The sequence below is a fragment of the Schistocerca serialis genome, chromosome 2 (genome assembly GCF_023864345.2).
Source record: "Schistocerca serialis cubense isolate TAMUIC-IGC-003099 chromosome 2, iqSchSeri2.2, whole genome shotgun sequence".
Classification (NCBI taxonomy): domain Eukaryota; kingdom Metazoa; phylum Arthropoda; class Insecta; order Orthoptera; family Acrididae; genus Schistocerca; species Schistocerca serialis.
In genome coordinates, this window is record NC_064639.1 from 1,095,168,297 (window position 1) to 1,095,240,385 (window position 72,089).

The window sequence follows — 72,089 nt, forward strand, 5'->3', positions numbered from 1 at the left end:
CAAATCCAATGAATCAACAGAGTTCACTGATCTGATTCAAGCATTTGGTTTCAAGCTAAACTTCACAGAATTCATTCTGACAAATTATTCATTTGATGATACAAAAAAAATCTGCATTGATTTAGGCATTTCTGATCATTCTGCCCTTTCTTTGGAGCTACCAGTCATTACAAAAATGTGCATCAAACAATGCGTCAGTAACGAAAATATAAACTTGTTTTATTGAAGGCTTAGGGAAGAAAAATGATCAGTGGACCATTGTACTACAGGTTCTAAAAATCATGTCAGATTTATTGAGAGGTTTTTGCATCTTTTTAATGAAATATTTCCCCCACCCCCCACTGTCTGCCATAAAAAACGTCAAGCAAACTGAAATGGATAACTGCTGGTATAAATGTGTCAAGTACCAGATAAAGACAGTTACATAATGAACCGAAAAGTAATACAAATTTAGATTTTATTAACTATGTAAAAGATATGAAACTGCATTTAGAAGGGTGGTAAAGCCAGCAAAAGAAATAGCATACAAAAAATTCTTTCTGAACCATACAAATAAATCAAAGTCAGTATGTTCAGTTGTAAAATCTGAACTTGGTGTAACAGCCAGCAGTCCACAAATTTCCAGAATTAAGATAGGTGACAAATCCATTGTACATCCCTCACAAATATCAGACTATTTCCATGAGTTTTTCGTAAATGTATTAAAATCAGATGTTGATGTACGTGGTTACTTACATAATGTCCAACCCTTTGGCTTCAAACAGGATAACAGACAAGTACTAACTCAATTTGAATGAATTATTGCTTAATGTGCAGAAAAAGTAGTACGCTTCCTTAAAAATAAAAATTCAATTGGATGAGTTGAATCCATTAGGGTAAATAAGAGAGTTTCTAGTATAATATCAGCATCCCTATCTGAAAAAATCAGTCCTTTGAAGAAAGATGCTTGCCACATGCTCTAAAGTACACAGTGGTAAAGCCATTATTCAAGAAAGGCTCAAAGGAAGATGTAGGAAACTACCGATCTGTAAGTCTTCTCCCAATATATTCAAAAGTTTTTGAAAATAATGTTGCAATCCACATCTAAAATTTCATGACAAAATTTAATATCATCACATTAATCAGTTCATCTTCCACAAAAGGAAGAGTACAAAGTGTGCCATTAACAAATCTGTTGAGAAAATTTGCTTATCTCTGGATAAATCCCAAAATGTCATAAGAATTTTCTGTGACCTTACAAAGGCTTTTGACTATAACTCATTTTCTACTGTTACATAAATTAGAAAGACACAGAATAAATGGTAATTCTTTGAAATGGCCATATTTAACAGACAGAAAGCAAAGGGTAGTTGTAACATCAGGTACAGGAGATTGTTTCTCAGAATGGAAAATTATTTCACAGGGCATCCCACACTGTTCTGTCTTAGGCCCAATCCTGTTTTCATTTTATGTAAATGATTTACTGCTCACTACAACATCACACTCAGTTTTACTTGAAGAATGAAACATCTACAGTAATTGAAGATGATACCGCAGAACAAATTCTCCAAAGAGTCACTGACACCCTAAATACCTCAGAACACTGATTTGATGTAAATGGATTAAAACTAAACATGAAATAACCCATTTCACAAATTTTAAAACGAAACAGTCAAAACCAAGTTACTTCCAAATTATCCACAAAAATCAGGAACTTAGGGAAGCAGAATCTGTCAAATTCCTGGGGATATTTTTTAAAAAGAAAAATTATCCTGGTCTTCACATTTAAGTTACTTGTCAAACATACTAAACAATCTAGCATTTGCAACGACAATATTGTCCCATGCAAGTAATATTGACACTATGAAAGTTGTTTGGCACAGCTATTTTGAAGCCGTTTCAAGATACAGAATAATTTTTTGGAGGAATGTAAGTAGCGTAAATAGCGGGGATGCTGAGTTGCAGATATGCACTGTAAAAAGACTCTCACAAAATAAGCTTTTGACCAACAAGGCCTTTGTCAAACACAGGAAACAACCACAACACACACACACACACACACACACACACACACACAGAGCCTTTGGCAGCTGAAGCCACACTACCAGAGGTTGTGGCATATATATATATATAATTTTGACAAAGTCCTTATTGGCCGACTGTGACTCAGCATCTCCGCTATATGGTGAGTAGCAACTACCCTTCTCATAATATTGTTACATTCCATCCTAAATTTTCCATTGTTTAATGCTAAGCCTAGAGAGTCATCCTCAGCTTTATTCAGGGATCTAAAAATGTTACCGATCCCATGCATTTATATTTACGAACTGTTTGTCTTTGTTCATAGTAATCCTGAATTATTTATAGAAAACTATTTCCAACATACGTACAACACCAGAAACAAAGATAATTTCATTCTGCATCTCACAGACTAAAATTCTGCTCCCAAACTCCTTATTACATGGCTATGAAAATTTGTAATAACTTAAAAATGAAAAACCTTTACAGTATGGAACTTGGTTAAGATTACACTCCATTACGATTCAACAGTTTCTGATGTCGTTACTCTGCGTCTTGGGCCAGGATGCTTCTTATCCAGTATGTTTCCAGTTGATCTGAAGTTTTCCACCCACCTGAGGATTGTGTTATGGCTCGGAACAGCTCCATGTCTACTGACATTAAACCGCACACGAAACAATCGCTGCGTAGCAATAATAGATTCACCACCTTTCACGAAACTGTCGTAGACAAACACTCAATGTTGCAAGTCCCACTGCTCCATAGTGACTGAGTAAATGAAATGGCATCTTGTGTGGATCAGAAATATCCCCACCACGACCACCTCCCACCACCGCGCCCTCAAAACTACGCAGTTCAAAATCGGCCGTCTCCCATGTGTCACCCTGTACTTCCCTTGCCCTTATTTCATTTGGTGTAATAATTCATGCCCTCTTCAAAAAGTAATTTGGTTTCATATTTAGGGTGAGAACATGATCAGTTGCACATGCTGGGACTACTGATGTGTCAATGGTGTTATACAGGGTGAAGCAAAATTCGCACACTCGGGCTTCGCAGCCCGATTCCTCACACACCAGCGAAAAAAAAAAGTCTCTCACGAAATTTCGTCCGGTGAGTACATTGGCAGAAAAAGGACGTTAAAAAGTGGCAATCTGGCAACACAGTAACCACATCTATGGTAACTCTCTCTGTAAGTACATGTTAATCTGCTGTACAGTTGGCACAGTGGAGAGAGTTTTGGGTTAGCATGCAGGAGGTCGATTGTTCAATCCTGGGTTGATGTATATTTTCTTTATTTGGTAAATGTAGTCCATGTGGTATGGTATCTGGCATCTTAATCATCAACAGCAGTTGCAGCAGGTTCTCTAGAAAACATTTGCACTTACATATTACAATCGTAGAAATGGAAGATTGGTCAGCTTTGAAAGAAGCCCTTTCCACACCATGTGCGTGAATTTGCATCTACTAGATGCGAAACCTGTTTTCTTTGTACCCTCCTCCAATGGTCTCATGGATTAGTACCAACTACATACACCGAAAACAGTTTTGCATCCCCCGGTTCCAAGAACTCCTGAAGATAGACGTTAACTGTGGTTAGTGTATCACAGAAACAGTCTCTTTGACTGTTCAGAGATGTCACTAAACCTGCCCAAAGATGGAAACAATAATGCATGAGCAGCACCTATTAGACGGAGAGGGTCCGACAGCTGATCAGTTCCAGTCATTCCACCAGGAAAGAGGTACACAGCTCGTGTTGTCTGTAGTTCAACCATGCCTAGACAGTCAATACCGCTGTTTGATTGCGTCCACATTGTTACTTTGTGCTAGGAAGGGCTCTCAACAAGGGAAGTCTCCAGGCATCTGGGAGTGAACCAAAGCAATGTTCTTCAGACATGGAGGAGATAGAGAGACAGGAACTGTCGATGACATGCCTCGCTCAGGCCGCCCAAGGGCTACTACTGCAGTGGATGACCGCTACCTACGGATTATGCCTCGGAGGAACCCTGACAGCAATGTCACCATATCAAATAATACTGTTCGTGCAGCCACAGGACATCGTTTTAAGACTCAAACTGTGCACAATAGGCAGCATGATGCGCAACTTCATTACCAACGTCCAAAGCGAGGTCCATCTTTGCAACCACGACACAATGCAGCATGGTGCAGATAGGCCCAACAACATGTCGAATTGGCCGCTCAGGATTGGCATCACGTTCTCTTCACCGATGAGTGTCGCATATGCCTTCAACCAGACAATTGTCAGAGACGTGTTTGGAGACAACCCAGTCAGGTTGAGCACCTTAGACACACTGTCCAAGCGAGTGCAGCAAGGTAGAGGTTCCCTGCTGTGTTGGGGTGGCATTATGTGGGTCTGATGTATGCTGCTGGTGGTCATGGAAGGTGCCGTAACAGCTGTACGATACGTGAATGCCATCCTCTGACCAATAGTGCAACCATATCGGCAGTGTTTTGACGAGGCATTCATCTTCATGGACTACAATTCGCACGCCCTTCATGGACATCTTGTGAATGACTTCCTTCAGGATAACTACGTTGCTCAACTAGTGTGGCCACCATGTTCTCCAGACATGAACCCAATTGAACACGCCTGGGATAGATTGAAAGGGGCTGTTTATGGATGACATGACCCACCAACCACTCTGAGGGATCTACGTCAAATCACTGGCAATGTGGACCAACAGTACCTTGATGAACTTGTGGATAGTATATGCCAGGACGAATACGGGCATGCATCAATGCAAGAGGACGCGCTACTGGGTATTAGAGGTACCGGTGTGTACTGCAATCAGGACCACCACCACTGAAGGTCTCGCTGTATGGTGGTACAACATGCAACGTGTAGTTCTCACGACCAATAAAAAGGGTGGAAATGATGTATATGTTGATCTCGATTCCAATTTTCTGTACAGGTTCCGGAACTCTCGGAACCGAGGTGAGGCAAAACTTTTTTTGATGTATGTATTATTCTTGCCTCATTCAGGTCCATTACATTTCGTTAGTGCCTTACATTACCAGTAGGACTGGGAACGTGCTTTGTGAATCATGTCCAAACTCGGTTACTATTTGTATGTGTTACCACTAATTATGTCTTTCAACATTGAGTCTGTTAACTGCATGCTGTTTAGTACTTATCTCAATGTATTATTATTATTACTATTATTCTATCTATGGGGTTGTGGAAACATCACGTCTGTTACCGTTAGGGAAGAAGTGTAATTCGAAACTGAACATTTCATAATTAGCGGTCTTGGGATGAATCATGCAAAGCAATATTTGTCAAAGATGTAATGCGTGTTAGATGTAACAGCGCGTGGGATTGGTGGCATGTTTATACTGTATGCGCTGTCTGCCAGACAGGAATTAGTTGTGAGTGGAGTAACTCGCCTGTGGCAGACTCCAATGACATACAGACGCATAGAATTTTCTCATTGTAAACCTGTAAAACAGTCTGGCAGATGTATGGCATACACTAACGATGAATATGTGGATATGCTTCTGGTTCTTGGTGCATCTGATAACTTGGCTGGTGTTGCTGTTCGTGAATATGCTGTTAGATATCCTCGTCAATGCTATCCAGATAAAAATGTGTTTTGTCATACGGAGTTGCCCCTTCGGGAGTCAGGTTCTCTCCTTCCACCACCGCACGACAGAGGTAATCCACGGACTCGCCGTATTCCAGCTATTGAGGAAGCTATTCTGGAGGTCATACACCAAGAAACTAAGCGAAGTACACATAGCGTAGCAAGGCAGCTGTGTGTCTTGCAATACGCAGTTGTTAACGTGGTGCACGAGCATGGGCTGCACCCCTGTCATTATGCTTTCATGCAACACCTGCATCCTGCAGATCACTATCAGTGGATACAATTCTGTGAATGGTTCCAACAACAACAGGAGGCCAATGACGACTTAGTGAACACCATAATATGCCAGGATGAAGCAGCATTCACTTGTGAGGGTGTCATCAATCTGCACACTTGTGAGGTTAACTGGCAAGTCACCTGTGATCATGGATATCAAGTTCACTTTGGTATCAACGTCTGGGCCAGAATATTGGGCAACAGGAGTTTGGACCTTTACATGTTGCCTGACTGGTTGCCTGTGCAAAGGTATCATGCACTCCTATAAAACTATCTGCCTGACACTAAAACTATCTGCCTGACATGCTGGAAGATGTTCCACTACATGTTCGGCAGAGAATGTGGTTCCAACATGATGGTGCGCCTCCACACTCTGGAATTAATGTGCAACAGTATTTGGACAGAACATTTCCAGGAAAATTGCTTGGACATGGAGGTCCAGTTATATGGCCACTGTGTTCACCTGACCTAAATCCCCTGGATTTCTTCCTGTGGGGACACCTGCAGGAGTACGTGTACTCTACTCTGTCAACGAATGTGGAAGAATTGGTGGCACGTGTTCATGCTGCTCTTGTTACTGTGGACACAGCTTTGCTGTGAAGGGTCCATAGCTGGAAGATCCAGCTAGTTGCGCAATGTTTAGGCATGCAGGGAGGTCGCTTTGAGCATCTGTTGTTCTGAGGACAACATATTCTGTTGCGAAGGTCATGCGATCATTAATATGGGCATTATTATTGTCACTGGTTGCTAATGTCTGACATCTGAGTGCTCATATTACATGTAGTATTAATGACAAGAAGATGTTGTGTTATTCAATTGTGCTATCATCTTTAGCATCTCGAAATTGATATTGTTTTTGTAGTTGTTCTGTCCTATGACAGGTTATTTGTTTCAACTGTCTATTTCTTATTTGTCTAATCATATATTTGTTATCTTCAGTGCAGCAAAAATGTTGTAAATTTAGGATACAGAATGAAATAAGCAAATAAAAAAAATGTGCCCCAATCCAGGATCAAACCCTTGATCTCCTGCATGCTAACCCAAAACTTTTTCCACTGCACAAACTGTACAGCACAACTACAAGTGCTGAAAGAGATACCATACATTTGGTAACAGTGTTGCCAGATTGCCACTCTTTAACGTCCTTTTTCTGCAGATGTATTCATCAGACGAAACTTTGTGAGAGACATTTTTTTATCGCTGGCACGTGAGGAGTCAAGCTACGATGCCCGAGCGCACGAATTTTGCTTCACCCTTATTCTGTATTATATTTCCTCTGTCTGGTAGATTATATTAAGTAGCATATAATACACAATGAAGTGGTAAATCAGCCACCAAAGGAAGCGTAAGATCAACACTAGCCTCACTTTATCAAATAATTTATTTTAGGGCTTACAAAATATGCTTCACAGAGTTCTTAAAACAGTAAAATGATATTCAAAATATATCCATGAATATTAATTTCAAAATACATTTCTTGTTCATTACAGCTTGGATTACACCGACTGTTAAGAGCATACATATGAAAATATTTACCAAGTGAGGTAGTGAAAAACTCTTTAATGTGTTTTCATATGATGATGCTGCAAAGGGCATAAAAATATGTTCCTCAATTCAACAAAACATGTCAATCAAACAGGAATCTTCATTAATGGATGTTAGGCAACCATAGTGATGGTGTAAATTTTCAAATATCAGGTAATCAGTCTTTTACAGCTCTGGCAGTGAACCAGTTAAAAAAACAAAGACCAACTGTGAAAAGTTCCACAGCTGGCATATCAGCAAAGGTACCACACGTACCAATAACAAAAAAGTTTGCTGCATAACAAAGGGCAGCAGCTAAAGCATAGTAATTTCTTGCCACATAGCCTATGTAACACACAAAAAGTAAACTTAAAATTAAAGACATGTCAGACATATAGTCACTTGGTTTTTTACTAACATAATAACACACAACAGGAAACACTGCTGCTACTATATTCATAAGTGCAAAGTTGCCATCATAGCCATAATAGAGATGAAGCTCTGTTGCCAAGCATGGGAAACACAAGGTTGAACTCAGAAACAGAATATTGTTATACAATGTTCTCAACTTATGTCCATATTGTGGGTTACCTGCAACGTAAAACCATAATATTAAAACTGAAGAACTGCTTATGTTGTAAGAAAGAAACAATTTTTACTAATGATACGACAAACTTCTATTAAATAGTAACCACAAAATACATTGGTTGCTAAACGAAATAGCAGTCTACCTTATAACAAACCACAGAAACTAAAAAACTACTTCATGAGTAAGAAAGCAACTGCAATGTGTGTCACATTCACACAGATTGTTTTAAAAGAGGTACAGAAAAATGTATCACGCTCAAAATAAACCTCTTTCAATAAACTTAACATGATATATTAGAAAGTTAGAGGATTTAAAAAAAGTTTATGACCTTCTTGTCTGTTTACATGATCTATAGCTATTAAGTCTGAGGACCAAATATATCTACATAAATAAAAATTCATTGCCGCATATTTGGAAGATCATCACTTGAGAATGGCTTGGCTGATTTTTCTTCTGTTGTGTTCATAATTGACATTACAGGGTTTGCATGAAAGACAATTTTTGGAAAATCCACTGGAAAAATCAGAAATCTGGATGGTATTTTTGTATGAAAATTTTAATTTAAGAAATGTGATGGTCAGTTTACAGTTCTGCAGTTATATGTTTTCATTTTAAAAAAAATGTGATATTCAGTTTGACAGTTCTGCTGTTGAATGCTTTTATAACAATACCAAATTCCATATTGAGTATTAATATTTTGCGAAAAAGAATACATTTGAAAGTGACACTTGTGTGTGTTATTGTTGGTGATCATATCTTTGGTGTGCTGTGAAGATTGAATTGATGTTAGTTGTGGTAATTTAGTATGTTGCAATCATGAAATTGTTTTCGTTCATGGTTTATTTCTTTGGAAAAAACGCCATCAGTGAGGCATTGAAATATTGGTCAGCATTCATGCTTTGGAAGCCAACTACACGATTGTTGAGTCAATGATACTGATGAAGAGCATATAGAAGTCTAGAGGCAAATTGAATATGAATTTCTCAAGTGCAATCCATTATGCATTCAGAACGATGAAAGCAGTCAAGATTGGCTCACCCAGGTGGAGCTTAAGTGCAAAATAATTTGGAATGTAGACCAAACAGATAGTCAAACATGTGTTATTGGTGGAGATCATATCTTTGGTGTGATGCAAAGATTAAACTGATATTAGTTCATGGCAATTTGGTGTGTTGCAAATTTTCAGTTTGCAGTTTATTTCTCCCAAAAAAAAAAAAAAAAAAAAAAAAAAAAAAAAAAAAAAAAAAAAAAATGCCACCAGTGAGGCTTCAAAATATCGGTCAGCATGCGCAATGCAAGCCAACCACATGTGTGTCAAGTCAATGTGACTGACGAAGAGCACAGACAGCGTTTGGAGGCAAAGTGAATAATTATAATACAATAAACACTTTCTGTTAAAACCAACTGAGAGAAAGAACAAGCTAAGCTGTGCTGTGAAAATGTGTGGTTTTGTTTTTCTTTTCATAGTCATTTTTAACAGAAAACAGGAAAGTTATCTTAATGGGTAACTTTACAATCCTACCTGTTTGTAGATTAAAATCATGCCATTAAAGCTCCTATCCTCAAAGATCCAGCAGTTGTAATGGTCTCCCTCATAGCCTGTAATGATTCCAACCAATTTACCGCTTCGTTTTGACTTCTGCTCCCAATCAAGGTTCCGTTTGCAATAACAATAAATAAGGTCAGAGACATGGAGGGAGGAGGATATGGAGAGACAAGGGAGAGGAAATGGATATGAGAAGGGGGAAGGACATGAATATAAAGAAGAGGAAGGGGGATATGGGTACAGAAAGATGAGGCAGGGAGGGATGGGTAGAGAGAGTGTGGGACACAAGATGTAGAGGGAGTGGGGGAGGCTGACAGGCCAAGACAGGTTGGAGGAAAAGGAGTTGGACAGAGACGGGGAGGGGGAGGGGGAGGGGGAGGGGGAGGGGGAGGGGGAGGGAGAGGGTGAGGAGGAGGAGGGGCAAAGGAAAGGGGAGAGGAGGAGAGGGATAGAGAGAAGGTAGGAGAAGGAGATTAGGACATACATACAATTCCCATACATATTTGGCAATTGCAAAGCATTGTTGAGTTTGCTAGCTCAGGGATACATATGTTAAATACAACATCCTACAGAAGCCTGTTCAAGGAACTAGGGATACTAACTACTGCTTCCCAGTACATTATTCCTTAATGAAATTTGCCGTGGGTAATCTATCTCTTTTTCAAACCAACAGATCAGTTTACAGAATCAGTCCTAGAAATAAGAATAATGTAAGGAGTAAAGGGAACAACTTATTGAATAGTACAAGTGTCGAGTCACTGAAAGACACATAAGCAAAAGTGAGAAGTTTGCTAGTTTTCAGATGGAGCTCTCTCTCTCTCTCTCTCTCTCTCTCTCTCTCTCTCTCTCTCTCTCTCACACACACACACACACACACACACAGAGCTTGACTGGGCTGAGGGGTTGTGTTGGAGTGGGGCTTGACTGGGTTGAGGGGCTGTGTTGGATGGACTGGGTGAAGGCAGAAAGATGACCGTGTTGGAGAGCTGCGGGTGATAGCTGTGAGGGAGAGGCAGTGGGAGGTCAATGGGATTGGAATGGAGCACTAGCACTGGTGACCTCATTCTCAGTGCAGACAAGGGAACTTGTATCCAGCAGCCAATGACAGGGAGGAGAGGTTTAGAGCGGACAGGTAGGAAAAGGAAGGGAAGACTCGAGGAAAGAGGATATGGCTCCATGATGTGTGAAGTTAGGGTCTTGGGGCAGGGTTAGTAGAGATTGAGACCATGAGGATTACGGAATTGAAGATGGGTTGAAAGGACAGTTCCCATCCACATAATTCAGAGAAGCTGGTGCCTGGGGGAGAGGGGGGAGGACCTATCTGGCATGGGTTTGAAGTAGCCATTGAGATCAAACACACTGTGTTCAACAGTGTGTTCTGCCACTGGGTGGTCAATTCTACTCTTAGCCATAGTTTGGCAGTGGCCATCCATTTGGGTGGACTGCGAGCTGATTGTCATATTCACATAAAATTCTGTACAAAAGTTACAGCAGGACTGTTATATGAGTATGATGTGACTGCTTTCACAGGATGCCATGCCCCTGATAAGATAAGCAACACGACTGCAGAAGGATGTGCTGGGTGTGTGTATTGGACTGATCTTGTGGCAAGGGTTCAGGAGGGGGTGAGACATGGATGGCTGCTTCAAACCCCATGCCACTGTCATCCTTCACCCCCAACTCATGTATTCAGTTGCATTGCAATACATCACAGTCAAAGGGTATATTTCCAGATAGACTGAAACTTGCTACTGCCAGATCCCTTAACAAGAAAAGTGGTAACAGAGATACAAATCATTCTACTTCCATACTCTGTAAGCCACCATATGGTGCATGGTGAAGGACAACATATACCACTGCTAATCATTCCTTACCATGTTCCACTCACAAATGGTGTGTGGGGGAAAATGACTGACTGTATGCCTCCACATGAGCCTCAACTAGTCTTATCTCACCTTTGCAGTCCTTACGTTAAATGTACATTAGAGGCAGTAGAATCATTCTACAGTCAGTAACAGATGTTGGTTCTCTAAACTTTCTTAATAATGTTTTACAAAATGATCATCACCTTCCCTCCAGGGATTCCCATTTGAGTTCATGGAGCATTTCCATAATACTTGTATGCTGATTAAACCTACAAGTAACCAATGTAGCAGCACACCTACGAATATCTTCAATGCGAGGGTTCCCCCCCCAAATCCATCCCGGTGCAGATCAAAAACACTTGAGCAGTACTCAAGAACGGGCCTCACAATATTGTTTTATACATGATGTCCTTTATATTTGAGCTTCAGTGTCCTAGAAGTCACTCAGTGAGTAGAAAAGCTGCAGGAGAGTGAAGCACTGATAAATAAACTACCACACCTGGTGCACACTTGGCACCATTAGAACTTTTGGGAAGAAAAATAGTGGCTGAACTCTATTACCTAACCTAAAATGGCCATCTGATTGCCAAGAAAAGCTCACAACACTCACGAGCCTAGTGGAGCAATGACTTAAAGTTAGTACTGAACAGAGGTTGAAAAACCATAATGTATTGGACTGCACATCTGAATTGCATGTATGTGATTTAGTGGTGGTATGGACTCACGGATGTAACAACAGACTAAAAAGAAAAGTGGAAAAGTTTTGTTATAGGAACAATGGACTGTGGGAAATTATTGGTAAGTCACACCCTGAAGGTGTTCTCAAAGTTCCAGACACAGGTGTAGTTAAGGTATTATACAATAGAGTGCAGGGTAATGCATGCTAACAACTGTAAAGAAATATCATGTGGCATAATGCATCCAGAAAAAGAAAGATGTAACTTGGCTTTACATATTTCACGTGAGAAAGGAGACGATAAATCTTTGATGTTGCAGAACAGATTATTATTATTATTATTATTTCTTTACTTTCTCAGACGTTAAGTCTTGATCAAGCGTCACTTTCTTTTAACTGTACGGTATATGTTATATTGCATTTAGGAACTTTCGGGTAATTGAACATGTATCAATAATTACACATTTCTGTAGTTGTATATATAAGTTTGGATGTAGCTGTATTGCATTGATGTACTGGTGGATATTGTGTGGGATGACTCCTGTAGTTGATAGTATAATTGGTATAATGTCAACTTTATCCTGATGCCACATGTCCTTGACTTCCTCAGCCAGTTGGATGTATTTTTCAATTTTTTCTCCTGTTTTCTTTTGTATATTTGTTGTATTGGGTATGGATATTTCGATTAGTTGTGTTAATTTCTTCTTTTTATTGGTGAGTATGATGTCGGGTTTGTTATGTGGTGGTGTTTTATCTGTTATAATGGTTCTGTTCCAGTATAATTTGTATTCATCATTCTCCAGTACATTTTGTGGTGCATACTTGTATGTGGGAACGTGTTGTTTTATAAGTTTACGTTGTAAGGCAAGCTGTTGATGTATTATTTTTGCTACATTGTCATGTCTTCTGGGGTATTCTGTATTTGCTAGTATTGTACATCCGCTTGTGATGTGATCTACTGTTTCTATTTGTTGTTTGCAAAGTCTGCATTTATCTGTTGTGGTATTGGGATCTTTAATAATATGCTTGCTGTAATATCTGGTGTTTATTGTTTGATCCTGTATTGCAATCATGAATCCTTCCGTCTCACTGTATATATTGCCTTTTCTTAGCCATGTGTTGGATGCGTCTTGATCGATGTGTGGCTGTGTTAGATGATACGGGTGCTTGCCATGTAGCGCCTTCCCCTTCCAATTTACTTTCTTCGTATCTGTAGATGTTATGTGATCTAAAGGGTTGTAGAAGTGGTTATGAAATTGCAGTGGTGTAGCCAATGTATTTATATGAGTGATTGCTTTGTGTATTTTGCTAGTTTCTGCTCGTTCTAGAAAGAATTTTCATAAATTGTCTACCTGTCCATAATGTAGGTTTTTTATGTCGATGAATCCCCTTCCTCCTTCCTTTCTGCTTAATGTGAATCTTTCTGTCGCTGAATGTATGTGATGTATTCTATATTTGTGGCATTGTGAGCGTGTAAGTGTATTGAGTGCTTCTAGGTCTGTGTTACTCCATTTCACTACTCCAAATGAGTAGGTCAATATTGGTACAGCATAAGTATTTATAGCTTTTGTCTTGTTTCTTGCTGTCGATTCTGTTTTCAGTATTTTTGTTAGTCTTTGTCTATATTTTTCTTTTAGTTCTTCTTTAATATTTGTATTATCTATTCCTATTTTTTGTCTGTATCCTAGATATTTATAGGCATCTGTTTCTTCCATCGCTTCTATGGAGTCACTGTGGTTATTCAATATGTAATCTTCTTGTTTAGTGTGTTCCCCCTCGACTATACTATTTTTCTTACATTTGTCTGTTCCAAAAGCCATATTTATATCATTGCTGAATACTTCTGTTATCTTTAGTAATTGGTTGAGTTGTTGATTGGTTGCTGCCAGTAGTTTTAGATCATCCATGTATAGCAAATGTGTGATTTTGTGTGGGTATGTTCCAGTAATATTATATCCATAATTTGTATTATTTAGCATGTTGGATAGTGGGTTCAGAGCAAGACAGAAACAGAAAGGACTTAATGAGTCTCCTTGGTATATTCCACGCTTAATCTGTATTGGCTGTGATGTGATATTATCTGAATTTGTTTGGATATTAAATGTGGTTTTCCAGTTTAGAAACTGTATCAATTTAGGATCTACTTTGTATATTTCCAATATCTGTAGGAACCATGAGAGGGGTACACTATCAAAAGCTTTTTGGTAATCAATGTATGCGTAGTGTAGCGACCTTTGTTTAGTTTTAGCTTGATATGTCACCTCTGCATCTATTATCAGTTGCTCTTTACAACCTCGTGCTCCTTTGCAGCAGCCTTTTTGTTCTTCATTTATAATTTTGTTCTGTGTTGTATGTGTCATTAATTTCTGTGTAATGACTGAAGTTAATATTGTGTAGATTGTTGGTAGGCATGTTATGGGGCGATATTTTGCTGGGTTTGCTGTGTCTGCTTGATCTTTAGGTTTCAGATAAGTTATTCCATGTGTAAGTGTATCAGGGAATATGTATGGGTCTGCAATGTAACTGTTAAATAATTTAGTTAGATGTGAATGTGTTGAGGTGAACTTCTTTAGCCAGAAATTTCCTATTTTATCATTTCCAGGGGCTTTCCAATTGTGCGTAGAATTAATTGCTCGGGTGACTTCATGTTGCAAAATTATCACTTCAGGTATTTGTGGTATCATCTTGTATGCGTCTGTTTCTGCTTGTATCCACCGTGCATGCCTGTTATGTTGTACCGGGTTTGACCATATGTTGCTCCAGAAGTGTTCCATGTCTGTTATGTTTGGTGGATTGTCTATTTTTATGTGTGTGTTATCTATTGTTTGGTAACATTTCTTTTGGTTTGTGTTGAATGTTTGGTTTTGTTTCCTTCTATTTTCACTTTTTTTGTATCTTCTAAGTCGTTTGGCCAATGCTTGTAATTTCTGCTTTTTTTCATCTAATTGCTCTATTGCTTCTTGTTGTGAGATTTTACCTAACCTTTTTCGTTTTTTGTCTGATATTTCATTTCTTATAAATTGTGTTAGCTGTCCAATGTCTTTTCTCAGTTTTTCTATTCTGATCTGTAGCCTGTGTTGCCATGCTGGTTTTGTAGGTTTCTTCTGTGTGTTGGTTGGTTCTGATCTCTGCCTAGTGTGTATATGTAGTGTAGTGAGTGCTCCTACATAAACCAGTAGTTGTAACTCTTCCATAGTTGTGTATTCATTTATTTTGTTGTGTATGATTGTGTTGATAGTTTTTATTGTTGTTTCGATTGTGGGTTATTAGGTGGTCTATGCAAGAATGGTCTAATGTCTGTATTTGTGTCTTTGTATTCTATATATGTCAACTGAAATTTTTCTTCTATATCTAACATGTGTGTCACTTCATGTTCTATTTGTGCTCGTTCTGGTGGCTGTCTTAAGATTTCGTTTTCCTCTGATTGTTTAATTGATGCGTGTCGTTCTTTGTTTGTTTGCTCTGGGATGTTTGAGTCCATTACTGTATTTTCTTCTTCTTCTAATTGCACATTATTTTGTTCCAGTATTTGTTGTACTTGTTGTTTGATGTTTTCTAATTCTGACTGGGGTATCCTGTTATTTTTTATTATTACACGGATCTGATCAGCTAGTCGTTGTTCTGTTAAAAATTTTAATTCCGGGTATCTGGTAATAAATGTTGTGTATACTTGTGATCTGTATCCAGTTGTGTTGATTCCTAGGTTTGTTGCTTGGTAATAACAGAACATGAGGTGTCTATTAACTTCATCTGACCATCTCATCCTCTGTCTTTGTTTTCCTTCTAGGGTGGTTGCAGGAAGCATATCCTGCAAAACACCTCTATTTGGATTTAAATCATTTTCCAGTTGGCTAGCAGTGTCGTTACCATTGTGGGGGGGCATAGGATTCAAGCGTCGTCCCCGACCATGACGGCACTTGTCCGAGGCTTCTTTAGTTCTGTCCTGAACCAAGTAATCACACTAAAAGGGGGGTTAGCCCTATTAGTGGTTTGTTCTTTTCGTCGCCTTTTATGACTGGCAGAACATACCGGGGGCCTATTCTTTTCCCGGGCCTCCACGGGGATTATTATTATTATTATTATTATTATTATTATTATTATTATTATTATTAAGGCAGTGCCCTGGCTCTAGAGTTAAGAGAAAGCTGATTTTTATACTTTTGTAAACCATTTACTCATTTATTTGCTTAGTTTCTGTGAATTTAGAGTAGAATGTTGAAAAACTGTCAGGTCATGGATAATAAAGTATGGAAAATGCTCACAATTATCAAATTCTAATGTGGTACCTATACCAGGTATATGAGCTTTTTGTGTAAATGCAATGGCCTGACACAATTATGAGTTACAAAACCATTAAGACTGTTAGTTGATTGGTTGGTTGATTTGAGGAGGGGACCAAAGTGCAAGGTCATCAGTCCCATGATCTGAGGAGGCAGAAGTCTAGGGAAGAACTACACAAACAGCAAACTCCAGTCAAGGGAAAGGGAAAAGGGGCAAAAGGAATGACAGGGCAGCAGGAAAATTAAAGAACAGAAAGGAGGAGGGGGGTAGGAGGGGAAACAACAACAGCAGGAGCACCTCAGAGAAACTACGTGGGTTGTGGCACCAACACTGCCCTCCACCCTCCTCGGTCCCCACACCATACCATGAACACAATACAATGGGCACACCACAAGGGGAAGAAGGCACCAGAAAAGGGGAAACAAAACGTGCCAGTCAAAACATAGGGAAAGGGGAGAGAACTAAGGCAGTGTGGAGGCAAAGCCAAGGCCTCCATAAGCAATTCCAATGCTAACTGAGGGACACCAGTTCCTGAGGGACATTCAGGTACTTACAGCTAGGAGGATAAACCACTTTCACAAAGAAAACCAAGGACAGATATAACCATGCAAGGTTCATCTGTTAATACCCGGAACAAGAAAGGGGGAGGGAGTATTTAGTGCGAAAGGCCAAAAGGTGTGGGAAGTCCAGCAAAATATGGATCATTGTGAGGGGGACCCTGGAACTACAAAGGCAGGTGTGGGCGGGGTAGCACTCACTGCAGAGTATAAAACCAGGGGTCAAACTAGCACAGCTGATATGAAGACGGCAGAGGATGGTAGATTCCCACCTGGCAAGGCAAAGGGAAGAATGTCCCATAATGAGAGTCTTCTCAGTTGCATGAAGTTCATTAGACAGGGGGTAGACCCCCTCCCCCTAAGAGTCGGCACACAACCAAGTGAAAGGGGATTTGACGTAAAGCTGCACATCTGCCCCCAGACAGGTCAAGGAGAACAGGGGGGGGGGGGGGGGGGGGGGAGGGGGTTGTAAGTTGTTGCCCCCCCCACCTCACCCCCCGGCCAGATGATTATTGGCAAGTTCATTACACAGGATACCCACATGGCCGGGAACCAAAAGGATAAACTGAACAGCACCAGTGCCAAGATTGATGAGAAGTCATGGATGGCAAAGTCCAAGGGGTTGCAGAAAAAACACTGAATGACAGTCTGAAGATCACTCACTGAGTATGTGAATAACAAAACTCAGGTAAGGAAAGGCCATTTAATACGGAAGAGGGCCCAGCAAGGGATGGTGTCCCATGCCGACAAAAGACATGAAGGCTTATACCATGTGATTGGTGTAAAAAACAACAGCATCCTGTAACACCTTTAAGAGCAGACAGAAAAACCAACAGCACTCTATTGGAGTGATGGAGGCTTTCAGACCCTGGAAGAGATCCATCTGAATCCAAGGTTGAGGAATGAAGCACGGGGGGATGGTTGGCAGAAAACGAGAGGAAGAGGACAAGGAGGGGAGATGAAAATCACGGCAGAGAGAAGTGAGGCAGAGCCCAACTGGTAAACCCACCTGAGGACAGGCAGACGGCAGGTGATGTTCAGAAGCCACAAAAAGAGTAGAATGGGAGGGGTGAGCAGAGGAAGAGCAAATAGTGATGGTATTTTAAACCATGAGCTGAGACCACTGAACCAAAAGGAAAGGGATACCTGTGTCAACTCGAAGACTACAGACAGGGATAGTGCGAAAGTCACTGATGGCTAAATGGATACCACAATGGCAAACCAGATCCAAGAGGAGCAGTGTGGGAGGGGCAGAAGATCCATAAATTTGACAACCATAGTCCAGATGAGACAAAACTAAAGCCTGATAAAGGCAGAGAAGAGTCAAATGATCCATGTCCCAAGAGATGTAAGCAAGGAAGCAAAGGACATCGAATGAGATTTTCACTCTGCAGTGGAGTGGGCGCTGATATGAAACTACCTGGAAGATTAAAACTGTGTGCCGGACCGAGACTCGAACTCAGGACCTTTGCCTTTCGCTGGCAAGTGCTCTACCAACTGAGCTACCCAAATATAACTCACGCGCTGTCCTCACACCTTTACTTCTGCCAGTACCTCATCTCCTACCTTCCAAACTTTACAGAAGCTCTCCTGCGAACCTTGCAGAACTAGCACTCCTGAAAGAAAGGATACTGCAGAGACATGGCTTAGCCACATACTGGGGGATGTTTCCAGAATGAGATTTTCACTCTGCAGCAGAGTGTGCGCTGATATGAAACTTCTTGGCAGATGAAAACTGTGTGCCAAACCAAGACTCGAACTTGGGATCTTTGCCTTTCATGGGCAAGGTAGGAGATGAGGTACTGGCAGAAGCAAAGGTTAGAGGATTGGGCACGAGTCGTGTTTGGGTAGCTCAGATGGTAGAGCACTTGCTCGCAGAGTGAAAATCTCATTCTGGAAACATCCCCCACGCTGTGGCTAAGCCATGTCTCCACAATATCCTTTCTTTCAGGAGTGCTAGTTCTGCAAGGTTCGCAGGACAGGTTCTGTAAAGTTTGGAAGGTAGGAGATGGGGTACTGGCAGAAGTAAAGGTGTGAGGACGGGGTGTGAGTTGTGCTTGGGTAACTCAGATGGTAGAGCACTTGCCCACGAAAGGCAAAGGTCCCGAGTTCGAGTCTTGGTCCAGCACACAGTTTTAATCTGCCAGGAAGTTTCAAAGGACATCGAGTTTATGAAAACAGCCAACGTTCAGATGTACGGCGTGATGGCGCCAAGCTGTGTCGTAGCCTTATGAAGTAAGCTTGTTGACAAAAAGAAGACCCAAGTAATGGAATGGGGGACCACTGTCAGGTGTTGGGCATCAAGATAGAGGTCTTGATCAGGATGGACTGCAGTAAGGTGACAGAAATGCACCACCGTCAACTTAAGGGAAGAGAATTGAAAATCATGCAAATGTGTCCAAGCAGAAGGACACTGGATGGCAACCTGGAGCTGTTGCTCTGCAGAGGTCACCAAGTCGGATCTAGCCCAAATACAGCAATAATCCACATACAGAGCGGGGTGCCAATGGTGCAGCAGATGTCACAAGTCCATTAATAGTGATGAGAAAAAGGACACTTAATACAGAGCCCTGAGGAACGCTATTCTCCTCGGTGTGTGTAGAGCTGAGAATAGTGCCAACCTGCACTAACAACAACCAGTGGGGCAGGATCTGAAAAACAAAAATTGGGAAGGGGCCCCGATGATCTCACTTATGGGGGATAAGTAGGGCGTGATGGCACCAAGCTGTGTCGTAGCCTTATGAAGATCAAAGAAAATGGCAACAAGATGGCAGCACTGAAAAAAGGTCAGCTGAACTGCAGTTTCCAATTGAAGCAGATGATCGACTGGAGACCATCCCTTCTGTAAGCTGCTTTGGTAAGGAGATAAAAGGTCCCAAGACTCATGGATCCAACTGGACAGACGAGACACTGTCCATTCAAACAGCTTGCAGGGGACACTGGTTTGACTGACTGGCTGTAACTATCAAGGGACAATGGATCATTGCTGGAATTAAGAACATGGACCACAATACTGTCTCTCCACTACAAGGGGAAACTGCCTTGGAGCCAATACAGTTACACACCAGGAGGAGATATTGACATTGTGAAGGATTGAGGTGTTGAAGCAATTGGTTATGGATGGAATCGGGGCCAGAGGCTGACTCATGGGAAGAAGAGTGAACCAGTAAAAAGTTCAGTGCAGGATTCCACCTGACAAGGGATAAAATGTTCAGCCCGCTCTTTCCAGAGGAAGGAGGCCACTGCATAGGAAGCTGATGCTGATGCCATTGCAGAATGGGTTGTGAGCTGTCCTGCAAGAACTGATGGGATCCGCACATGGCCGGGAGTGGAAGAATGCTGCTGACAACCTTGGAGGGTGTGGCATGTAATCCACAAATGTGACAAAGGGACAGAAGAACATAGGGAGAAGAAGAAGTGCTCTTAACATACCCACCTGCTCTGTTTCATCAAGTAACAGGCTCTGGCATGAAGACATTTAAAGGAAATAGGAATGGCAGAGGACAGGTGCCACTTAAGATGTTGCAATGCACAATGGAAATCATAGATAGTGGTGACAATGGCCGTGCTCCACCATGGAACTGGTTGGCAGTCAACAAGGCCTGTCTAGTGGGAAACGACAATGCCGGCGGCAGAAATGATCTTATGGACAGGACATGAACGACTTCATCAATACAAGCTGACAAAAAAGGTGTCAACATGGCCTGGGAGGTATACAGAGGCCAATGAGCATGATGGAAAGCCCAGCGGGGTAACCTGGTCCTTAGGAGGTGGAAAGGGAAGGAGAGGATCAGCAGGAAGTGGTCACTATCACAGATGTCATTATGTGGCAACCAGTGTAGGAAAGGAAGGAGGGGAGGGGATGTGAGTAAAAGAACAATGGCAGAGAAAGAGACATAAGCAGCACTAAAATGAGCAGGGGAACCATCAGTAAGAAGGCACAGGTTGTAGTCTGCACGAAACTGGTCAATGAGGAGCCTCCAACTAGATGAAAAATCCCTGCCCCACAAAGAGTGATGGGCATTAAAATCCCCAAGGAGAAGGAAGGGAAGGCAGAGTTGCTGAAGGAGGGGAGTTAGGGCAGTGGGTGTAGGTGGCCCATCAGGACAGAAGTAGATATTGCATACCATGACTGCGGAGTCCAAGTGGACCCAGACAGCAACTGATTCCAGTGTTGTACGAAGGGGGATCCATGTACTAATAATGTCCATATGGACCAAGTGAAAACGCCACCGGAAGCCCTCAAAGGGTTGACCTGTTTCTCACAATGTGCAGAACTCTACATCAACATCTACATTTATACTCCGCAAGCCACCCAAAGGTGTGTGGCGGAGGGCATTTTACGTGCCACTGTCATTACCTCCCTTTCCTGTTCCAGTCGCGTATGGTTCGCGGGAAGAACGACTGTCTGAAAGCCTCCGTGCGCGCTCTAATCTCACTAATTTTACATTCGTGATCTCCTCGGGAGGGATAAGTAGGGGGAAGCAATATATTCGATACCTCATCCAGAAACGCACCCTCTCGAAACCTGGCGAGCAATCTACACCGCGATGCAGAGCGCCTCTCTTGCAGAGTCTGCCACTTGAGTTTATTAAACATCTCCGTAATGCTATCACGGTTACCAAATAACCCCGTGACGAAACGCGCCGCTCTTCTTTGGATCTTCTCTATTTCCTCCGTCAAACCGATCTGGTACAGATCCCACACTGATGAACAATACTCAAGTATAGGTCGAACGAGAGTTTTGTAAGCCACCTCCTTTGTTGATGGACTACATTTTCTAAGCACTCTCCCAATGAATCTCAACCTGGTACCCGCCTTACCAACAATTAATTTTATATGATCATTCCACTTCAAATCGTTCCGCACGCATACTCCCAGATATTTTACAGAAGTAACTGCTACCAGTGTTTGTTCCGCTATCATATAATCATACAATAAAGGATCCTTCTTTCTATGTATTCGCAATACATTACATTACTCATGAAGGGTCGGTGTGTAAGCATCAATAAAATGAGATTTCTGGAGAATGGCACAAGCTGCTGAGTAAAAGGAAATAAGGGATTGCAACTCCAGTAAATGGAGGTAGTACCCATTAGAGTTCATTGAATAAGCATGGAACGGCATCTGGAGGGTTAGACATGAGAATTGCAGGAGAGAGGAAGAGGAGAGGGGGAGGGACTGGGTTGAGGATGAGGAAAGAACATAACAGAGACAAAGTTAGATGACATCAAGACAGGGTGAAGATGGTCATATTTCTAATATGCCTCAGGGTAGGATAAATGATCGAAGGACATATACTGCTGTATCTCTTTTTCCTTCTTATAAACTGGGCAATCTGACAAGTGTAGAGAGCGACAGTCATGAAAACTAACAAACACAGGCAGCAGAGAAAACATTAAGATCTGATAAGTAGTATGTCTACAATATGAAACCCAGTATAGAGCTTCAACAAGGCATTATGATGCCCTTAAGGCAATATGGAATATGTAACGAGGATGTATAGTTTCATGCTGGGGTAATTAGAATTGGTAGCTTTCTTGTAGATAAAGTAGAGTATTGTAATGTGTGACCTTAAGTTACAAGTACCACAGGAATATTCAATTGTTGGGCTAGGTGAGAAAATCATAATGTGATGTAGTAAGCGGAATGACAGAGTTGGGGATTCAGAAGGGTAAACAAATCACATGAAATCACTTGCAGAAGCAATACATCCAAAGACCAAAGTGTCATTCATTCTAGGCTGGACTGGGTCCAATAGAATGTAATTGTGGTAGTTAGTGCAAAAAGTACATCTAACTTCAAGTTAGGCTCATGTAATGTATAAACTGTTTACAAGCACCATACGATAAAAATTGTTATGCCAAATTAATAATCTGGCAATCGTAAGTAGACATACAGAGGTGTGAAACTAATTGCCTCATTCCAGATGTAAGTTTTTCAAGTCATATTCTAGTTTATTCAAATACTGTTACAAGGAACGTAACACATTAAGACTTAAAATTAAAACAAGTAGACTGCCATGCTTGTAAAATAAGGAAAGGAGTAATTTAATAAGACAAAAGGAAATCCTGAAGATGTATAGCCGTGAGAATATACTAAAGAAATGTACTGGGTTACTAATCTACTGATCATGTCATTTCAATGACAATTTATGAATAAACATTATTGGCATACAATTCATTTATACTAATTAAATTCTACTATTTATTAAGCAAGATCCTAACTGTCAGAATTTGCATCATTAGCTGATAATTAGCAGCAAGAGACAGATGTGAAATGAAATGGAGAGGGAAGTAAAATGAATCTATTTAACAGGAGCACTGTCTCACTCTCCATAGGCTTTCCTGAACCTGTATTCTCGGGCATGTCAGTTTGATAGCAGTGTTCACACAACTTACAGTCAATACACTATAGTATTGCACTAAAACAAGTTACAGCTCAGAGTTTACAATCACAAATCATTAGTATCATACAATTAATTCAGTGAAATTATCTGTCAGAATATCCATCACTATCCAATAATTAGGTGGAAAAGAGTGAAGTAATGCAAATATATTTTTACTGACATTAGGATAGGTATTATCTTACATCCTGTCGTCAAGACAAATTTTTGCATTTTTCAGGGCTCTGGTCATGAATATAATTAATAAGTCATCTACACAGAATAAAAAGAAGAGTGTCCATTCACATGAGGAATAATGTAGAAATACAATTAGTGATGACTCGTAAATGAACAACTGTTAAAAGATATTTTTTTTCTGTGATAACTAATCGAATGAACAGTTCCTGAATGATGTGAGCACACAATGTGTATCCAATGTGGTATATTAAGTACAAACCAAACTGCTTTATGATTCCATTTATGGTCTAACTATTAAGAGAGAAATGCTTGCAACAAATTTTTGTAATGGAGAAAAAGATAATATAGTTGATCTTGTCCAGTTTCATGGGAGTTGTTAGTTTAACTAAACCAAGATAACTGAGCTCATTTCAAAGCTAATGAATTTAAGAGTGGATTGCATGCATGACTAATTAGAAAGGCCATATTATAGTCTCATTCAGAGGCTACGCAGAAGTTACTATTTGACTAGCTGCACTCTCCACTGGCTTTCCTAGTAGGGTGTTCAAACCAATTTTCGGGGCCTAGGGGACAAAGCTGGTGGTGTCTATTCTGTAAGACTCATAAACAGCTCTGTCCTTGTGAAGTACCCCCTCCCCAGGGAGGAGTCCCGGGCTGGTTAGTATTGGGAAGGGTAGCTGTCTTTCAGTGTGTCCGTCTTTTTTTCTTCGGTTGTAATATTACTAATCTTAATTTTCCTTTCTTACTTCTCCTCGTGGGGTACCTTTTCTATCACCCCTCTTTCAATATTTAAATGTTCCATTCAGTGAACCCTTTGCAATGTCCCCCGTTTATTTTTGACAGTCATGTGAAACCATAAGTACTTGATTGTATGTAGTCATGTGATTCCCCTGCAAAGTTGCTGTTGTCTGTTTCTGGAGACAGCAGTGCCATTCTTGAACCACATAAATGATTTACTATGGACATTGGCAAATGTGATATATGCTGATGGCATAAGTATAATGATAAAGGGCCAAATATATCCATACAAAAGCAGTCAGGAGAATAATTAAACAGATTAACAACTGATCCTAAGCACTTTAAACTAGATGAAAATTCATGTGAGAAGTTCCAAAACATTTTGATAAATAATAGACTTCTGTGACATCAAACTGTTGAAAAATTAGCCAAAAAGCTTAGTTCTGCCAGTTTCTCCCCCCCCCCCCCCCCCCAATTAGAAATGCCTCTCACTGTGTTGCTGAGTTGCACTGCAGATAGGAATGCTAGCATGCTTCCACTTATGTCACATGACATAATCTTCTGGGACATTACAGCTATAGCCAAAAAATGCATTTTTTTCTACATAAGTATTCAATCAGAACTAATGGGCTGATAATAATAAATAACACGAAAGAAAAGAATTTGGCATTCGTGTGCTGCGTGGCACTTGGTGAAATTCATAATTGATCCATGAAACCACAGCAGAACATGACAGGAGAGATGACCTCTAATTCTAAGCTGTGAGCCGTTTTTAGACAATGCTTGGCTTGTTTTTATTGTTTATGTCAGGCAAGCAACCTAATACAATGTCTTGCCTTTCACTGACATGCAAACGTAATACACAACTCTGTACCTATAAAAAATCTGTATTTGCTATTATTTATTTTGTTTCTAAACAGTATCTCATATTTTCTCACCTTCCCTCTCCCTCTTTCCCTCCCTCCATTCCCCCCTCTTTCTCTGTACTCTTCTTCTTAATTCTTTAAAAAGAGTAGGCCTATGGCCCTCTGTTATCGACATACATCTAGTTATTTGTATCATTAAATGAAAATACCTCAGCACATAATTTACAAAGAATTCATCTCTACAGCTGTTTTTTAAAAGAGTGAAGAAGCAAACAGTACAGAGACTAGAGTAAAATTATCGTAATCTAAAGGTAATCAAAAAACAAAACAACTTACCAAATCTGAATATGCCCAAAATGGATAATACAAGTAATGGTACAAATGTTCCATATATCCATTTGTAAGGATATTCAGTAGCATTAAATGTAGACTTCAGAGCCCACAGAGTTGAGCCAGCTAGTAAAATGTGTGTAAATGCTGTTGAATAATGTGTTTCAACCATTTTTCAGTTCCAAATTCTGTAAAAGTAAGAGACTGCAATCAAATGATGCACTGATACTCCATGCAACAGTACAGGAATATGAATAAATGACAGAGAGTAAACATGTTGAAATCCATCCACTAAATTTTATCATGAGATTCAAGAGGTCATAAATATGGGTACAGGTAAATTGGCTGTTGGTATAGCAGAAGTAACCTGATACCAACATACAAAATGACAACCTCCCAAATTTTTATTTAGTGAATAGGAAATTGAGACCAATATGAAAATTCATGGGTCTGAAATATGTCCTGCATTAGAAACAAAATTTTTAGGCCTCTGTATACAGAACAACACAAAGTGGCAGACACATTAACACAACTAAAGCAGAATAAAGTATGCACCTCATGCGTTCTTACATACAGCACAAGCACAGAGACTGTTTGCAGTGGATACTATGCAGTTTCATAGTGTAAGCTATATTGTATCCTTCCCAGGTCGAGACTCTTCACCTAGCTCACACATTTTCCTTAATTGGAACAGAGCTGTGAGAGTAATGCACAGTGCAAAGCCAACAGACAGCTGCAGGCTGCTGTTCCAAAAACTGAATAAAAGAACTGAATAAAAGAGCAGTGCCTTCCAAATTTAGACTATAACCTTCATAATATTTTTTTTTGTAAACGGCCATTTTATCACCATCTGAGCTGTAATTACAGCCATTTAGAAACTCTTGGATGACTGTGGTTACCAATAAAGAAAAATTTTTAAATTTTGTTCAACTATGATTGCAACTTATTACAAGATGTACAGAGTAGAGCCATCAGTCACAGCTGCTGGCTATGGAGAAAAAATTAATTCAGAGAAATGTTCAAGTAAAATAAAAACATGACAGTCAAAACTTATGAACATATGACTTAGATCACCAAATTTCCTGTACACGGCTGCCATAAAATCAGTTCGATTAACACAAAAAGAAAAATGTTAGTGGCAATATCAATATGAAAAAAGTGGGAATGGAGATAACATCAATAGAACTAGAGCACAATCCTGGACTGAAATGGATGGTGTTGAAAATCAGCTGCATCATTTTCAAAGGAACTATACCACCAGCATTTACCTTAATTGATTATGGCGACACCCAAATCCAAATGATGAGACAGGGACTTCAACTCTACTAACTCCAAATGCAAAGACAAGGCCTTAACCACTGCATCAGTACTGGTACTCATTATCAACATGTCATCCACATTTCAAAATCAGAATTTAATGAATATTTGAAATGCACAAGTAAAATGAGAAAATGATTAGTATTTAGACAACAGTGGTCCTTAGTATAAATGTAATGTGGATATGGCATACTCTGGTCGGGAGTCCCCTTTCAGGGAGTTCGGCCATCTGGTGAAAATCATCTCATTTGATGCCACTTTGTCGACCCGTGTGTCGATGCTGATGAAATGATGATAACAACAACACAACATCCACCACCCGAATGGAGCAACTCTGCAACTGGGCCAGGAATCAAAACCGGGCCCACTACAACTGACGTTTTTTATTGTATATCATCGCATGATTTGGAGGGCCAGTCAAGATGTGAAATGGTGCCTGACAGTTCATCAGACCAGGAGCATACGTGTGTGGCTCTGTCAACAGGGCTGTTCCTATCTTCAAACATGTGGGTGTCCACAGCACATCCCTCATGAAGATGTAGAAGCTGGGACAACACTTAGTCACTGAAAATGTTAAAATAAACATCCTGGTCCATGTTCATGGGAAATTGAATGAGTGGGCCCATGTCATGTTCCAAAAACATCTAAAAAATACCACAGAACCAACTCCGGCTTGGATTTGCCCTACACACATTGCAGGCTGAAAACTTCAGCGGACCATCAGTGCACTTGATGCCTTGTGTTACCTGAAAAGAGCAAAATTGTGACTCTGCGGACAACATTAAATGCTTCCCACCAGTCCATTACCACACAGTTATATTTGGCTCACTGAACACATGCAGCTTTATGTATTACTGTGATCAATGACCTTTTGTGCGGTACCTGCCCACTGAATGAAGTTCCCTTCTTAATGTTCACTCAAAAACTGACTGAAATGGATTTGCATTCACTGACAGCAACAATTCCTGGCAGTTTGAAACTGACTGGCATTGACAAGGTGGCACATTCATTTCTGGTTCCAGCCAAGAGTGGTACACCATTTCTTATGTACATGTTGGACAGTCTGTGTTGATACATCAATGAATTTGGTAACTTAATTCCCATAAATTGGACAACTTTATTCTAGTGTAGTCATGGGTAAATCCAAATACAATAACTCGTTTCTGCCAGTCTGTCACAATGACCAATTTTACTGTGCTGATTCATATTACCTCAGATGTCTGTGAACTGGACTTCATAAACATTCCACAAATCCTGTTCACGCAGAAGAAAAAGGAACTACAAGGAAAATGGAAATACGGAAGCGTCCGATCCCGTCCGTCTGCTTTGTCTCATGACATCACAAATATGGCGGAAACAAAAACAAACACACACACTTTCCACAAGAAGCCTAATGACACTAACGGGACAAGCGCGGGAAATGGGGTGTTTTGGGTGGGGGGGGGGGCAAACTAAATATAAACAAATTTAGACGCCTTGCGTAGCTACAACGTGTAAGTGAAGACAGCCATGCACGAATACCCACCCACCTCCCCAGGGGTCGTAACCCCTGCAACCCATAGAAGATAAAGATGCTTCAGTAGGTGATTAGTGTTTTTTGTCTTTTTAAAAAAAAATCTCACAGGATAGAACGAACAGATCAGAAGGATAAATATAATAAACTAAAACAGAAACTGGAGGAAACAGATAATTAAAATAAGTAATAAGTGTTTTTAAATTTAAAAAAAAAAAAAAATCTCACAAGATAGAACGAACAGATCAGAAAAGTAAATAAAATAAGATAAAACAGAACTGGAGACAGCTACACTCAAACCAAACTCCGCATCATCATGACATCACACACGACAACACCCTTACGTCACGGGTCAAAGCCGACGCGTGGGATCGGACGCTTCTGTCGACCCAGGAAAATTCCTCCATTTACTCAGTAAATTGTTAACTGGCACAATAGTTCCTCCACATGGTGGCTTGCATACAGTTTTTTGTAGCCCAAAACTGATATGTCTCTCATTTGTGATAGGGACTGGATATGAGAGAAGTCTGTCAATGGCTAGATATGAAATATGACTCCTCATTATGTACTGCTATATCCTATTAAGAACACAAGAATGTTATTCTAAATTCAAGAAAATATCTCCTACATTGATGTTGCGAAATTTGACAGACAAGATCTACTATTACAGAAATCAAACACTGGTAAATCTATAATTATTGATGCTGTATTTCCTCTGTTGTAGGGCCTAAATTTGAAGGTAATTTACATGAAAAAAATAAATTATCACAATAAATTCACATATGAAATGCATAGAATGACGAAAGAGAGTGTGGGTCCAATCATATATGTCAGACCCCTGTAAAGATTCAAAACAAGTGCAATTTTGAAACAAAACTTTCACAGCAATGAGGAAATCAGCAGGTTTTTAATCAAAGACACAAAGGTGGTGGGTCACAGATCAGTATTAAATATTTAGAAATGTTGGATGGAAATGGTGCAAATTATGCAAGAGTAGTCACTCGGAATTGCAATGTATGGTCATAGAAGGGTATTACAAAGGACGGGATAACAAAAAAATATAAATTTTGGGGTGGATATGGCAGAACGAACAGGTAGCACTCAGTATAAAGTGTTTCAAGTATGGTAACCACGCCAACCAGTCGAGCTTCTCCTAACAACGTTTCACATTAAAGCTGCCCCAAGAACCAAAATGTTTATCTAGCTGGAAACCAGTATGGGGATAAATGCAAATACAGTAGTTTATTTTAATCAATTCACTGTATGCATGTAACCCCAAGTTATGTAAAAGGAAACTAAAACACCCTTTATTCACATTATATTTTCAGTTCTTTGTTTTGTTTTACATAACCCCTCTCACTATTTTTCTTTCCTAACTGATGATAATCCCTATAAATGAATTTGTTTATCCTCCTCTTACTGTGTCCATTATAATCAATTCTGCGATTTATTACTAGCCTAAAACCGCTATTTAGTTTGTTAATCAGTTTGAAGCAGTAACAGTCATATCACTCTATATTAATAGAAAAAAAAGCCACAATTTTGGAGGTTTCTTATATAGTTCTATTAACAAAGACTGAAACGATCATCATTGATAAACTACATATTGAAGAAAGTACGGAGAGCTTTTGCAATCAGAGACTTTCACAAATACTGAACAGTTTCAAGATTATGAATCCCCGTATTTTAATTACGATGAAGTCACATGTCATCACTATTACATTCCAACGATGATTCCTGTGAAGACTTATATTTACAATTAAAAATCATAGAAATCTAAAATTTCCTTTATCTGTAAACGAGGAACAGGCAATGTACACACGTGCAAGGATAGAACCCCAAGATTAAACAGTAAGAAGATTGGCTAAAATACAATTTGGAACTCACTACTTTATTAAACTACTACATGTAGCCTATATGGTGGAAACAGAGAGAACCACATCTGAGTTGCACCAAATAAGAGACAGGAGAAAATGTACAGCAGTTCTACTGTTCACCAGACTTGAGACTCTTCTCTTTCAGTCAAAAAGGAGTGCTATGGGGCAAACATAAGGTAGCAAACTACATGTACCCAATATGGCATTGTAAAAATTGTAATTTTAATATTACACTAACATAGCTGCGTTCAACAGAGGTATGCAAAATAGCAGGTTGATGAGAATAATTTTTGTTTAGTTCTACCCCCCCCCCCCCCCTGCCACAAAACACAACGTTGGAATCAACTGGAACAACACAATAAGCACCGACTCCTACATCATATCGCAAGGCAACATACTTCGGTATCAATTACTCGTATGGAAGATAGGAACTTGTTTGATCTAAATCTAATTTATGAGGTACGAGAAACTGCACAGATTTAACGGGAAAAAGATACATGAGGCAACGTGTAGGGCGGGCTCTATGTCAACATTCTTCCATATTCTTCATCGGCTATTTTATTTCACCTCGGTACTCTTTCTCGGGGGCTCTATTACATACAACTTGAAAATGCATACGAGCGCAAAAAAAATTTATCTCTAACGAACTAATATACATCCATTAAACAGAACCTTATTAGAAATTAGAATTGGAAGACGTAAAGCTTATGAAGTGCCGGAATTTCATCAGTGATAACATTGATCACTGTTCTGTCACTAAAAAGATCTGAGAGAAAGTAAACGATTCTGTGAAAGGCTTACTTTCTTTAGCAGCTGGGGCTTAGTCATCTGTGATTGTACGTCCCTTGCATTACACGAGAACATGCAAAACATAACAATATTTACTTGTCAGTACAAATCCACAGAGGAATATGGAACTACAGACTTTCTGTATTAACTTTATTAACAACGTCTTTAAGAGAATGGTACTCCAAAATAGACTGCTGTTTGACAACTGTCACAAATCACCATGCAGCTTATAGGCCGCTCAAGTTTATTCTTAGCGTTAGCACAAGTGTATCGATACTTGAGAGTTGAGACTCAAATTAAGCTCCAAAGACCTTGTAATAATAACTCGCCTCCCAGGAGATACTGCAGGCGCGGGATATTTTGAACCTTTATTTGTGATGGCTAAAAGGTTTGTATGCTAGAAGCCAATAAACAGGAAAAAAATGTTTTGAACCTCGGTGATAAGAGTGTGCTAAGTTAGTAGTAGTAGTAGTAGTAGTAGTAGTAGTTGAACAGTATTATGGCTTGTAAGGATACAGACCTAACATTATATATTTATTGGGGCATACATACAATATTTGAAACTTGTACATACACCCTCACAATATTTGTTAGTCTTAACGTTACCGTCTGCACATTCCAGTGGAAGCGCAGAAAACAAATGAAGAACTGTGCAGTATTGTTTGCACAAATAAATTCGGGAAAGGAACCAATACTGAAAAGTTTCAAGATTCTGAATCTCTGCATTTTAATCATGATGTCCCTTGTCATCAATATTACATTCCAACAATGATTCCTGTGAAGACTTATATTTACAATTAAAACCATACAAATCTAAAGAGTATTGGATATTTTCTATACCGGATATTTTTATGTATTTTATATTAGGAACTTTCCGTCATAGTCCTTACATTTTCAGAAGGGATGCATCACCGATTTTACGTTTCTTTAGCGGTATCTGATATTTTTGACAGTGCTGGTCGAAATGAGCCTCAAAACGTCTCATTTTTTGACGCGATGAAATAGATGGTGATAAGGACACCTTACAGTCACAATACCAGGATTCACCTGCGTATTTTTTATAGAAATAAATGGTAATAATATAGTGTATCAGCTACCAGAACAGACAGTTATGATAATTTTTTTTGTAGTAGGGCCTAAGTTAAAAAAATCAGTAAACAGTAACTAGTTGCCATTGGTTCACGAATTAATCTTGTAGTTACATGAGACTTTATGTTTATGACATAACTCTGTCAAAGATGTGTTATAACAACAGCCATATAAGTTTACCACTACAGTGGCCATCAATGCGCATTTCAAATTGTCCACTGCTTACAGCAGAACACCTACAGCATTGTGGATCCTTGCTGTTGCCATAATTAACGAAAAGGAATACAACAAGCACATAGTTTCGACTCTACAAACTGTAAGTGGAAAAGTAAACATTGATCTGATGAGATAGTTGCTATGAAAGACAACCAGCAATCAAAAGCAAAAAAATTGCTGAATAAAACTGACAAGTTGACTGCACAGGTATTGTATTACAATAACCTGGAACTCTCTGTCGAACAAAATAAAGATTATATTGTTTTGCGTAATAGAAAGTCCACCAAAATCGACGTGGAAACGATCTTAATACATCCTGGAGCAATAGTCCTACTTCAGAGTGACACAAACATACAATATAAAATGTAAGGGCAACCGATACAGTCCTTTTTACATACACATAGAGGGAACTATCGGAAGTATTACAAGATGCACGCGACGGCACAGGAAAATGTATCTTCCAAGCACAACCAAACCACTGAAGGGATACAACACGTATCAGATCTGTGGTAAGATACATAATTAGAATTGTTGAAGGCTGCAATTGAAATATCTGAAATTAATGTTTTTCAGTACCTATGTCCCTTTCCTTTTTCGGTGGCAACCTTGCCATATTATATTTTTATTCTGTTGCTGCATTGTGTCTGCCATGTGATTCTGTTTCTTTTTACACATTCAAATGTTGCGAAATGTAATCAGTTCGTTAAATAAATTGTTATTAATACAAGTGACTTCTAGCATGTGCACCTGAGGTATAGCTATCTAAATTTATCAGGTTATGGACCCAGATCTGTGTTGATATGCAGGATATATGTGTGTGTAATACAATGAATATGATCTCAATACTGATCACGGTTAATGAGACAGAGAAATAAAATATTCTGCTATTCCATAGGAACAATTTTAGTAACTGTAAAATGAGGTACTTTGAAATGAGATGGATCAGTTGGAATTTATTCGAATGAAATATTTTGAAATGATTGCATATCAAGAATGTGACACAGCAGAAGTACACACAAAAAAGACAGATAGATAGCAACTTTGAAGAAATGTGACAATAAATGTAAGTAGGCAGTCAGTGAATTGCCGATAATTATCTGCATCTACATGTACATTATCTGGAATATGCTAAAGACAAAATTATCTCATTTATCAGTGACTGTCGCCATGTAGTGTTTTTGAGTGAAGAGGAATGGAAAATCAGTTATTAATTCAGAAAACTCTACTAATGATGAAATTTGACTCAACAAGTAAGTAAGTTTCTGCAAATCAACAAACTAATTCGAGATTTATGATCCCTTGGAGCAATATCAGAAGGAACTGACATTGTTTATCATCTGTTGTTGATAATTCCGCCATATTATGATAATCTAGTCACAGCACTACTGTCACCAGATGCATTAATTCCATATCTTGTAAAGGATCGATTTCAGATGAAGAGAAAAAGAAGAAAGATGTTGTCAAGAAATGCCACATTAAGTCATTGATGGTTATTTTAATCACAACAAGACAGAAATTAAAGTCTGGTAACTATGTTAAATCAGATAACAGAAGTAGTAATCGTTTTATTTTTCAGTATTACAACTGTGGGTTGAAAGGTCACAAAATGTCAGACTGACAAAAACCAAAAAAATCACAATTCGGAACCTAAACCAAATTCTGTCTTTGCTGATCAAGATGAAAAAGTAAATAATCACTATTTCTTTGCAGCTACCCATAGAAATTTGGCAATATCAACTGGAATATAATGCTATTTCGATTGCTGCACAGTCTGGAACATTTCTGTGAGCTATAATGTTGGTGAAATTGAAGTTATAAGTTATGCAAAAGATAAGAAAATTCCGCTTTTCACTCCAGATATCCTGTCAATTTCAGGCCTCATCGTAATTCGCTGCCAGTATGTGCACTAGAATCAAGAGTTCAGTAAGTAGATTTTGAGAACTGTAAAGTTATTATTCAGGAGGACAGAATTACTCTTGCAATTGCACAAAGAAGTGAGTCAAATTGTTCACACTAATTCTATACATAAGGAACTTCAATGTCCTGTAGCTTCATCAGTATAGACGATTCAGTTACAGCAACAAAAGATTGGATCACCTGAGTGACAATAACATTTTAAAGTTCCAGATACAAGCTGATGGAATGAACCTCTAACTTAGTGGTTCAGATTATTATATTTTTCATATATGTGATGAAAGTACAAAATTTCAATGAAGCAATAGGGAACAAAGGATTCCTGCACAGTTTGATAATCATAAAATACTGGTCTTACGTGCTGAATTATTTGTCCCACAAGCTACGACATGGTCGTCAATAGAACAGTAACCCAGAAAGTGTAGAATAAATTTCTTTTTTTTCCATCTCTGATCACAAAATTGTTAGGTACTTCGACTACTGGTTTCAGTCAGCAATGACCATCTTCAGATCTGCAGCAAACATTGGGAAAAATGCAAGTACAATTAGCAGATCCTCCGTGAGCACGCTGCTAGCGCGCCTGGTTGGAGGAGGCGCTGTGTGTCGTGCCGACGGCGGACAAGAGAGTTGACACGAGTCTTTGACCCTGGACGACCGTTCTGCAGCGGGACGATCGGTCCCTTTATGCTAAGTCTGGATGGGCCCAAAAACCAAAGGCGTGAGTACACAAGAGGCCGTAAATCTGTGGACAACGTTTGGTTTCCGTTCATGGGCTGGGGAAGCTATGAAGTCCGTCTGCAGCTGCCAATAACCTCCAGAAGGTGATGTCGCCACTGAAAGTAAACTTTTTCATCTAATTAGTGCAACGGTCGTCGTCTGTCGGGGCCAATCACCCGGTGTTATTGGAGCTAATAATAACTGTGTGGCGACGTTTCTCTGCTTTGAGTTTGTGGTCGGAAATTGCCTTGCGTGTGCATTTCTCCCCCCTTGCATGACCGTGCATTTGAACACCATGCTGACTTACTCAAGGGGCGCGTCGTATAGAAAAAAAGGAGAAAATTTTTTGGCTGTGGACCTTCTGCAAGCTGTTGTTTTCCCATGGATGGCGTAGGTCACTGTTTGGATAAGCTTGTTGTAAAATGTTTAAATAACCTTGTACTGTCTGGTGGAGAGATAGAGTGAACTGTAGGCAATTAATTTTAGGAATGTCTGAAATGCAAGATTATTTTAATATTCGCTAATATCTGTTGTGTTTTAGTATGTAGGCATATTTAACTTTAGTCGTTGTTATTGTGTATACATTCTTGTGTTAAGGAGTTTAGGCCCCGTGGCATTTATGTGCTCTATTTAATTATATTTACAGTAGTGCTTGAGTTTCTATTTGGTAATTTCTATGTCGGTTCCTTGGTCTGTCTGAAATGTTGGGTCTATTGGGTAGAGACCATTGTTCACTTGGTCTCCTCAGCTCCGAATTTCCGTATTGATACTATGGCAGTAGTTCTGCCAGAATCTCATTTGCAGAAGTAATCCATTCTTGTGAGCACAAATAAAGCTGCCTTTGCCTCTGTAATTTTCGTCTGCTGGCCAGCAAGCTTTGGTTAATGATTAAAAATCTCCAACTGGTCTTCGTCCAACCTAGTGGCTCGTGTTAGACGAGTTCCCTTTCCAGTTTGGGTAAATGTCTCCTCCTCCTGGTGGGGCCATCCTCTTTCCCGAGCCTCGCAGGGGTAAGAGTTGCCTGAGCATCTATTGCTGCTCAATGTTCCAGGAGAACAAAATAAGAGATTAATTATCTACTCCACCGTTATGCCCAAGAAAGGCGAATTAGAGTAGTTCTGGATAGCCTAAGTATTGTACACTATTAAGATAGTTCTAGGTTTGGAGAAATTGCTGTTTGGTAAAATTTAGCCTTCTGTGTCGGCAATCCGGCGTATTCCACGATCCAACATTGTGTAGAGGACAAGGGGTTAATGTTAGGAAATATGGTGCGAAACTGTGATTTAGTGTGTTTCAGTGCGCGATGCGCCAGCCTCACGGCAGACGGCGGACGAAGGCTGGCCGGCACGTTATGCAGGTGACACGGTTTTGCAACGAGCATCGGTATGTGTGTACGTGTGTGGCAGTCATCAACAGCCAGAACGCACCATTAGCAGAATTACGCAGGCGCGGGCCGCGTGTGGCGCGCTTGCGTTAGACAACTCATCGAGAACGTTCTAATAAACATGGCACCGCGTAACCGGCGAATTCAGCAGTGGTCTGCGCTATTTAAGGGCATCAGAGGTGGGAGTCGGCATTCGGTTCGACTGATTGGGCGTTCGGTCGCTATTACATCGTCGTCATCAGTGACGCAGTTCCTGAGGACCTGCCGGCGGAGGGCGTTGCCCGCTGCTGCACCAGCAACTCCCGGCGTCGTCACGAGTCACAGCGTCTGCAGGAGGCGTGCTAGGCCGGGCTTCGAGCTGCTAACCTCCTACCGCATGCGCAGCCACTTACCGAGCACGGCGTCGCATTCCCCGGGCTACATGCACCAGCACGTTCCACCACGACACGAGCGGTGGGGCTGAGCTACCGGAAAATGTATTGGAAGAACCAACAATAATGAGGAAGATTGCTAAAAACAGCCACCTTCTTCTACCCAGCCACGCCCTACAACCCCGACCACGACACCCGCTCCGGTCATCCTATTACAATTGTTATAGAACTGAAAGATTTGGTTCTGATACATTTGCTGATACATGACTTAATTATTTGCTATTGATGTTAATTGCTTCTTCATGAGTGATCGTCCTTAATGGTGTAACATTTAATGAACATCTGATTGTCCCCTATGTCACCTACTGACTTCATTCAGAGGCTGAAAAGGTGATCCTTGCTCGAGTTTATGGGACTTTATTAACCGTTGATCCTTATCGTTTATGGTCTTAAATATATGTTTGTTAAAAAGAATAATCTTAGATTCCTATTGTTTATTAAGTAATTCTTAAGTTAGATAGCAAATATTATGAGTGCAAATATTCTCTCATTGTTACACTTGCTGGTTCTGTAGTTTGCACTGATGGGTGTGACAATATATGCAAAATCGAAAGTGTAGCCTTGGGGCGAATTAATCCTTTCCCTTAGCATTACCTTTAAAGATAACTGATTTTTTTGTCGCTTGTTATTGAAATTGGTTTGGAGAATAGTTTATTGATTGACCCCATAGAAAGAGTACATCACTTAATTGTATGATATGGGATAGAAAGAAAAATACAATAGGTAAAGTTTATAGTGGGCATACCAGGTGAATAAGTTATTAGAGTCATAAAATTCAATTACTTAAAAATACAATTAAAGTTAAATTTAGAGTGTTAAAAAGGAAATGGTCAAATGACAATAATTCGGATATTCTCTTTTGTAGATTTTAAATAAAAATGACACACATAAGAACAAGCTTAAGGAACTAGAAAAATAATATAAAAATTATAAAATAAATAAGAAAAGTAGACAAATGGATAAAACAACACAAAGAATGATAAAACACCATGCCAGTCAACTAATCAGGTTATCTGCTTAATGAAATACATTATATAAACAGAGAATGGAGAAGTAAACATGAAAATAATAATTCAGCATAAGGAAACGAAGTGAATATGTAATAGACTCTATATTAAGTAAAGACAATGGCAAGATTTATATAATAGAGGCATTCAGTGATTAAAGTAGAACATCATCAAACAAAGCAACATAGGCATTGAGAACCTTTACTGGTTCCTGGTTTTTCGCTTTGTGCATTTCAAGCTCTTCTAACCATTTGAGAGCATGACCTTTTTGGACCCTGTGAAAAAATATGCATACTATTCTCAATGCTCCCTATAGTGTGACGAGATTCTGGTAAATGCAATCCGAAAGCAGTTTTGTTTTCCAGCTGTGACTGCTCCTTAAATCGTATGTTTCAATCAATCTTGTACACTCCAGAACCATCATATTTCTCATAGGCATTTTTCAGTTTATGCCTCACTCACTGTTTTAGGGTGTTGTTAACTTGAGAGCCACCTCTAACATTAGATTTTCTGAAACATTTATGTATTTGCTAGGACATACTACCATGACATTTCAATGGAATGGCTTTCATTCGATCTTTATTTGTTCTGCTTTCTGGTGAGTGTTCATTTGCCTACTGTTTAGTTTTCGTTTCTTTAGCGTACTATTAGGACATGTGACATCACTTACAGAAAAACCATTAACTATTGCAGTTTTTTTCTTTGAAATACTGAGTACTTTACACATTTCACTTTCGGCCAAACGTAGAAGAAAGAGCCAACGAATCACTGAGGTGATGAAGGCTTTTTTATCCCATCAAAGATGGCATGAACAGGCATTGATAATTTTATATGTACTTGTAAGATTTCTGAAAATCGAAAATTTGTGTTTATTGTCAACTTTCTTAATATTAAGGTCAATGTAGTTAATGAGCTTCTCTACTTCTACTTGTGTAGGAAAAGTTATTTTTAGGTGCATGCTCACTATTGCTTCAGCAGATGCATTTAGCTCACATGTCTCACCCTCTAACAGTAATAAAATGTCGTCAGCATACCATTTATTATAAATAGTTCTCTCTTTCAGCTGTGGAAACTTGGCAAAAATTTAAACTGTAAAGCGTTCACAAAAATATATGCTAAAGTACCAGCTAGACTGTTACCCATCCCAAACACTCCTTTTTGACAATATATTCTGTCACTGAAGGTAAAAAAATTGTAAGCTAAAACAAAACCTAAATATTCAGTTAGTTCCGTTCATTCTACAGTACTTATTTTGTGATGGGTTAGCATATTATGTCTAATAGTTTCAATGGTTTCTTTTCTTGGGACATTCCTGTAGAATTTTTTACATCCAAGGATGCTAATGTCACATTATTTGGTATATGTATATAGGATATTGCATCTGCAAGCTCAGGACTGTTTCTAACCACAAAGTAAGTATGTATGTATGTATACTGATTTAAGTGTATTTTCAAGAAACGTATTTAGTTTACAGCATGGAGGTGACATGTTTTTCAGTCAAATGAACCAGATTCCCGTCTTTGTGAATTTTAACTTGATATCTACGCTGGGGAAGTTTATAATTCTTCACTTAAAGCGATTTCTTTTTCTAATTGATAAGAAGAAATTAGGTTACTGTCTATCTTTTTACCAGACCAATGTGGAACTTCTCGAATGGATTTCTGAAAATTTCTATTATCACGTTTTCTCCAAAGAATTCTTCTATCTTTCTAATGTAGTAATCTTCGCAAAAGATGGCAAAGTTGCACAGAACACACCAATATTCAAGAAAGGTAGTAGGAGTAATCCATTAAATTACAGGTCCATATCAATACAGCAGGATTTAGGAACATATGTTGTGTTTGAACATTATGAATTACCTTGAAGAAAACGGTCTATTGACACACAGTTGAACAGATTTAGAAAACATCGTTCTTGTGAAACACAGCTAGCTCTTTAGTCACATGAAATGTTGAGTGCTATTGACAAGGGATTTAATTTGATTCCATATTTCTAGATTTCCAGAAGGTTTTTGACACTTTATCACACAAGCGGCTTGTAGTGAAAATGTGTGCTTATGAAATATCGTCTCAGTTATGTGACTGAATTCGTGATTTCCTGTCAGAGAGGTCACAGTCGATAGTAATTGATGGAAAGTCATCGAGTAAAATAGATGTGATATCTGGCGTTCCCCAAGGTAATGTTATAGGCCCTTTGGTGTTCCTTATCTATATAAACGATTTAGGAGACAATCTGAACAGTTGTCTTCTACATCTACACGATTACTCTGCAATTCACATTTAAGTGCTTGGCAGAGGGTTCATCGAACCACAATCATACTATCTCCCTACCATTCCACCCCCGAACACCGCATGGGAAAAACGAACACCTAAACCTTTCTTTTCGAGCTCTGATTTCTCTTATTTTATTTTGATGATCATTCCTACCTATGTAGGTTGGGCTCAACAAAATATTTTCGCATTCGGAAGAGAAAGTTGGTGGCTGAAATTTCGTAAATAGATCTCGCCGCGACGATAAACGTCTTTGCTTTAATGATTTCCATCTCAACTCGCGTATCATATCTGCCACACTGTCTCCCCTATTATGTGATAATACAAAACGAGCTGCCCTTTTTTGCACCCTTTCAATGTCCTCCGTCAATGGCACCTGGAAAGGATCCCACACCGCGCAGCAATATTCTAACAGAGGACGAACGAGTGTAGTGTAAGCTGTCTCTTTAGTGGACTTGTTGCATCTTCTAAGTGTCCTGCCAATGAAACGCAACTTTTGGCTCGCCTTCCCCACAATATTAACTATGTGGTCTTTCCAACTGAAGTTGTTCGTAATTTTAACACCCAGGTACTTAGTTGAATTGACAGCCTTGAGAATTGTACTATTTATCGAGTAATCGAATTCCAACGGATTTCTGTTGGAACTCATGTGGATCACCTCACACTTTTCGTTTTTTAGCGTTACTGCCACCTGCCACACCATACAGCAATCTTTTCTAAATCGCTTTGCATCTGATACTGGTCTTCGGATGACCTTACTAGATGGTAAATTATAGCATCATCTGCGAACAACCTAAGAGAGCTGCTCAGATTGTCGCCCACGTCATTTATACAGATCAGGAACAGCAGAGGTCCCAGGACGCTTCCCTGAGGAACACCTGATATCACTTCAGTTTTACTCGATGATTTGCCGTCTATTACTACGAACTGCGACCTTCCTGACAGGAAATCAAGAATCCATTCACACAACTGAGACGATACCCCATAGGCCCGCAGCTTGATTAGAAGTCGCTTGGGAGGAACGGTGTCAAAAGCTTTCCAGAAATCTAGAAATACGGAATCAACTTGAGATCTCCTGTCGATAGCGGCCATTACTTCGTGCGTATAAAGAGCTAGCTGCATTGCACAAGAACGATGTTTTCTGAAACCATGCTGATTATGTATCAATAGATCGTTCCCTTCGAGGTGATTCATAATGTGTGAATACAATATATGCTCCAAAACCCTACAGCAAACCAACGTCAATTATATAGGTCTGTAGTTCGATGGATTACTCCTACTACCCTTCTTATACACTGGTGCGACCAGCGCAATTTTCCAATCTGTAGGTACAGATCTATCGGTGAGAGAGCGATTGTATAGGATTGCTAAGTAGGGACCTATTGTATCAGCATAATCTGAAAGGAACCTAATCGGTACACAATCTGGACCTGAAGGCTTGCCCGTATCAAGCGATTTGAGTTGCTTCACAACCCCTAAGGTATCGACTTCTAAGAAACTCATGCTAGCAGCTGTTCGTGTTTCAAATTCTGGAATATTCCATTCGTCTTGCCTGGTGAAGGAATTTCGGAAAACTGCGTTCAATAACTCCGCTTTAGCGGCACAGTCGTCGGTAACAGTACCATCGGCACTGCGCAGCGAAGGTATTGACTGCGTCTTGCTGCTTGTGTACTTTACATGCGACCAGAATTCTCCGAATTTTCTACCAAATTCGAGACAATGTTTCGTTGTGGAAGCTATTAAAGGCATCTTGCATTGAAGTCCGTGCCAAATTTCGTGCGTCTGTAAATTTTAGCCAATCTTCGGGATTTCGCGTCCTTCTGAACTTCGCATGCTTTTTCTGTTGCCTCTGCAACAGCGTTCGGACCTGTTTTGTGTACCATGGGGGATCAGTTCCATCACTTACCAATTTATGAGGTATGAATCTCTCAATTGCTGTTGCTACTATATCTTTGAATTAGGTTGTATGCAGATGACACTGTCGTTTATCGTATAATAAAGTCGTCAGAAGATCAAACCAAAATGCAAAACGATTTCAAAATATATCTGTATGGTGCGAAAATTGGAGGTTGAGCCTAAATAACTGTGTGTGAGGTCATCCACATGAGAGCTAAAAGGAATCCGTCAAACTTCGGTTACCTGATAAATCAGTCAAATCTGAAGGCCATAAATTCAGCTAAATGCCTAAGAATTACAATTACATACAAGCTAAATTGGAAGAAAGACATAGAAAATGTTGTGGGGAAGGCTGACCAAAGACTGCGTTTTATTGGCAGGACAATTAGAAAATGTGACAGATATACTAAGGAGACTGCCTACACTACACTTGTCTGTCCTCTTGCAGAATACTGCTGTGCAGTGTGGGATCCTTATCAGACGGGATCGACAGAATACATCGAAAAAGTTCAAAGAAGGGCAGCACGTTTCGTATTATCGCGAAACAAGGGAGAGAGTGTCACTGAAATGATACAGAATTTGGGATGGACATCATTAAAACAAAGGTGTTTTTCCTTGCAGCAGAAGCTACTCACGAAATTTCAGTCACTAATTGTCTCCTTCAAAAGCGGACCTACGTAGGAAGAAACGATCATCAAAATAAAATACAGGAAATCAGAGCTTGCACAGAAAGTTATAGGTGTTAATTTTTTCGAGCGCTGTATGAGATTGGAATAATAGAGAATTATTGTAAAGGTGGTTTGATGCACCCTCTGCCAAGCACTTAAATGTGATTTGCAGGGTTCCATGTAGATGTAGATGTAGATATAAGTACTGCCGTATTCCCTTGTCTGCTCAAATGACCCTTGCCTTCTCTTTTTATATTTTATTTTGAATTTTTTTAAATTACAGGTCTCGTGATTCACAACTTCACAAGAACTAATTTAAGCTGATTAAGCCTTATCGACTATATCGGCTAGTTTCATCATCCTAGCTGTTTCACATACCACTTTAGTCTCAACTATTACTCGCTTAATATTTTCCGTACTAACATTATTAAAGTAATTATGTTGTAAACCTGTATTCAGCAAAGTATTTTCATTGTCAGTTAGTACAGTGCATGTTTAATTGATTACAATGTCATTGAAATGATGTTGCCAAATAACACCCCTACTTTTTTCAGCATTTACGTACTAATGTTTGACCAATTTACGCAACCTTTTATTATCTCTCTTTCCGATTTTCTCTACATTATTCCTGACGCTATTAGAAATCTCTTGCCAAACAAACTGCAACTGAGAGCAAGAAAGTCCATTACTTAGTTGCAAACGTAATTCGAAAATTACTTTGGATGTGAATTTTTTCCATTTTTTCACTGCTGAAAGAAAAAACTATTTAGTATAAACTGTATTTTGACGACATTTTGTTCCTGATAGAGGGTGACACCAGTGAATAATAGGCATCATACACCCAAAAATAACATTTACTACAGAAGCAGAAGAAGAGAATTCCATTAACTACCTTAGCCTTAATATTAAGAAATTTGACAACAACTACAAATTTTTGATTTTCAGAAACCTACATGTACAGATGGTATCATCAATGCTTGAGCATGCCATCTTATATGAGAAAAAAAGGCTTCTTCATCTTAATTATTCAACAGCTCTTTCATCTACTTTTGGCCAAAAGCAAAATACATAAAGAAGTAGCTAATGGTTTTTCTGTAAATGATGTCATGTGCTCTTACAATAGGCTAAAGGAACGAAAAAACTAAAATTTATTAGCAGTAAAAAGCACACTCGTCTAGAAAATAGAAACAATAAAGAATGAATAAAAATCATTAAAATGAAACTTCACATAAATCGCTCCAGTAAATAGAGAAATATCTAATTCTAGATTTGACTTTCAAGTTAAAAACACCCTGAAACAGCGATTAAAATATAAACTGAAAACGAATTTGATATCTCTGGAATAACCAGGATTGATTCTGATAACAATGACAAATATTGTACTGGTCAACATGGCTGCTCTTTTAATGTAGGTTTTAAGAAGCATTCACAGCAGTGTAACATAACTACTCTTGGATTGCATTTATCAGAAAATGATCGTACGATATGGAGCATTGAGTATAGTGTACGTATTTCCAGATTGAGATTTTCACTCTGCAGTGGAGTGTGCACTGATATGAAACTTCCTGGCAGATTAAAACTGTATGGCAGAGAGGGACTCGAACTTGGGACCTTTGCCTTTCACAGGCAAGTGCTCTACCAACTGAGCTACCTAAGCACGACTCACGACCGGCCCCACAGCTTCAATTCTGCCAGTACCCTGTCTCCTATCTTCCAAACTTCACAGAAGCTCTTCTGCGAACGTTGCAGAACTAGCACTCCTGGAAGAAAGTATACTGCGGAGACATGGCTTTGCCACAGCCCGAGAAATGTTTCCAGTATGAGATTTTCATTCTGCAGCGGAGTGGGCGCTGATACAGTGTACATATTCTCCACAGGGTGCAAAGAGGTTGTGTTCTCAGCTCATTAGATAATTTTGAAACATCTTGCCTTAGTTTTAACTTACATACATAGATACATCTTGCCTTAGTCTTAACTTAGAATAGAGTCCATTACATATTTACTTCATTTTATTATTTTAAATGTATTACTTTCGTATTTACTCGCCTTTTTCTGTTTATATAATTGATTTCATTAACTAGATAGTCTTATTAGTTGACTGTATTGGTTTTTTATCATTCTTTTCATGAAACAACATGCTGTTGGGTATGAGAGGCCCTCTGGCATGTAGTTACTCCTAGCACTTTACACATATGAGGCTTTCTTGTGGCCACAGCAGGAGAGAGCGCCGATTGCTTACCACAATGAGTTGTTTCATCCTTTCCCTATATATTTTCGCATTTTTACATTATTCGCCGGCCAGTGTGTCTGGGAGGTTCTAGGTGCTGCAGTCTGGAACCGCGCGACCGCTACGGTCGCAGGTTCGAATCCTGCCTTGGGCATGGATGTGTGTGATGTTCTTAGGTTAGGTAGATGTAAGTAGTTCTAAGTTCTAGGGGACTGATGACCTCAGATGTTAAGTCCCATAGAGCTCAGAGCCATCTGAACCATTTTTTGAACATTATTCGGCTAGTTCCTTAAGCTTTTTCTTATATTTGTCACTGTATTTTTATTTAAAATCGTCAAAAGAACTTATGAGGATTATTGTCATTTAATTATTTCCTTTTAGCAATCTGAATTTAACTTTAATTGTGTTTTTAATTTATCGCATTTTATCACCGTAATAATTTATTCGCCTGTTAAGCCCACTATAAACTTTCCCTATTGTATTCTTCTTTTTATTGCATATTGTACAATCATGTAACTGACAAATATGTGTAGATTCACAATAGTAGTGTCTAATGAACGTCTAAAACAACACATTTTGTGGTTACTGTATAGCAGTTTAATGTGAACAGTAGCACTGTTATAAAGATGACTCTGCTTTCACTGTGGCTTATTATACAGCATATTTTAAATGTGTGCCATGATGCTAAGCTGACTTTTTCCTTATCTTTTGATGATGTCTCTATGGCTTCATTATATTAGGACAAGTTTTAAAACGGGTTTGCCTCATCATATTTAAGTGTACATTTTCCACATGTATTTCAGTCATATTTTTCATTATGGTCTACTTTATTGTTTTATGATGTAGACAATCCACTGGCTGCATTTGTATTTCCCGTGTTCTGCTGCAGAGCTGAAGATGGTCGTTGCTGACAAAAATCATTAGTCAAAGGACATAACGATTTTGTGTTCAAAGGTAGAAATTGAAAGAAATTTATTCTTATCATTTGTGATGGTTCCCTGAATGCTCTGAAGATATACAAGGGAGATATAATAAACATGAATGGAGGGAATCGATCAACAAACAAACAAAGTCACAGGAATTTCATGATACGTGGGAGTTGACAGTGTGCTGTTGAGAGAAGAAACCAATTGACAGAAAATGGGTCTTCAAAATTAATTATAATCAAGAAGGAGAAATTGAAAGACATAAGGAGAGGTGCGTAATAAAAGGCTGTGCCCAGAGGAAAGGTTATACTGAAACACATACTCCTCTATCGCTTTTGGCTACTTGAGAACAGGGAATTACATGATAATGCCTACATGAAGATTCCTCAAAGTCTTACACGTCAAAAGAATAGAATCTTCAAATTACAAAGGGCCATGTGAAGACTGAAACAAAAATCAAACGTTGCATTTCTTTATGAAGAGCTTTCTTCACACAAGGAATGTAACATTTGATAGTTTTGTCAAAAGTTTTGGACTTAGACATTTAAATGTTGACAAATGTTTGTCTATGGGCAATTTAGAAGATAGTGGAGTATCTCTTTATGGTATGTGGATGATATTGTAACTAGTGGAAGGAGCTCTGATGAGTTTAACAAGATTAAGAGAGCTTTTCCAAATCGATTTTTCATATGATAGATGGGAGTACTTAAATCATTTATTGGTATCTAGTCCAAAACATCAAAAGATGGAATGATTGTAAGCCAACCCAAATACTTGTGAAATCTATTGGATTTCTTTGAAATGAGCAACTATAACCTGGTTAAGATACCAACTGGGAGCAAAACCTCGATGGAAAACGAAGCAGAATGAAATAATGATCCCGATTCCATAGGCAAATTCAAACCATTTCGTCAATCGATAGGTTGTTTAATGTGTGCTACGCTTTCAACAAGACGAGGTTTGAGTGTAGCAGAAAATTATTCAGGGGGTACGAAGGAATGTTGGATTTTGGTTTGGTTTCCACTATGAAAGAGGAGGAATGAAGAGGCTTCTGTACTATACAGATGCAGATTTTGTTAGTGGAAAAGGTAGATGATCTACATCAGGATTCCTTTTGCAAGTGCATTAGAATGCTATTTGGTGGATGAGAAAGCTTCAAAGCTGTGTTTCCTCATCTTCAGTTGACGTTGAATGTGTAGCCTTGTACACAGCAGCAGCTGAACTTCTTTGGCTAATTCACCTCTTGACGACGGTTCAATCTCGCGTCCAGCCATCCCGATCTAGGTTTTCTGTGATTTTCCTAAATCGCTCCAGGCAAATGTCGGGATGGTTCCTTTGAAAGGGCATGGCCAACTTCCTTCCCTAATGCAATGAGATAACCTCGCTGTTTGGTCTCTTCCCCGCAAGCAATCCAATCCAATCCACCTCTTGACTGACATGTGGTTCAATGTCAGTTACCTAGTAAGGATGCTTGAAGACAACAATCCTTTTGTTTGTAAAGGGAGCATCAAAAAATTAAACAAATTGACATTAAATACAATTTTGATCAGTTTTGATAGAGACAATAGGAGCAAGATAATTACTGATGTTTGTTTTATAAACACAAAGGAACACTGACTGACTTGTTAACCAAGCCATTACCTAGTGAACAATTTTGAAATGTTACAAGGTCACTTACACATTACCAAAGCAGGTTGATAGATGTTTTAACTGAGTTGGAGTGGTGAAGATTGCAGTTCAGATTATTTTTGTATTGTTTTGTTGTTGACATGTGATTTCCACATGATTCAGTTTCTTTTTACTTATTCAGAAGTTGCTAAATGTACTTCAGTTCAATAGGTAAATTGTTATTATTCCAAGGGAAGATTCCCATAGCTCTGTACATTTATCAGGATTATCAGTTACAGAGAAATTAGTAGAATCGTCACTGTTTCATTGTAAACAATTATTATCCTTCATTCTGGCTCACAAATTAACCTGGCACAGTGCAGTTGGTAACAATGAACTGAAAATTACTGATGAATTAATACAAGCCATATAATCACAATAAAGGTTCTCGGCATCAATATAATGACTGTGTATTTTAAATGGGAATTCTTGATCATCTTTCTCATACAAAGGCTGAATTTTGATCTTCGATTCCGAAAACTTGCCAGAATATATAAGCTCGTATGGGATGTGGTGTCAAGTCTAACCACCTGCAGCAACAGTTAGACAATGTTTCAACTGTTTTAGGTACACCCATGGTAGTGGTCAATGTTATTCCTAGGTATGTAAACAATGCTATGATAATCATGTAACAAACGAATGTGCAAATCAACAGTAACCTTCAGTATGAGAAACAGAAACAAATAATCAAAATTTGTGCTGAACTCAACATTTTTTACATTGAAATCAGACCATATGTGAAGGTTATGATGGTTCAGTGAAAGGTAGAAGGTGGGCTAATTTGAGCCTTTCTAGCACATAACAGTGGGTCACAAGCTACAAGCAACCACAGTAACAAACGAAAAGTGTTATCTCTTTATTTTATATTTCCATTGTACCAACTAATCATATTAATATCTAAATGTTACAGAATTATACAATGAACAAATATCTCCTATGATAAAGTGGGACAAAGGTTCACATTACTCTCTGTGCATTTTTGGTCTCCCTTTCGCACTAAAAACGAAGATGATGCCAAAGAAGTTAGTTCTATTTCGTCATTGAGAGCAACTGGACGCTTTTTGTTCGCTCATCAGCCATCATCAGCCATCTGCTGCTTCAAGAATGCATACGAAAATGGCAGCGTACTATGAAAGCAGAAATGTATTTAAGTGCAGACGCATTTTGGAAATAATTTTATGAACAGAAGAAAACAATAATAACTGAATTTCAAAAGTTATTCTGTGTCGTTTTTATTATATTAATCCAAATGAATGTTAACGATCTCAGAACCATAGTCACAGAGAAGAAATTAAATACTTTTTGCTATAGTACTCCAAGTACCAAGTCAGATATAACAAAGTACACAACTAAATAATTCAAATGGGACAGACAAAATAACAAATTCTACAAAAAATCCTTACAAAATACTTATAAATATAACAAAATGGGAAGAAAACATTAAGAGACACAATAACCTCACACTGGACTCCCATTCGGGAGGATGACGATTCAATCCTGCGTCCAACCATCCTGATTTAGGTTTTCCGTGATTTCCCTAAATCGCTCCAGACAAATGTCAAGATGGTTCCTTTGAAAGGGCATGGCTGACTACCTTCCCCACCCTTCCCTAACCCAATGAGACCAATGAACTCGCTGTCTGGTCTCCTTCCCCAAACAACCCAGCCCAATAATAACCTCCATTAAATTCTACTACAGTAAGATTCCCTGTGGCTCATTGTCAGTAAACCGACATACCCAACAGTATCATAAGTTTCCCAATTAGAAGGAAACAAATATAGGCAGTATTTCTTCTTCAGATGTGGCAAACAAGGCATAAACTATTTAAAAACTTGTGAGGCTTGTTGCTGGACTTACAAGACATGCCTGATCACTGAACATGGAGCAGATAGACTCATTAGCTATGCAACATCCAATTGCTGTTATTTCATATTAATTATTTATAAAATTTATCCAAATTTTACAGTCGAATGCCTGCCCAGCAATCTCAAACAAGGACACTTTAGAGAATGAACTTTCTCTGAAAAAAATTGAGACCACTGCAATTTGTGAAAAATGGTTGAAACTGGAATGAAATATTAAGTTTAAAAGGTGCTATGTACCCCACCTAGAAGACAACTTGGTAACGGAGATTTAGCTCTATTAATAAGGACCTCTGTGGGTTTTACTGCACATTATATAGATTTTTCAAACATACACACATCCCAAGCAGAAAAACTGTAAAAGGCATCAGTAGCTGTGACTATAATCTCAGTGGATCAAACTCTGAGATATAAAATAACAATTACAGAATGGTAACATTGTTTTATCAGTTACATAAACCATTTTTAATGAGTACTCTTAATTCTTCAAGGGGCAGAACAATCAATGACATCTATGGAGAGACCATTTACCACATATAAATTACATTTATTTATATTAAACGATGGGTCTCCAACATTGCTTACTTCGCCATAATGGGGAAACTCAGTTGCTGATTTATCTACATGTTCAGCATCGCTAGCATACACATTTGAATGGGAGGTTATCATATGTCCTGTAGGCTCCAATCACTTTCCAATTGAAATATCACTACATACATATCCAATTGATGTTATTTATGAACCAAAATCGAGAGAGGATGTAGGAAAGCAAACCGAACCAGTTACCAAAGAATGTGGAAGATTTGACCTGTCAGAAGCATGCCATGGTAACAATGGGAAATTTGCAGATATGATGAATGCAGCTGATTCAGCTTCCATCACTTAGAAGAAGGCAATAAGAAATCCAGAAATTTGATTTCTGCCATGGTGGAAATCTGAGAATTAATGTGCAGTGGCTCAACGTAAATAGGAGTGTACCTTGTACAAGCACAACAGCATGTGGGAAAGTTTTTGCAACTACAAGAGGACGCCAAAGAAAAACCATCACATAATCTCCAAAAGAAATCTTCCTAGAAAAAATAATGCAAAAGGGTTGCAAGAAATGCCCGTCTCTCAGAAGTCTGGACAATGATAAGGAGGGTCAACAATAAATCTCTGCACCTGAATCCATAAATAACTGTACTCAAGACTTTGCAGACAGTATTGCACTCCATTGGCAGAAAGCAGAAATATAAACGTTACAATTTGAAAACAGCAATAACAAAGTACACACCGAGTGAGGTGGCGCAGTGGTTAGACACTGGACTCGCATTCGGGAGGACGACGGTTCAATCCCGCATCTGGCCATCCTGATTTAGGTTTTCCGTGATTTCCCTAAATCAGTCCAGGCAAATGCCGGGATGGTTCCTCTGAAAGGGCACAGCCAACTTCCTTCCCCATCCTTCCCTAATCCAATGAGACTGAGACTGATGACCACGCTGTCTGGTCTCCTTCGCCAAAAACAACCAACAACAACAATAACAAAGTACTACAGGCATGTAGTGATTTTTTTACTAAACAATTCACATACAAAGTACTATATGTGCTATTTAAATATTTTACTATTACAGCACCTGGAATTGATGATGATCTTCAACTTTGCAATAGTAGCAAAAATCGTACTTTCATACATATTAAATATAACGTTAAAAGCAAACTTTCTCTAGAATGGGATACAAATACTATTATATTTGCATTAAAACTCATTAAAGATCCTTTGGATAGAGAGGCGATTATTATATGAAGACTATGATATGCAGTTTCAAATATTTGTACTTTTCAACAGTAAATCACAGTTTGGCAACAAGAGTTTTCAACTGTTTGTTCGAAAAAACTAAAATGAGTATCATGACACACAACAGAAAAAAAGAGAAATATTGTAAATAAATTTTGCTAGTACTGGAAAATGTACTTTCGTTACACATGTCAATTGGAGACTGTGGTATGTGGTCACAAATACATATATATATATATAAGTAATGAATCGAAAAGTTATCGTACATGAGTTACTATCTATTGGAAACAACATGAATTGAGTACTGCAAAAAGGTCCCTAAAGCTGAAGTGTTGAGTGTGATAACAAGTAAAAATAAAGAAAAACATGCAGTAAAGAAAAAATTGATAGAATATTAAAATTAGAAGAGACGGTATTTTGTTTCTCATACACAACAGATATTAAAAATATCGTTTCTCTCGAAACCAACTAAAATATGACAACAATCACTGCTATAAAGAAATACACCTCAATATGTACACCAAGAAAATTACATCAAGCATCCATTATCATTATGACACTGGTCAAAGCCAATAGCTTGTTTCACAAATTCCGCTTGAACTGATCCTTCAACATCAGATTCAAATTGACAAATTGCACAATCACAGTACTTGCCAAAGACTTTTGAACACCTCCTCAAGCTATGTTTCAAGTTATGGTTGGGACATAAAACAATTTTGTCAGTGTCACAGTATGACTCCCAAATCAGGAGAAGAACTGTTAAAGTATCCCAATATTGCATATCAAAAATATCTTTGCTGAGGAAGGTTATCTTACAGTTTTAGTTTTAGATATATCAGAAGTTATAGCGGTGCTCTTGGAGGACATAAAGAAAAAGAATTGTTATTTTATATTTTGTTTTTGAAAAATGTTGAAAAAGTGAATATTTTGGTGGACCACTTGGCAACAGAATCAGGGATTGATTACACTATTATAATAACATACATTGAGCATTAAATACCTGAATAAGAGCAACATATTGATATATATATTTGAGATCATTCGGAAGAAACATTATCATTTCTGTGCATTTTTATAGTCGCAATGTAGTCATACCCGGATCAACACTAAGGGACCAGACGATTTATAGACTTTAAAAGAAATGCAACACTACACAAAAAAGTTGGTTCAGAAATAATAGGAAAACGATAATGTTCCTTTTGCCTCATGCTGCGTTCGGCCCATCATCGTGATCGTTTTTCTGGTGATGAAGTAACTCTGAATAATTATAATTCAAGTAAATGAGGAGATTGAAATCATCACGGTTAATTTACTGAAATAAGCACACTTATCTGTAACACACCTTTTTTTTAATGCTACGTACCTTTTCATATTAAATTACAATAGATGACCATTGTGGTTAAATACTTTATACATAACAGTCAAAATGTCCTCTTGATGCTGTCTGTTCGTAATCAGTTGCAGGAAACTACATGTTTTCTGATTGAAAAAAAATAACATTTAGCATATTCACTCAATATTTTCACATAGAATATAAAATACAGTTGCAGAACGCAGCAAGTCCGCGCCCGCCTTTCATAGAATACAAACAGTAAAAAGTGAGGCGCCAAAAGCCTCATTTGGCTTGAAACAACAGAATTCTTTTTTATACCATTAATCGATACATGTACATAGAGATTTACAGGCACCGCGCAAGAACGGCAAAGATAAAGAATAATAGAGTCTGTCGCTGCTATGCGATGGTTCATTTCTTTTACTTTACAATTGTTCGATAACTTTAGGCAATCAGGCATTTACTATTGAGCGTATATTAATGTTTGTGAGGCGAAAATTACTAATATTACAAAGTATATGACTCTGTTGGCGTTTTCTAATAGCTGAAAATTTTAGGACACCTATGTGTCCCATATATTTGTTTTCATTTTCTTCAGAACTATTTACGTTGTAGAACGGTTTGCATCAGGCAACAAAACAACTATTTACATGGACCTTTCTCAGTGCTGACGTAGTGCTTCAAGGTATTCTAAGTCCCTTCTTATATGCGTTCTTCTCAGCAGATCTAGGGAACGTAGTTTGAACCACTATTTATGCAGTAGAATATGCAGATGATGTCTGCATGCATACAGCATCTATTAGCTTAGAAATGCATGGCTCATGATGAGTAATGCAACTTGTCCACTATCTGAATAGCCCTGAAAGAATGGACACAATCTGTAACTTTCAAAATCTTCTGCGGTTTTCTTTACAGGAATTTACCAAATACACAGTGGTGGATTTACATATATGCCCACTAGGTACAGGCCTGAGCACAACACCTTAAGGGAGGCGACATTTTTTGCTCTGTATTCATTTTAGTCTTTTACTTTTTAAAACAACTGCGCTTACAAACAGCAAAAATATTTTGATGTTGTTAAACAACTTGCTAGTTTAAATAAACCTTAAGTACGAAATTCGAGAATACAAGTTTCGAAATATACATAGTTTACTTGGTGACTGAATGGAAATTTAACATTGGATTTCTGTCTGGTATAATCTTAATGATTGTTCAAAATATTTTGAAGTAGGCTGTCAGGATGGCAATCTACAATCCAACGTTTGAAACGTTATTATTCTAGGAATGTCGCCTTCTACTTAACTCTAACATATTTTCCCTGTGGAAATATTGGGACTCCTGAAAAGCTGTGATAAACTAATCAGCAGTTTCTTATATATAACATGTGTGGGCCTCACTATGTAGATAAAAAAGAATCAAGCCAACCCTCCATTACTGTAATTAATGTGAAGGCTCTGTTGTTTTCAATATCTGAGCTTTGATTTAATGACACCCTTTTAACGAATCGTGTTGATACAGGGAATGTTTCACAATTTTAAACACACTTTTATACGAAAAGAACATAAGCAGAATATCTAATACTGTGTGAAATACACTTCATAATACTTTAAAATTTTATATTTTATTTACTTAGTTACTTTTTTGGTGAGAAAAGAAGAAGAAACCAACTTTCGTTTGTCTCATTCTTTGTGCTACAGCCTGCATGATATCTAAGTTCCCACTCTGTGCAATTGAATGTAATGTGTCATTGCAAATTTTATATTAAACTCCTTTACTAAGCTTTCTTTATTTGAGGAAAGGTTATTTTTATTTTATGATGGAACAAAAGGTGCATCTGCGTGTAGACATAACAGCAATGTTCACACGAATGGCAACACATCACATCAACTGCCAACAAGGCTACTTAAACTTTGTAATCTGTCTTCTCTGCCCACATAAACCGCTAAAATATTATAAGAATTAGTGGGATAACAGTCGATCCAGCACACCTCACTGTAAGAAACTGCAAAAATTATTTGGCTTTTAAATTAGAGTGACAGTGTCAACCGTATTCAGAACATATTTGCATCCCAGATAAAATTCCAGTGATGCGGGAAACAGAAGCCGCAAAAGAAACTGTCCCATTTTCTTTATGAGACAAATTCCAGCCAGCAGGTGTGCTTCTACTGTTCACTGGCAACAGAGAAACAGGCAACAATGAAATTAAATTATTCTGCATTGTCGTTCTTTTGTAGCACAGTTACGTCGAGTAATCCGAGTTGGTCAGTTCATGGCTCCGTGTTTAAAGGAAAAATCTTTGTGCTCATATGCGGTGTAGTACGATTGAAGCTGGATACAGTCTTTCCTTCTTTCCCTTTACAAATTTTTTTTCTTTTTTTTTGACTGTTCGTTGACAAATTTGGAAGTGCCTTAACATAAATAACAGTGAAAAAAGCAAACGTGCAAAATCAAGAAGGGGTGGCATTTCGGAAATTATCGAAGGAATGGCGAGAACGAGATTCCAATGTTCTAAAAACGCTTGGCAGAGTAGATAAATTTTTCGCAGAAAACGTTGCAGGTTCGACTTCAAGTAGTACAGATGATATTTCTGGCACTGCAGCTGTTGCTAAAAGAAGTAAGTACAGATGAAACAAAAGTTAGCAATGAAGAAAAGCATATTGTTCCTGATTTCGAATTTCACGAAAAACTAAGTGTCGAATCTGACATTACAAAAAGAAATAACCTTGTTAGTGATGATCCTGCAGAATGGTGTGTCAGTGAATCAACAATCGACATTCTCATACAATATGATTTTTCTAATTAAAAAAGTTCAATAGACGATAAAACCAGATATTTGAACAAACACGTATTTTACTGTGAACTTTTAAATGGAGAATCAACTTTGCGTGATTTTCTAGTATACTCCTGTAGCACTGGTGCTGTTCTTTGCACCATGTAAATTGTTTGGAGGTAAGGTCGCGATTGCTACTAATGGTATTGCAGATTGGAAAAATATTTCTAATATTTTATCTCATCATGAGAATTCTCTTGACCACAAAAGAGTTATCACTCTTAACAAGAAAAAAGTCACTTGGAACAATAGATAACTATTTCGAGTCATATGTTGAGACAGAAAAAATGTACTGGTGCAGTGTGTCGAAAAGGGTGTTTGCAGCAGTGAATTAGCTAACAAGTCGTGGACTTCCCCTACATGGGCATATTGAAAGATTCCTATTATTACATAATGGTCAATTTATGACGTCTCTTGAATTTGTAGCAGAGTTTGATCCTTTTCTCTTAGAGCACATAAACGATATGGAAATCCAGGGCAGGGACATACAAGTTATCTTTCTTCAACAATCTGTGATGAAATAATAGAGCTGCTTTCTGAACGAATAAAATGAATTATCATAAGCGAAATAAAACAGGCCAAATATTTCTCTAGAATAGTAGATTCTTCTGAGGACATTTCACATATTAATCAATTATCTTTCGTATTAAGGTATGTGAATGAGAACAGTGAACCTGTTGAACGTTTTCTTCTGTTTTTAACAAATCCATGACATAAGTCCAAAAACTTAGCTGACAGCCTACTTAAAGTCCTGTCTACAAATTCCATTGATATTACTGACACTATAGGCCAGTCACATGACAATGCAAGCAATATGCCAGGAACCTACACTGGTTTGCAGGCCCTCATTAAAGAACGAAATCTGAAAGTGCGTTGTTTGCCTTGTGCAGCACATTCTTTGAATTTAGTCGGCACTAGTGCTGCAAACTGTTGTCAAGAAGCATGTTCATTTTTCAATGTAATGCAAAATCTTTATAATTTTTTCTCTGTTTCTGCGCAGCGTTGGGATAAACTTCTTTCTTCCATGAAACCAGGGAGCAAGATAGTAAAAAGGTAATCAAAAACACGGTGGTTAGTAGGAGAGGATGCGCGTGTAAGTCTATATGAAAACTGGGAGGGCGTTATTAATGCCCTCAAACATATTGCCAATAATACATTTGAAAAACAACTTGTGCAAAATGAGGCTTCACCTTTATTAAATCAACTCAGCAGACTAGAAACAATATTCATGATGACAGTTTAGAAGGACATACTCGAGAGATTTAATAGTGTAAATCTGAAATTGCGAAGTGTAAATATTGATACTAAACTAGTGCATGAATTATATGAATCACTTGTAGGATTTATTGCATCTATTCGTGGCATGTTCGACTATTATGAAAATTAGTCCATGGAGATTGTGACTGATATAGACTATGAATGCACCTACAAAAGTTCACGAAAACCCAAACTCCATCATGACAAGATGAGGAGTCTGACGAAGTCTTTCTGACTGCAAAGGGAAAAATTTACAGTCGAAAAATATCTCCCAGCACTCAAGCAACTTGTACGCCAAATTAGTGAGGAGGAACGAAAGCTATACAACACCTTTGGATTCCCTCACAGTTTTCAGTAACCTTAAGAACAGTTCACCTGACTATGTTGCTGAACGTGCAGCAAACTTCCAAGCATCATATGACACAGATTTAGAGTCTTCCTTCCCTAGTGAATGCATTTATTTTGTGGAACTTTTGAAATCTTCTGTAATTAGTGATATACCAGCCGAAATGAGTAAATTTTTACGAAAAGAGAGGTTACAGACCGTATTTCCGAATGTTGACAATGCTCTTAGAATATTTCTACGTATGGCACTTACAAATTGTTGATAAGAAAGCTCGTTTTCGGCTCGTAAAAGACGGAAACTACACCAACGTTCTACGTTGCCTGAGGAGAGACTGAACGCCTTGTCCATTCTTCACATTGAAACCGACCGCCTAACTGATAACCGTCTGAACTACAAAGACATGATCAATGAGTTTTCTGCCATTAAAATCTGACACAAACTTTGCTGACTTGTGAGTTTGTTTATTATTAATATTAGTTTCAAAAATTTAAAATTATAATGTGATTTTTATTATAACTTAGAGCACATTCATCGGATTTACAAACTAAACATGACGTGTTTATTTTACAATTGCCGATGGCAGAACGCGGAAATAAAGCTCGTTTACATGCAGACGTGAAGGAAGGCGCTCGACAATACTAAACAATACCGGAATGACCCAGGCTGCTCAGCGCTGTGCAGTCAAGTCATACTGATACTGCAGTATATTAAAACTGATGCGTATTCTTGGCATCTGCAGAAATGTATCGTTATCGCGGAAGTATACGTTATCGGAGAGTACGCTCAGATGAAAAAGTGTTAATAAATAATGTAGTTCAGTTCTGTCGATAAATACATAAAGGCTTTGCTAATACCGTTACAAAGAGCTATGGTAAGAGCAGTAGCTGCAGGACAAAACTGTTCAGCCCTTACATGGATTAAAGGTATTGTGCACACTAATGATGCTGCATGTAGCTACACTGACCCGAATGCTTTACACGTTAACTAACATGTTAACTATTAGATTATGAAACAAATTTGATTTTTCCACACTAGTCTGTAAAATTATGTAATAGCAAATCCAGTTCTGTGTTTGTTCGTCTGTATTTAGTTATTAGGTTGTGCACCGAAATCTCTATTTCATTTTCATTTCATACGCTTTCCCATATATTCATATATTAATATGGAATGTGTTTTTTTTATCTGCTACACATTCAAGTTATTAGATCGTAAAACGACAGTTTAATTTTAATTTTGAAAGCATCTCTGTAAAAGTACATATCAGTTTCTAATGTGTGACACTTTCGCTTAAATTTTTCGATCGATACACTACTTTTTTATTTTCATTTTCAACGGTTTCGTGTAAAAGAACATATTAAAAGTGAATATATAACAAAAATCCGTTGACTCCTACACGCTCTGCTGAATTTTTAGGCCATAAAAGAAAAGTTATTTTCTGTTGTCGTTCTACAGAAGAATGTGTTAACACAATGCAGTTTTGAATTTGTTTTATCCACTGCCATACAGAAAGTACAGTTCAGGAAGCGTATTACTTTTTGACTGAGAACCACTAGACCACTGACTCGTCCTTCAGAACAACAAATAGCAGAGTACGGAAACAACTCACAATGCTCGCATCCAAAATGGCAATTGTGAAGTGATCAGATAATAGTTATTACTTAAAACATGGTTTTTTGGTGGGGGGACATATAATATGATATGCTTAGGGGCTAAAATTTTTTAAATCCGCCACTGAAAATGTACGCTATGAATAAAATAAGCCTGATACATTTACGAACATCAACAAAGGTGTTGGGGCTTCTTCTGGATGAAAGGCTATACTGGACAGAACAAGTTAAATCTTATTGTTTGGAAACACAAGGAGTTCTAAATATATTATATGTCCTAAGTCACACGTGGTGGGGAGACCATCTGAGCAACTTCATCATCTTATACTATGAACTAATATGGTTTGTAATGGACTACATAAGTTTTCTATTTCAAAATGGCCCATCACATGTACTACAAAAAGCATTTGTACTTAAATTTTGGACTATTAGACAGTGTGAAAGAGCAATGAGGTCATCACAAATAATTCCCCTCCAACAGAATCCAAAGAAATTCCTTTTTATATCCACAAAGAAATGCTGGCTAAGTGGTCTCTGCTTCAAGGATCCATAACTATTAATCACCCTGGAATGGTTAATTTTAAGCATTTGGCAGAAAGAGGATATCCAGAAGAAAACACAAGAACACCATTATAGTAAATGTCTTCCAGTATCTCACATTCATATTTATTCTGACATGGAAGGATTCAATGTTATCAGTGTTTAATAAAGAATAGGAAACAGCAGTCTGTCAACCTGAAGTGTTTTACTGACAAGTCAAAATGGATCAACAGATTAGCATTAATAGTGATGTAATAAACTACATAAAAAGCAGATGGCCATTTATATATGTAGTTTTTGGGGATATATGACAATATACAATGTGGCCCATAAGGAACAGTCAAAAACGTGTTCAGTGAAATAATGCTAAACTATTCAAATTTATTATCTATACAGAAATAAATGTAGGGTTCAATAACCTACAAAAGATACTCTGGGTTTTTCCCATGCTGTTATAAACAAACAACACATCTTTTCCACAACGATTTACAAATTTTGTTGTAAATTTTCCAGGTCTGTAGTGTTTAAAATTTTGATGGGATTCATTCTTTCAAATGTTCAACATCATCCATGTTGAGAGAATAAATTTCATAAATTTCATTTTAGCATACACCAAACTGGAAAAGCTATGGCTGTGATATCTGGGGGTTGTGGAAGCCACTCAATAAGACCTCATCTGCCAACCAATGCAATAAAGTTTTCATTTAGAAAGTCTCTCACTTTAAATCAGTAATGCAGGGATGCTCCATCTTGTTGACATATCAACTTTTCCTTTACCGGCTACAGATGCTCAAAAAACGGATTATTTTCCAGTTTTAGCAACACGTTTTGAAGTATATATAGGTTATTTATAGAATTGACAATACCGTTAAATATTGAGGCCTGGTTACCCCATTGCTGAAAATCCCTGTCCATACCCTCATGCCAGGAGAGTTTAGCTCTGTCTCCATCGCCAAATGACGATTCACAGAATACCAGAAGACACAGATGTGTCCATTCCCTCTGCCACTCACCTTAAAAGTCACTTTATCGTCCCAGTGAATGATTTTTTTAAAAAAACCTTGGTTTCGGATTCTCACCAGATTGTGTACAGCTTGCAGAATTCCACACGCTCGCCTGGATAATCTTAATTTACACTTTAAAGTGTAGTAGGCTTATATGGTCTCAAATTCAGCGTTTTCTGAATCCTTCGTAGGCTTGTCCTTGCTATTCTATACTCCTTGGACACCTCCTCCTTTATTTGAGTTGATGATTTCACAAAACATTGTGTGACATCCTTAAGACACACCAATCACTATGGGCAGTTTGTGAGCTCCCTAATAGCCAGTGCTCGAAGAATCTGCAACGTTGGCTTTCCTGATTGTTACTTCACGATGCATTATTTCCAAGAAGTAACTGCTTGAAGTCAGTTTTTCGCTCTTTTAGTACTTTGGAAAGCCGCTAAACGGATGTTCCTGTTTCCATAAAGTGCTATGTGACTTCAAAATCGTATTATAGGCGTGATCAGTTCCCACAGATTTGTTGCTGCAGTGTGTTGTCTTAAAATGTTGGACAGTGACTGATGAAAAAATTCTGAGGCTGCTAGAAGAATCCGATCTCGAAATTTGCGATAATGGTTTGAAGTCAATGACAGCACCTATGAAACGCACACTAATGTGCTGGAAGGAAAATTTATGATGTCTGGGGGACTGGAGAAGTCACTAAATCTGGACTAGAGTATGTTAAGATTCTCTTCTGTAGTAACAGTTTTTTGCCGACCTGAATGAGAGAGCTCTACTATCGACCCCATCTCTCCAAACATTAAATTTAGTTTGCAAATATCCTGTCGAGATGGGGGTTGGATATTTGGAAAACATTCCACGTGCAAATCACAAACACCATTGTAATTATGGCCACGTTTCCAGCATGTTTGCTAAAGAAATACATCTAGTTCTGTAATTAGCTTTCTGTTCATTGTTTCTCACATAACAACAAATATCAAATCTCGAACTGCTGGTGACAACTGACATATGAATGTGACACACTAGTCAAGTTCACAACTGACTACTGCTACACTAGGCAAAACAACGTCAAAGGATTGTTAGTGATAACTGAATCATGGCACGTCCTGTACTTCCTATGTGTATATGTGTGCTGCAAAGTGAACTGCACAGTGTTTAATGGAACTTTCTGGCAATATACTGTGCTGTCCTCTGTAATCATGATTGTTAAAACATAGCTTGCTTTATTCCTGGAATTTAGTTTTCAGAATTACCTATTTCGCTGCACTAGTTCTAATAGGTTATGGACCCAGAAATCAGAGAATGTTTGGAATAACTATTCTGATATAGAGAAGGGAAAAATCATTGGATTACTTTTGAACATGACAGTGTGTTGTGAAATCTGTCGAGACTAGCTCGTTGTGCAAGAGTTTGTGAAATTTAGTACCATCCTTATTATCAAGAAAGGTAACTGTGAAAAATGAGTGTGACACAAATACCACAGATAGAGGGACTTATGGGTCATGAGAACTGTGCTATATAAAAATTTCTGTGGATGCATACTTACACTGGGTTTCAGTGAATGGTACAATGAAGCCCACAGAGCAAAATTACACCAAGTGGATCTAGAAGATAAGAGAAAATTTGATTCTTTTGGTTGACCCATTCAGCTTTGTACACATAGAGAAAGTTGTGAGGTCAAAACAAAACTATGACAAGTTACAGAGCGCTTATGAAGATGGAGGTCTTACAAGTAAAGTCAGATTACTCCATGAAGAACATGGACTACATTTAAAAGGTAATATCTACATGAAGTCAACTAAGGAATCTTGCGCATTAGATTGCCAATGGATGCATTGGCACATTGTTGGCCATACTCTGAAGAAGAAAACAGCTTCAGCATTTTATTCTAAGAAGAAATGAGTAAAAAAGTGATAGAACTGTCAGAAGATGGGCAGTATCACATCCCAATGCAATGGAAGGTAGAGTACGAAAGAAAAAAGGTATGTTGTGAACAGCCCTTCTAATCAAGGCAAGTCACTCTCCATTATCACTTTTATGGAAAAATGAGTAATAGAGAACCACATACAAGGGCATCATTGCATAGCATTCGAAACAAAAACAGCTCTTTATGGTATTGTAATAAAACGCATGTGGATATATTTACAGTGAATCTTTCTAAGTTACAATGTCAACTTCCTGGGAAAGGTGATCTTAATGTAATTTTAAAGTGAGAAGCATAGTATTATGGCATGTGATGTTTACTATGTAAAAGATATTGCAACTAACTTGTTATGTGTAGGTGAAATAGTCAAAATGGGCAACAGAGTAACCTTTAATATAAAAAGAGAAAGAATAGTTAATTCTATGGAGAAATTTTAGCTACGGTGACAAATGAAAGTGGAATTTTCGAATTAGATACCACTACAGACTAAAAGGACTCGCCAAGTTAGCCGAGAGTGCTAATGCGCTGCTTCCTGGACTTGGGTAGGTGTACTGGCTCTGGACTGAATCTGCCCAGCTGATTAACGACGAGGGCCAGTAAGCCAGCCAGACTCGATGTGGTTTTTAGGCGGTTTTCCACATCCCACTGGGTGAATACTAGGTTGATCCCCACGTCCCGCCTCAGTTACACGATTCGCAGACATTTGTAACATGTTTGCACTATTTCATGATTTACACTATACACTGATTCCATCCTGGGGGGTATGAGGTGGCGGCAGGAAAGGCATCCGGCCACCCCTTTAAAATAACCTCGCCAAATCCGATTGTAACCACACCGACCCTGCGAAAACTGTGATACAAAGGCGTAAGCAAATGGAAGAAAAGAAGATATTGTTACAGACTACTACGTGTACTACAGACTATGTTGTGTACTCTGCAAAAGGTTTCTTATGGCATAGAATAATTTTTAGTTAGTACTTCTACATGGATGTGAAGAAGCATTTCTTTGGTTTCTATCAGGAGGATATTTGTAGATAATGACAATGAGCATGCCTAGTAACTAGAAATTAAAGTACAATTAGCTTTTGTAGCACACATTGTGTGGCATTATCAAATAGTAAACTTCTGTGGTCCATTGCTGGGCGTAATTAGTCCATAGTATAAAATGATGAGGATATTTGCTAGGATCCCGCCACATACAAATCATACCACTATTGTCAGTAAAAGTATTCCAATGTACTAGGTTCAGATTTTCTTTGATAAGAAAGGCATATCAGTCTGACATATTTTACCCACCAATCAGAATATATCAACAGTTTAGCGTTAATAGTGACATAGTAAATGACCTGAAAAGTGGATCGTCAGATTTTCCGCATGTGTATAGCGCACTGATAGATCTAAAATACACAATGGAGTTGGTTATGCATATTATTGTCTTATGTTGCAGGTATAAAAAATTCATTACCACAGTTAAATAGTGTTTATACTGCATAAGTAACTGTAATTAAAGAAGCAGTTCTGTTTAGACTCGATAAAGGTAACAAAACATTAATTATAACAATCTCTAGAAGTGCTTTACTTAGTTATTTGTCCATCTTTAAGAATTTTTATGCAATCGATGTTGTCATGAGTAATGTAGAAAAGACAGTATGAAGTACAAAATGATATGTTAGGAAAGATATTTACACACACTACATTAACACACATAACTAAAGTACTCATAATAATTAGAACATCGAAAATGCTGTGTTTGTGACATGGTGGAATTAATAGTGAAAGCCAACAAAGGCAATAAAGCTAATCATCTAATGTGGTTAAAGATGACACTGAGTTAATCTCCACAATGAAGTAGTAGATGACCTTGTGAAATACAGCACCTTCCATTTTCAGACTTTCTCCACATTTTAAGAAAAGAGACATACAAACAATGGGAACAGCAGTTGCAAATGTAGCAACAAAAAAGAGCTTTTCATTCACTTCAGTTCATTGCACTATTTCAGCAAAATTATGGTACAGCCAGAAGAATTTTTTGACAAGACGTTTCACATCAATTATTAGAATCAGTCTGCGACACTCACGTTTCCCTGCGCCCTGTAGAGGATTTGAGTGACACAGTTTCCCACATGCAACGAATATCGAGAAGACATCGAAATTCTTAACCAGAGCATTCTGGGACGTTCTTAAGTAGCCACCACACCAAAATAAACTGTGGGAAAACCTCGAAAACATGCAAATACCCCTCCCAACAAATATTGTAACATAAATGAATCAAAAGAACATCCAAACTAATTGTGACTAGCACTTTACATGCCAGAAGCGAATATGAACCTCTGACATATCAGATAACGACATTTGTAATTTTATATACATATGAAGGAGGTATGTACTTAAAGCTTAACTCTTGTCACTCATCATTCTGAGCAATTGTAATAACTGCATCAGTTCCAGCAAAAGGCCAATGAAATTAAATTTTAAAAATAAATTAATTAATAAGTAAAACCACAATTTAATGCATACAGTCATGACACACTCTGGTGCGAAATTTGTTGACAGTAAGAGCGACACTGTGACTCCAAGTGGTGAGAAAGCAGACAGTCACAAGTGTCGTAAGGTTAATGTTTATTTCAAATTATTTTCTACTTAAGTAACGAAATAGTTCTTATATATTTGCTCTCTGTGCATTTGTGTGTTACCAAAGGATATGAATTATTGGGAAATAACTATAAAAAGAGCTGAATTGCAATGATTCGATCACATAAGCCACAATGTGTTCATGAAGAAATCCATTCAAATATGTGTATATTTGTAGCTTACTCTGCTGAAAGAAAGTGAATATAGACACATATTTCATGCGAATATTTTTTGCAAGTAATTTCTTTTGGTTAAAAAGCAAATTTGTTGTAAATTCTTGCCTTCTGTGGCTCAGATTTTGTGACGATTGTGAAATTGGTTTCTTCTGTGTTGGGCAATAGTTTTATTGCTTTTGACAATTTATTTTCACGTCTGTATGGTTTTCCCTTAAGCTACAGTTGTGGTGGCTCATTTAGAACGTTAAACAATGTAGGTATTACATTCTCCATGGATTTACTGCGTTACACATTCACTGATTTGGCTGAAAGTCTAGCAAATAAAACTCTGCTTTGTTGGGAGATTACTATGTCTTTCTACATCAGGTTAGGTCTTCAGGTGTTTACAAGTAATTTTTTTGTTATGAAAGGAAAACGGCGTTATTCAGTAAACCTCTGTCCATTACAAGAATATCGTAAGTGAACTGATCTGTAATGTGCCATTTTGTACCTCCCAAAGGCCTTAGGAAACAAAGTAATGGCAAATGTGCTGTCATTTTTTATTATTGTCGATTTTTATGGCACTACATAGTCTCTATTGTAAATGTATGTTACAAATCACTATAAACGATAGTATTCACTTTCATCCAATATTGTATTCAGAAACGTCTCTTGTTGGCCGCTTGGAGCGCTGCTATCGCTATGGGTAACGAAATCGAAACGAGTGTCTCGACTGTTATGCAAGACTGTGGTGAAACTGTCTTGTCTGTATATCTCTGAACGGAACAGAGCCACTTGTTAACATATACACATAGCACCATCGGTGGGAGATGCTAGATTCACCGCAGCAACACTTCTCTGCGATGTCACTACGTCTTTTACATGCCCAGTTTCGACCATCTGGGACACCTACGAACTTTCATGGTTGTATCGAGTTCTGAAAAGTGGAAAAAGCCCTATTTGATCAAGGGGAGCCCACAGTGCATGCACAGAACCGATATTTTTCACCATACTGCACAAACTGTGGTCAGTTAACACACACTATTATGTGTTGAAGCAAGTAAGTTTAGTATTGCTGTTGTTTGTTTTCATTTTCTATCGAGTTTATTTTGTCTGCTTGAAGTTAATAACGCCGAACTGTACTATGGCTTTGTGTGAAACTGTGTTTGGAAGACTGTCATACGTTTTACAAAGAGCCTGAAATATGTTCTCGATGGGTTCAGCTCTGCAGTGCAGAGTGTTAACATTAAAAATGCTACTATCTGTGGCATATATTGTGAAGAAGACGATTATTTACAGGATCTCCAAGCTGAGTTAATGAAACTTCAGCTAAAGAGGATCTTAAAGATAACTGCAGTCCCTACATTGCATGTCATTAAATCCACTTCTGCTGTTGCTTCATTTTCTGTCTGACAAAGAAGTAGCAGAGGAAAAGATTGTGAAACATGTAAACATGCACTTAACACACTAGCTTCAATGTCACTGAAGGAAAAAAATGCATCAAAGCATAGAAAAGGAAAAAGGCCACGTCGATGATGAAATGTAGAGAGTTGGTAAAGAATTATCTCAACTGAGAGAAAAAAAAAAAAACAGTGTAAAGCAGGCAGAGGAAATAATACCAAAGCTTTCAGTATCGATAAAGTGCTAAAGTGACAGTAAAAGTACATCAAACTTTAGAAAAAGTAGTTAAGGACACAAAAATTAAATGGCACTTGAAATCCAGGAAAAGCACCCATTAGAGTCAGGAAGACATAAGCAAAGCCTTGTTTATGCACTCCCTGCCCAGAAAAAATCTTATATATGATTTGAGACATAACGGGTATGCCATTACTGGGATTTTCTACAGGAAGAAGACAGATACCTAATTCTTTCCGCTGTATACCTGACGTTTTGAATGATGTGATGTACTTAATGAGTAAGCAAGCCACAAGCTCAAATGAAGCAGAGAGGCTCTGCTTGTTAAGCTTTGATAGACAGTCGCATATGCTACGGCCAAGAAACCGCACTATATCTGGACCACAAGTTGCTATGGCACATGGTACATGTGGCCCTGGAAGCAGTTTATATTTTAAAATTCTGATGCTACATTGAAACAGGATTTTCTGGTCAGTATCATCAAAGAGACATAGAAAGTGGGGTTTGTTGTAGTTGATATTGTATCTGATTTTTTTTGGGGGGGGGGGCGTAAAAATGGAAAAGTGTGGAAGAAATTCCACTTCCACTACACAGACGTACTTCATCAACCCAAATGATGAAACTAAACGTGTGGGGGTATTTGCTGATTTACCACATATTTTGAAACTTTCGAGAAACTTCTTTTTGGATGTTGGTCTTTTATTGAGCACCAGAAAAGCAATAACCAAACACGTATCCACCAACTGTTGTTGAAAGGTAATACAGAACTGAAACTGTGCTGTGAGCTTTCTGCTCATGATCTGACAATTTCTGGAAGAGATTGACAGAGCATTCATCTTGCTTGCCAACTCTTTTCCAAAACTATAGTAGGGGCCATTTGTTTCGTTATGCCAAAAGAAAAAGACACTGCAGAATTCTTCAGGCTGGTGAATGATACTTTTGATATTCTGAATTCGAGGGTACCGGTTTATAAACGATCAATTGCAAGTCCTTTTGTTTATTGTATGTGGAGATACAAGAGGAAGTACTTCACAGGTTCTACCCTGTGAAAAAATGAGAGTTGGAAGTCATAAAACTTTTCTAAAAGGGATTACTTACCTCGATACGGTCATTGCTATAGCGTTGACCGTTTGATCGAGCAAGCGGTCCCATAACATGTACGTGTACAAGGGCTAAACATACAGTGGTGTCTGGAAAGTCGCCGATCGGAGCATGTACATGGCGAGACACTTTACTCCTTTCGCTCTAAAAACATGTCTTTGTTCTTCTCCAACATTCCTTTTCCATGCTCGGCCACACAAAACGTTGGGAGATACGTCGAAAATTGGGGCATACTCCAGGGTGGCACAAGTTATGGATGCTGTTGAAAGATTGTCTTCTGGACACTGGTGGAAGAAACGGCCGATCTCGTCCACGAGAGACGTCGCAGTAAAACTTGAGATCTTCTTCCAGATCGTCGATGAGCTGCAGTTGCAGTGCTGACTCGTCGTTGTCGATGAACGTTTGGAGTTTACCGTCTTCTTTTTGTGCTCATGCCAGTGCAGAAAAGTCGACGGCCTACTGACACGTGAAAGACAATCGGCCACGACGTCATCGATTCCCAAGTCGTGCTTGATGTCAATATTGAACTGGGCTATGAACTCTAGGTGGTTGACGTGACGAGGAGAGCAGTTGGCACTGTAATGTCTGAATGCAAAAGTCAAAAGTTTGTGGTGCGTGAATATCGTGAACACTCATGCTTCGACTTGAGGGCGGAAGTATTTCAATTCTTGCCAGGACCTCGAGATTGTAGGCCCTCTGCGTTCTCTGAGATGGTGAGATTTTCCGAGAAAAAAAATGCCAATGGTTGCCACAAAACGTCTGACCACTGTTGTAGCTCCGTGCCAATAGCCGTCCGACTTGCATCCACTGCTAATGCGAGAGGTGTATCGAGCTCAGGATGAGCTAGAAGTACTGCATCAGTCTATTCTGTTTCACAGCCTCGAATGCGGAACACACAGCCTCAGTCCACTGCACTGTGGAGTTGTCATTCGTCTTAGGACCAGTCAGTGCTTCAGTCAATGGTTCCAGCAATTCTGTAGCATGGCAAAGAAATAAGGCAATTCCTTGATTGTGGTTGGACTAGGTGATCTTACCTTCTATGTCAGAGGCAGGGAGACCGCAGCAGGGAATCTGTGTCCCAAGAAGGTCACTTCAGTTGTGCGAAAACGCTCTTGGCAACATTCAACACGACTCCACAATGCTCCAAACTCTTGAACATAAGTTGTAGATGCTGTCGATGTTGTTCCTCAGTCTCAGATGACACGAGCGCGTCACCCAAGTTCGCAAAACAGAACGGTAGGCCTTGAAGAAATTAATCTTTGCCATGTCTGCTAGGCGTTTCGTAATCTGATGGTCATATAGGTGCTCTCAAACAAACGAAACGGTACTATAAATGATGTCTTTGGAATTTTCTCTTTAGTCACAGACATCTGAGTATAGGCTTCAGCACAGTCTAAGATACTGAATATGTCGCACCATGCACCGTGTATCTGTTGTCTCTTAATAACAGAACAGAATATTGGTCCGGCACTGTCCTCGCGTTCAGTGCACGACAATCTGTACACGGGCGCAAGGCTCCAACTTTTTTCGGCACCAGATGTAAGGCAGAGGACCATGGACTGTTTGATGGTCTAATAATGCCCTCTCGCAGCGTGATGACCAATTCGGCTTTCGCAATTGCTAGATGATCTTGTGCTAAACGTCTAGGTCGACATGACATTGATGGTCCGTCTGTCGTCTTGATGTCATGCACTGTAGTTTGTTGAATCTGTTTAGGTGCGCCAGGTGGCCTAGTCAAATTCGGAAACTGCTTCAATGGTCAGGCATATTCACCCTCATGTGCCAGCACTAGCTTTGTACTGTGGACGGTTGGACTGCGATGAAAACTGGTGGCTGTTAAACCAGTAATGCTGTCCACTAATCGGGTGTCTGCCACGTCTGGAAAGTGGTTCTAATGTACTAGGAGATATGCACTGATGATCGCTGCCCTGTCGTCTGCAACAGTGAAATATCATGTGGATGGACGACGCAGACCTAAGTTTGGCTCCATTCACTAGGTTCCATAGGTCGCAACAGTCGAGTTACTAGCAGCTGTTAGACTGAAGGCAGTTGGTGGGCAACAGCTATGCAACGAAGACTGTTTTTATGAGAAATTTCAGGCCAGAACCCCTGTCGCTGATGAACAGGCGCTCGGATGGCGAAGGGCAGTCGGATGCGCCTACAATCGACTGGCGCTAGCATTTGGGAGGAAGCTGGGTGACATACATTTTTGCGCATTCTCGCCAAAACTGCGGTGGTACTAACACACAGGCTGTTGCTCTCCTTGAACAGCTCCTCGGACGTCTGCGGTAACGCTCTCTGTTGTTTCTGGCGCCGCCTTGTGACAGGAATGCTCTAACATGTGTATATAATATATCTAATTTTCCTGCGAGCAAGTCGTAATTGGCGCGCGCTATTGTTCTGCTACTTTGCGCCGCGACCGCGCTAATCGGGGCAGCAATGATAGCTCACTGTATGCGGTCTGTCGACTCTGCCATGACATCCAATGGCATGTTAGTTTATAATGCCACTATTGTCTTAATTTGCAGCAGTAATCTACCGCTCCACAGTGTACACGATAAGTTGTCTGGCACAGTGATGGTGTCTACTTTACTGCGCAGGAGCCTCAGGTATTGCGACAGTTTACGACCACCGATGTCTTCCTGCATAAGAACTTGTCGAATGCGATCTTTCAGCGAAGCAGCGACTCTATGTATTAGTTACGCCTTCAGTTACTGCAGGTGTAGTTATGAAGTCTTGGACTTCGGTTGTGAAATGGTCTTCCAACTGGATTACAGCGAGTGCGAAGTCGTGGTTTCGGCCGTAATTCCAGCACAACAAATCTTGCTTCCATTTGTGCAAACCATAAGACAGGTTTACTGGGACACACTTGTGGCAAACAGACCACCTAGTCTCGATATGGTGCGTCCTTCAGACATCTCCTGAGCTCAATAGAAAAAACGGGTCTGGTGCCACTTCCGTCAGCTCGAGGGTCACATCAGGGTCACCACTTGTCAGAATCTGCGTAAATAAACCTGATCGATTTAACATCTCTAATTAATCCGATGTCAGAGGATTAAGATCGCCAGGAAACTCTTTATTCAGTGAAAAAAGGAAGCTAACTCACAATCAGTTGTAAGCCAGAGCGACAAATACCACTAAAAACATTTTAAAAAATCATGGAACTTAAAGAAATCGTGCTTGGAGGATGCACTAGTATATGCGAAAAAAAAACAGTGTCCCTGGTGGCCTGGCGCTGAACTCATTGACAGCCGCAATTCACTATTATACACGAAACACAGGGCCCCTGGTGGCTGGCATAGAACTACCTTGACAGCCACGATTCCGCTGTTACATCACGCGACATTGTGCATACACACTCTTAAGCAAAAACTTCACTTCTCTGCACTAGCGCGTAAAATATGGAGTGTCGGACGCTGTAAGTTCATTTTTATCGCAGTGAATTGTAATTATTCTCATGAATTACAACATACTTCACACAACCACCACACTTTTACCTTCAGGGAAGCTTGTTGTCAAATGCTTTTCGTAGTACAAAATTGCGGTTGTAAATAACAGGTTCTCACTTCCAAAAAAGAATAGGAGAGTATAGTTTCCAAAATTGCAATGAATGTACTAGTTAAGATATGAGTTGCTGCTATAATTTGTGAACAAGAATGCCTACCACAATCACTACGACACTGCCCTATTACAATCTTTTTTTTCGATTTCAGAAGACTTTTATAATAATATTACATTTATTATTCAAAGCACATTTAATTATGTATATATAGCGAGACAAAAGTACATTACGTATATGGCCCCAAAATGAATAAACCGATCATTTAGAACGTAGTCAGTTAACAGGTGAAACTGAATAAGATGAAGGAAAAATTCCTGTATTAGTTGTTGTTAGAGCTGCACCTTTTTTTTAGATTGAAGTCAGCTGATAGGTATACCTGCTTAAAGGAAGTCTCTCAAACTATGGGCTGACCTTCCAAGGAGTAGAGAAGGAATTAGCATATTTCATCAAAATTTAAGAGGTATTAGAGCTAAAGTTAGTGAACTGCTCATAGATGTTGACTCTGAAATTATTGGTATGTTGGAGCACCACTTAAATAAATTGACAATTCAGAGGCTTCCTTTACCAGGATACAGATTAGCTGGCTGTTTTTCAAGGCGTTCCTTGTGGGGGCGGGGAGTTGCTATGTACGTAAAAAACAGTATTCCATTTGAGACCACAGACGTATCACGGCACTGCACTGAACGGATATTTGAATGCTGTGCGGGGCAGTTGCGTTTAGTGAAACTAAACTTATAATTGTTGTTGTTTATAGGTCCCCTAACTCTGATTTCAGAGCAATTCTGCTCAAGCTGGAGAAGGTTCTTGATTCACTTTGTACGAAGTATCAGAAATTAGTTATATGCAGTGACTTCAATAAGAAATTTATATATGATGGTGCAAGTAAAAGGACGTTGGTAGGTCTCCTAAATTCATATGATATGTTGCAGACTGTGTTTTTTTCCAAATAGGGTGCAGGGGAACAGTAGCACAGCCATAGAAAATATTTTTATTCGTTCTTCATTACTAAATGGGCATTCTGTTAATAAAAGCATGAATGGCCTTTCAGACCATGATGCACAAATTTTAACACTAAACGGCTTTTGTACTCAAACCAATGTCATATTTAAATACAAACTATGTAGGAAAGTTAATCCAACAGCAATAGAGAGTTTTTTAAACCTTGTCAAGGAACAAGAGTGGCAGGATGTTT

General features: G+C 38.7%; 1 protein-coding gene across 2 annotated transcripts; it reads right to left on the bottom strand.

The window, feature by feature from the left end:
• Nucleotides 1-7,241: 7,241 nt before the first annotated feature.
• On the bottom strand, nucleotides 7,242-31,209 carry LOC126456711 (uncharacterized). Of its 2 annotated transcripts, none has more exons than XM_050092451.1 (3): nucleotides 31,024-31,209; nucleotides 25,438-25,619; nucleotides 7,242-7,991 (listed from the first exon to the last, which is right to left on the bottom strand). In XM_050092451.1, the coding sequence occupies exons 2-3, from the start codon at nucleotides 25,601-25,603 to the stop codon at nucleotides 7,579-7,581; spliced, it is 579 nt and encodes a 192-aa protein (XP_049948408.1). In that variant the 5' UTR covers nucleotides 25,604-25,619; nucleotides 31,024-31,209; the 3' UTR covers nucleotides 7,242-7,578. The 2 variants fall into 2 exon arrangements, with proteins under 2 accessions (XP_049948408.1, XP_049948407.1); XM_050092450.1 differs by having other exon boundaries at nucleotides 30,940-31,209.
• Between the last annotated feature and the right edge of the window lie 40,880 nt (nucleotides 31,210-72,089).

What these genes read in the sequence shown, in the direction of transcription:
- LOC126456711 (XM_050092451.1), bottom strand. Translation starts at nt 25,603, where the DNA reads ATGGTTGAAACACATTATTCAACAGCATTTACACACATTTTACTAGCT. An exon ending in TTTGGGCATATTCAGATTTG is followed by an intron (nt 7,992 to 25,437) that starts GTAAGTTGTTTT and finishes TTTACGTTGCAG; the next exon opens with GTAACCCACAATATGGACAT.